This window comes from Cyprinodon tularosa, unplaced genomic scaffold (genome assembly GCF_016077235.1).
Source record: "Cyprinodon tularosa strain WSP-4 unplaced genomic scaffold, ASM1607723v1 ctg170, whole genome shotgun sequence".
NCBI lineage: Eukaryota > Metazoa > Chordata > Actinopteri > Cyprinodontiformes > Cyprinodontidae > Cyprinodon > Cyprinodon tularosa.
Window position 1 is genome coordinate 349499 of NW_024038532.1, and position 60948 is coordinate 410446.

Sequence of the window (60948 nt, forward strand, 5' to 3'; positions counted from 1 at the left end):
CGGCATTGCTGGAAAAAAAAAAAAAAAACAGGGCAAAAGCCCTGATTTGACTTCTGGACAGAGGGGTCACAGTATAAAAATGAAAATCTTTGATCCTAGACAAAAATTCTTAAAGATCACTGTGACTATTTTCTAAAAAGAACAGTGTTGTGATATTTCCTCAAAGCGGACAAAACAGAACAATTATGCTAGACTAAAATGTGTTTCTCTATTAATTTGATTTACGAAAAAATAAAGTGTTTCCTTTTGAGATGTAAATAATGGTTCAATTCCAACCACATTTTTCTATAATAAGTAATATTGTAAAACACAATATATATATATATATATATTATTCAAAAGGTGTCTGTTAATACCCCGCAAAAACAGTCAGAGAGCATAATAACCAATTACTCATTCATCACATTCTATTGATGTTTAATTGGCATTATTAAAACTAATAATGCGTTGAAAGCTGAAAAACAGTCACAATAGGTCTAAACCACACTGAAAATATTAAAACAAATCTTTTGGCGGAAGATTCATAAAGTTACTAAGACGCATCAAACAAATTTAGCATTAGGAAAAATAACTTTGTGGGTTTTTTGTTTAATGTTGATGAATCAAAACTGATCTCAAACACCCTGAACAGAAGACTAACCTGCTCAAATCAAGGGAAAGCACAATAAAAATGGATTTACTTGTATTTTTAATTTTACAGGGCAACACAAAAACTGTCCATCTAATGAAGTTTTAATCTTATATCTGACTAAAATGTCTTTTTTTTTTATCTTGTTTTGGGATTAATATCTTAAGCAAGAGCAGTTTCTTTTAGATTATTAATGCTCTTTTGAGAAGATTTTAGTAAAAATAAGTTAAATAATCTTCTGGTGCAGTAAAATAATTGCACTCAAGACATTTTTAAAACATGAAATACATTCTTAGATAAATCAAAAAGACTTCCTGTGTAGATATAAGATTGTAAGATTTGGTAAGATTTCTGCTGTGAGCAGAAAAGTTACAGGAACTTTCTAAGTCACGGTCAGTTCATCTAATATGTAAGTTATTTTCAAAAAAAAAAAAACTTGAAATGTGGAGTTAAAGGTTTAAAAATTTCTGATACACAAAGATAATAAAAATAAACAGATGTATTTCTGTAGGATAACATTACAAAAAAGGATTTGAAAATAATTGAAATCTTAAAATAAGCTTATTTGCATCCAATTTGCACAATAAATAAGAGTATTTTTATCCTTACTATAATTAGATAATATGCATCTGAAATCAGATAATTGTGTTATTTTTTCTTATTATTTCAAACAGAAATTATATTAATATATTGTATCAAAACGTTGGAAAAACATGCTTTTTTTCCAAGAAAAACTGAGTCGTATCCTAGATTTTGCAGTAAACAGAACAGATGAGTCTTATATAATGATCAATAACTTTAAACAATTACAGTCCCATTGTTTCCAAAGGGTTTCAGAGGCCATTTTCATATTAAAATAGTCCATCTACTTCCACTCAAAAACGTTTGGTTCTTTTGGGACTTACAGGACACCATATATTCATATATGAAATGAAGTTGTGGCCCAGATGCCAGAACCGCTACCAGCACTCACCATATGGCTCACTTTGCAGCTGAAACTCACTGGACTCTATGGATCCCGTCAGCACCAGAGGAATTCTGTGCATCTGTCCCAGTCCAGCTGTGAGGAGTCGGGGGGGGGGGGGGGGGGGGGGGGGGGGGGGGGGGCTATGTGTGTGTGTGCGACTGATTTCACTGTTGGCTAATTCAACAAAGTTTCAATACAGAGGCCAAGCACACAAGTCTGAAATATTTATCAGGGACTTGACAAAAAAGATGAAAAATAAATGAAAGTCCTTTTTCATGGTCCTCCAGATTTTCAAAGATTTGCTCATTAAATCTGCATGAAATTTTCATTTCATGTGTGCACAATCTGTAATGGTCTGTGTGCAACTCAGGGGAAAAGTAATCACATCCCTAGAACTTATCCACTCTCGTCCCGTTAGAAGCACAAACTTTAATGCAAAACAATACAGCTACATAATGTTTGAAAGACAAGTGGAAGCAAAGTTATACCTTTTGCAGTGCAAATAATCTAAATAGGGTTGCACTTTTGTATGCAGTCTGATATTCATCAATAAGTGCAAATAATATATTTTATTTTAAGGTAATAGTAACCTTTAATTGTAAAAATGGACTAATAGGAAATGGGATTGAGCTTTAGGGAGGTCTCCAGCCAGAACCTTGAATCCGTCCTTCATACATCTGCTGCGTGATTGAGTCGCACACTTAAAGGTAGAGTGGAGGATTTTCAAGAATTTTTAAAAAAACCTGCCCTGTCTACTTGGAAAAAAAGATGCACATGCACAACCCTGTACCTGCTCCCAAGAGGGAACTGTCAGGTTTATTCAATGATGATTATAAAATAATGTGTGCTTATGAAACATTTTTGCAAGGGGATGCTCCACTCCTCTCTCATGATTCAGAGAGGAGATCATCCTGCCTTGTCATGCTGATGGAGCATCTTGTCTTTATGAACTTATCAATTGTTCTGTCAGAACAAATACTGTTTTTTAACCATGTGTTATGTTCTGTTAATAAAAGACGGCTGCAGGAGGGGATTCGGAGAAGGAAAACTTGAAGTTGGGTTGGGCTTTTTCTTTCCGCTCCTGCAGAAGCTGCTTGAATCTCTTTCCTGTGTAGACTCAATTTCTATTTATTTGCAAACCTACATTTTCTGAATCCAACAGGAACGCCTGTTAAATGCATGCGAGAGCGTGCACAAGCCCATTTGTCCTCGTGCACGCTCTGTTTAAAAGTTGCTGTTTGCATCGCTTCATACAAAATTACTTTCCAAAAGTAGATTTATAATTTTTCCACTATGTCAGACTCACCAACGCTTAGTGAAAATGGGGACAAACACGTATGACGGCCTTACGTAAAAATATCACCAGAATGATTGACAATTAGGAGGACCTATTATTTAGATGATCCACCTGGAAAAAGATCATCCTCCATGATACCTTTGAGCATTTATATTTAATCTGAAGAAAACTGTTCTATGGAGAACTCTGATTTCTAGGGACTAACAAAGATAGTGTTTGGGTCCGGTGCCATGTTGTTTTTGTTCCAACTCGGTTTGTTTCGTGACATTTGCATAATTTTCTGTCTAAATGTTTGTCAGCTTTTTTTTTGCTCATAATAGGTAAAACAAAAATGTTTTTCAGATAAGTGTAAAATGCTGATGAAGGTTCTCAGTCATCCAGGTCATAGTCATTCCGTAAAAATAAAAAATCCACTGGACTTGGTTTCCGAGGTTTGAAGACGTTTTGCCTCCTTTCTTGGAAGCTTTCTCAATTCAAATGTTTGGATCCGCAGTGAGTTTGAGTCTTTATATAGACAAAGCCTTGTATCGCTTGGATACATGCAAATGACCCAAAATGCTGCAGCCAGAGTTCTGATGAAAATTAAAAAGAGAGATCATATCTCTCCTATCCTGGCTTCTCTTCATTGGCTTCCTGTTAAATCCAGAATAGAATTTAAAATCCTCCTTCTCACATATAAAGCCTTAAATGGCCAAGCTCCATCTTATATCAGAGATCTGATTGTTCCTTATGTTCCTAACAGAGCACTTCGCTCTCAATCTGCAGGTTTACTAGTGGTTCCTAGAATTTCTAAAAGTAGAATGGGATGCAGATCTTTTAGTTATCAGGCTCCTCTCCTGTGGAACCAACCACCAGTTTTAGTCCGTGAGGCAGACACCCTGTCTACTTTTAAGGCTAGACTTAAAACTTTCCTTTTTGATAAAGCTTCTAGTTAGAGTGGCTCAGGTTATCCTGAGCTATCTCTCTAGTTATGCTGCTATAGGCTTAGACTGCTGGAGGACATTCGGGTTAATTCTGTCTCTATTCTCCCACTCTGCAGAATCTGTTAGTTCAATCTCCCTACTTTTTCTCATAGTAGCTTCATCTGGTCCGTTCCTGTTTGGCTGTGACTCCATCCTGGAGAGAAATATCAGCTGTGCTGCTGCCATCAACACCATAGATGTTCGAGATCGGCCTGTTTTACAGTGTAGTCCTGTTTCTCTGACTGTGACTAACTGGATGTGCTCTCTTCATCCTCTGACATGGGAGTTGGCTCAGAGCTTGTCTGCCTGGCTGTGTTTCTTGGATGGGGCCGCCTTTTACAGTTGCTTCTGTCTCCTTGAACCCCCGTCGGCCTCAGCAGATGGCCGCTCACACTGAGGCTGGTTCTGTCGGAGGTTTCCTCCTGTTAAAAGGGAGTTTTTCCTCTCCACTGTCGCTACAAGCATGCTTAGTGTGAGGGATTGTATTTGAGTCAATGAGTCGATGCAATCAACTGGTTTTCCTTAGATAGAAAACTTTTAATCAATCTGACTGGATGATCTGGTAAACTGTAAAGTGCCTTAGATGACGTGTTGTGAATTGGCGCTATAGAAATAAACTGAATTGAACAATAAATGTATTAGAAAGATCAGTTTAAAGCAGGTTTAGCCTTTGAAACAGTATCCTGTGGATTTAATAGAAGCGTAATCCCATTGAAAAAGCTTAGTAAGCCTTGGAAACTGACATTAATGTAGATGTAAGATCAAATGCAAATTTTTAAGCTGTTTGTGACTCATTGTGAAACAGGTTAGTGTGTGTGAACACTAAGAAACCACCGCATGTGTAATACTACAACTAATCCAGTTTGAAAAATGATCGAAAGCTTCTACTGAGGCTGCAAAACATTGAAAATAAAAATATCGAAACCAAATATGAAGAATCAGGACGAGGATCTTTGCTGAAACAGGAACATGGAGGAATCTCTGAGACGTACTGCAGAAGCACTTTTTTCTGTTGACTCCAGGGATGTCTTCATTTCAAACAGGAAGGGAGGAAAGCAAAAGAAAAGTTGTTTTTAAATACATGAAACTTAGGATTCTCTCAGTGTTGCTCAACTTCCGTTCCATTATTAACTCATCCAGAGTCAGGAAGATTTCAGGACAGGGAGACTTTAAGGCAAAGTGAAGGGAAAACACTGCCCCCCGTGGATCAGATCAGCACTGCGGGAGGAGGACGAGAAACAACACATGGGAAGGTTTGAACACTTTAATTCCCAATCAAAACTTTTACACAGGTATTAAATAAATATTTCTGTTTTACATTAAATTATGAGCAAACAAATGTAGAAAGAACTAAAAAACTCAACTTTTTGTAGTTGAAACATGACAAATCTGAACCATTTAATCTCACAATTATTTGAAGTAACTAAGCTCCTATTTATTATTTATATCATAAAAAAAACTAAAAAACATTTCCTTCCAGTAGATAATGGAAAGCAGAAAATCGTTGGAGGAGGGAATATCGATTAGTGCTACATTTTCCCTGCAAAAAACAGAAATAACGTGGATTTTTTTCTAAACGGGGGGCCGGGAACAAGAAGCAGCACATGGGAAAGTTTGAACACTAATTCTGGATCAAAAACTTTGCATGGATCTAAAAGACATATTTCTGTTTCACATAACATTATGAGCAAACAAAATGTCACAAAACAAACCAAAAAAAAAACATGGCACTGAATCCAAACAGTAAATCCCACTAAATTTAAGTTAAATATACGAACAAATTTCCAAAACAGAGCAGCTGTTTAAATAAATAAGACCTAAAGGACTGAATGTTTAACAGGAAACTGAACAAAAATCTGAGCAGAAAACTGGAATCAAACCCAATTCATCGGTTTGAGTTTATTACAAAAGATAAAGTCCAAGTTACTAAGCTCTTATTTATTGGAATCATAAACATTTTCTGCCAGTTGACCACAACTAGATTATAGAAAATAGAACATTGTTGGGAAAGAGAATACTGATTATTACTCTAAGTAAGGAAAACAAAAAAACATTTTTCCTGCTAAGACAAAGCTAATTATTTCCATATTTCTAAACAGCAGCTGGTTATAAGTGGGAGATAAAGCAGGAAGCCCAACTAGACAATATCAGTTTTTTTTGCATGTAAAGTCTTTACAAATACAAAATTTAGCAATTTTGATTATTCCTTTTTATATATTTTTATTTTATGTTATATTTTAGTGTCTTAGCGTGAAGTTTCAGGGCTAGCAGCCTTCTGTTTGGTTTGATCTCGTCGAGATTCAGCGTCCGCATCCGAAGGTCTTGTTCCAGTCCTCGTACAGCTCCAGGTCTTTAGCAGAAACACTCGGTCGAACCGTCTTTAAGGCTTCCTGGAAGTCGCCGTAGAGAATTGGCCTCACCTGATCCGCGCTGATGGTGGCGATGTCGCTGAGGCGTATGCCGCGTATGGGTCCAAGGGCGGCTTCTCTGCACAGCTGGGTCATGTCGGCGCCGGAGAAGCCGTCCGTGGCCGTTACCACCAGCTCCAGCTCCTGATCCCGCAGCTGGTTTTTCTCCCGCGCCATGAGGTTGGTCACTATCTGCCGCCGGGCGGACGCCTCCGGGAGCGGGATGTAGAGCCGTTTGGCCAGGCGTCGCCGCGCAGCCTCGTCGATCTCCTGGGGGCGGTTGGTGGCCCCGACCACCAGGATGCGGTCGTCGGCGGCCGTGGTGGCGCCGTCCAACTGGACCAGGAACTCCGTCTTGATCCTGCGGGACGAGTCGTGCTCCCCGTCCGTCCGCTGGGACAGTAAGGAGTCGATTTCGTCGATGAAAATCACCGCCGGCTGGTGGCAGCGGGCGATGGCGAACAGGGCTCGGACCATTTTCTCCCCCTCGCCCACCCACTTGGACGTGAGCGACGAAGCGCTGATGCTGAAGAAGGTGGCGCCCGACTGGCAGGCGATGCACTTTCCTATGAGCGTTTTCCCCGTCCCCGGGGGCCCAAACAGCAGGATCCCTTTAGGGGGCCCACGCAGACCGGTAAAGATGTCCGGGCGCAGCATGGGCCAAACCACAATCTCCTTGATGGTGGTCTTAGCGAACTCCAGGCCCGCGATGTCGTCCCAGGCAACAGGAGGGCCGTGATCCATGATCTCACTCATGATCAGCTCCACTATCTTCGGCTCAAAGTTCTTCAGACGCTCATCCAGGATTTGGGGTTCAGCGTTGGGGTTCCTACCAGCGGCGCCGTCCTCCTCCTCCTGCCGGGGGATGGGCGACACAAACTTGGAAGACGCTCCACGAGGTCTGTTGGCACCCAGAGATTTCTTCATGGCCGCCGCCATGCCGGGGGGGTGGGCTCTCTGCGGCTGGTAGGACTGTTTCTTCTGCTGCTCTACGATGAACTGCTCCCTGGCCGTTTTAAAGTTGCCTCCGGGTCGGGGTCCCGCTCCCCCTCGCCCTCCATACTGACCTTTCACGCCGTCGCTTTCGTCTGGGTTGTAGAAATTCTTCCGTTTGGACGAGTTTGAGGAGGGAAAGAAGGAGGACTGATGGTTCTGTGCTCCTCCTGAAGGACCAGGAGGAGCTGAGGAAGGATGAGTGAAAATGGACTGAGGTCGGACTGCAGGACGAACGTCTAAAGTTCTTGGTTTATCTGCTGATACGTTTGTAGCGTTGCTGGCCTCAGAGCTGCAGCGTGCTGCTGTAAACCACGCTGCATCTGACCTGGCGGGGGGACGATCACCTCTGCTGTCTTCTCCCACAGGGATGTTAGCATCCGCTGAGCCCACCGGGAAGCTTTGTCTTCCAGAACCTGCCTGAATCATCCTCTGCACTGAAGGGATCTGCAGCACGCTCTCTGCGGTGAGCGCCGACTCCCATTTGTCGCTGTGGTTCTTCTGACTGCGGGCCAGATGGAGCGCTCCCTCTGCATAGTTGTTGAGCCCAGTTTGGGGGTCATCCGAGTCCAGCACCGCAGAGTAGCGCTCCGAGTAGGTCCTGAGCAGGCTGGCCGCTCCGGCCGGAGAAAGCTGGGAGCTTGCCCATGCATACTGAATGGAGAGGATGTGGGCCCGGTAGGCATCGGCCTTCTGTTCAGGTGTGCAGCTGCCAGATGAAATGTCAAAGGACCTCCTCTGCCATTCCTCCAGGTGTGCGCCGCTCATGCCTGGCCTGCTCCAGCCTGGTGGAAGAGAGGGGACAAAACGTGATGAAAAATACATGACCTCTGTAAACGCCAGACGGACCGTGTGTCCTCTACCTTTTGTGATAAACACAGAATGAACTGGATCCAAAAGAAAAGATATTTTTATACAGAGTTTAAAGCAAACATTTACTGACAAACTAACTGATTCGCTCCCTATCTGATGATGAATTAAACTTTCCACAATTAGGAGCTTTGACATTATTCCTTTCTTCAAAATGACAGAATGAGATTTTTATCGCCCTCTTAAAAATCTAATCTTTACAAACAGAAAGGTTAATATGTCTTTTAAACTGTTTTGGAAAAACCAGACAGGGTTGATTTCAGGGATCGTTACGTTTCTGGAGAAAACGTCAAACAAGCTGCTTCCTTCGGAGACAAGATGTCAGATGGATCCAAAGCCTGAGGGAACCTTTCCAACTGATACATACGGAGGTGGAAGCATCATGCTATGGGAAGCTTTTCCTGAATCATGCTGAGAAAACCTTATATGAAAATACAGACTTAAAATCTGATAAATATTTACAAAGCATCTCAAAGGTCGATGCAATGGAGAGGACGTCCAAAAACCTCAGAGACAATTTGTGGGAGGAGCTTAAACAGATGGTGGGATGGGTCCTAAAGAAAGAAGAACACTCAGAAAAATATTTCACCCAAATTTACGTTTTTGTTTTACAAAACAAATTCCCAAATACTTTTTTTTTTATATCTTTAACACAAATCTACGGAAGAGGATTAGGGCCAGTGGGGAAAAAAATTTAACTGATTTTTAAATTTTATTTCAATTTAGTATGGGAAAAAAAGTCAGAATTCTGACTTTTTTTTATCAGAATTCTGACTTTTTTTATTCTGAGATTAAAGTCACAATTCTGAGATTAAAGTCAGAATTCTGACTTTTTTTATTCTGAGATGAAAGTCAGAATTCAGAGATGAAAGTCAGAATTCTGACTTTCATCTCAGAATTCTGACTTTTTTCTCAGAATTCTGACTTTCATCTCAGAATTCTGACTTTCATCTCAGAATTCTGACTTTTTTCTCAGAATTCTGACTTTTTTCTCAGAATTCTGACTTTAATCTCAGAATTCTGACTTTAATCTCAGAATTCTGACTTTAATCTCAGAATTCTGACTTTTTTCCTCAGAATTCTGACTTTAATCTCAGAATTCTGACTTTAATCTCAGAATAAAAAAAGTCAGAATTCTGACTTTTTTTCTCAGAATTCTGACTTTCATCTCAGAATTCTGACTTTCATCTCAGAATTCTGACTTTCATCTCAGAATTCTGACTTTTTTTCTCAGAATTCTGACTTTTTCTCAGAATTCTGACTTTTTTTCTCAGAATTCTGACTTTAATCTCAGAATTCTGACTTTCATCTCAGAATTCTGACTTTTTTCTCAGAATTCTGACTTTTTTCTCAGAATTCTGACTTTCATCTCAGAATTCTGACTTTCATCTCAGAATTCTGACTTTTTTCTCAGAATTCTGACTTTTTTCTCAGAATTCTGACTTTAATCTCAGAATTCTGACTTTAATCTCAGAATTCTGACTTTAATCTCAGAATTCTGACTTTTTTCCTCAGAATTCTGACTTTAATCTCAGAATTCTGACTTTAATCTCAGAATAAAAAAAGTCAGAATTCTGACTTTTTTTCTCAGAATTCTGACTTTCATCTCAGAATTCTGACTTTCATCTCAGAATTCTGACTTTCATCTCAGAATTCTGACTTTTTTTCTCAGAATTCTGACTTTTTCTCAGAATTCTGACTTTTTTTCTCAGAATTCTGACTTTAATCTCAGAATTCTGACTTTTTTTATTCTGAGATTAAAGTCAGAATTCTGAGATTTAAGTCAGAATTCTGAGATGAAAGTCAGAATTCTGAGAAAAAAAGTCAGAATTCTGACTTTTTTATTCTGAGATTAAAGTCAGAATTCTGAGATTAAAGTCAGAATTCTGAGATTAAAGTCAGAATTCTGAGGAAAAAAGTCAGAATTCTCAGATTAAAGTCAGATTTCTGAGATTAAAGTCAGAATTCTGAGAAAAAAAGTCAGAATTCTGACTTTTTTTATTCTGAGATTAAAGGCAGAATTCTGACTTTTTTTATTCTGAGATTAAAGTCAGAATTCTGACTTTTTCCCCATACTAAATTGAAATAAAATTTAAAAATCAGTCAACTTTTTTTTCTTTCAGTGGCCCTAATCCTCTTCCGTACAAATCTTATTATTTGTATAATAAAGCATATTTATTTGAAAAAGTCACCAGGTTTATGTCTTTAGTATTAATAGAATATACTTACCCATAATACAAATTAGTGTATTCAAATACATAAAGTTCATGCAATTAAAATAATACACTCATTACTAACTTTGAGTAAGATTACTTCGTTATTCCTAAATAGATAAACCTGTCAATTATGTATTATAGAACACTAAATGAAATTGTTTGAAAATCCAAATTTTAAGCTAAGGGTGTTAGTGGAGGACAGGAAAAAGACCTTATTAGTTTATTTAAAATATTTATATTTTGATAGCAAAAATCAAGGTCAATGTAATTACAGAAACAGTCACTTGCCCTAACATGTTAACTAAAATAAAAGTTCTTCAATAAGAAATTCATGAAAAACACTCATAGATTTTAAGAATCACCTTTTTTTGTTTAAACATAACTTTAGATAATTAATGCTGATACAGGCAGTTTTTACTTAATAGCTTATTACGTTTTTTTTTTTTACTTAATTTACAGTAAATATATCATTCAAGGGCTCATCTAATTGGTCAACTGCCAAAAATAGATGTACAGCCATGTAGCAGGATATTTGCTGAATGGCTGGATATAGATCTTGTGCTCCTAGACCTTACGGTAACTTGCCCTATAAAGGGTTAGATAAGTAAGCTATATTAGATTTATGACTATGCATCACATACGTTTATCTAATAGGTCTGTGGATTGAGAAAAATTAATAAGAATTTGTTAGTTAATAAAATTACCTAAAACTTAAAATTTGGGTGAAAATTATTTTGAGTGTAGAAGGAAAATGTTAATTATTTAAAAATTATTGTTAAACAAAATAGACCAATCCAACCTAAAGCAGAAAACAGGAATAGTTTCTATCAGTTTTTCCTACTTTTTTTCGGGAAAGTTAAAGGAAAAAATTCCAGCATTTCTGTTAAGAAATTTTAAGAAAATAAAACAGCAGAAGTTTGACCATTCAAAAAAAAGGGCATTAATCCAATTTGAAACAGATGCCAATAGTTACACTGGAGGAGCTGCAGAACTCAGCAGCTCAGGTGGCAGTCTCTGTCAATAGGATAACTATTATCTATGCACTTCTGTAAGTGGAGCTTTAAAGTAGAGATGCAAGCACAAAGTGAAAAGGGTTTTCTGTGAGCAGTTTAACAGGGAAACTTTCACAGGAAGGATTTCTGGGGAATTTTTATCATTTCCAGCAAACTTCTTCAAACTTTCTTCAGGAAATTCATCTGTGGATTTAAGAAAATTCTCTGTACTGCAAACTTTTTTTTAATAGTAATTACTCAAACAGCACTGGGAACTTGGAATGTATTAAGAGTTAATCAGTAACTAAAACAATTACAACAATTATATTTTAATTACGCACAGGCTTGAATCTACGTTATATTTCAAATAGTTTGCACTACTTTCTGTTAGCCTATCTCACAAAATCTAAATAAAATGCGCTAAAATTTGTTTTAAATCTGTGTCGAAATATTTACATGCTGTATTACGTCATCGCTTGTCCTCCAAACTTTGACAGTTTTCAGAAAACAGCTCTACGTCATAGCCGAGGAACAAATGAGAGAATGGCGGCCATCACTTACAGTTAGCACTGCTTTCACTGCTGTGTCTGAAGACGCTACTGAAACACTTTATCACTTTTACTGCTATGATCACTGATTCGCTTTAAAACGCCATTGGGACTCCTGTAAAATCCCGCCACTTGATTTCTGCTTCCGCCAGATCACTTCCTGTTTCGGTCCAACTTTCTTCTTCTTCTTTATTGGACTTTTTTTTTTTTTTTTTTTCGTGGTTGGTACGCAACGAAATGGTGCATTACCGCCACCAGTTGGTTTGGACTGTGGATCCTGCTTGTACTGAACAAAACAAAATCAACTAAACAAAAACCAATAAAACCAAAATAAGATTTAAATCCTCCCAATTGCACTGATTTATCTAAGATAATGAAAAACAACTGCATTACACTTATCTCTTTCGTTCTTTCTAAGGTCGGTCCAACTCGACCTAAAGCGGAGGTCTTCAAGAGGTCTGCGACCCCTAGGGGGTCTTCGGAGGTACTGCATGGTGGTCGCGAAAGTTTTGCTTGATAAAACTTTTTTTTACATGCCCCCCTGCAATGTTTTTTTTTTCCCCACTAACTGAAATGTCTTTAAATCCACATTAACATGAATTTAACTCACTGTAGTAAACAGATAAACGGAGGCAGAAGATGTATTTCAGTCATCAATGCACACATTCAGCGACACACAGGAGCTCTTTTAAGCTGGGGACCGTTTCATTCACAACACCTGTCCCATCAACCGGGAATCAGAATCAGAAATACTTTAATAATCCCAGGGAGAAATTACTTTCGTTACATTACTCCATCTGTAATAGAGTTACTATAGGACCAGTTTGTTTTAACACAGTTTCATACAATATATATAATGCAATACAATGTACTATTAACAGTATTAATTAGATGTATTAGGACAATTTTTGAAACAATATACGGATTAATTGGTTTCAAATGTTTATCAAAAGAGAAATGGGATCCAAACATTGTTACAGTTCACATAAAGTGGTTAATTTTTTCGTTCAGATAAATCTAAATTCCTCAAAATTCATTGAAAGTTCTTCTAAAGAGAGAGCATATTCTATTTTTTCATGATTTGGAGGATATCTTCCAGTTTGCAGAAAGGCTTACATCGCCATCTTGTGGTCTATAACGTAATAGCCATAGACAATTCGACGCCATATTGCGTGTGGCAAAAATACCTATAGAACTATTTCGCTGTAACCCCTTATAACGTTAAAACCTTTTTGTATATTTTTCATGTCAGTACACTCACATTTTTCCCGTTTAAACAACATAAAACACTATTACAATACATGTTAGTAGTTATTTGTTATAAAGCTATTGTAAAAACTATATTAGGGAATATTTCATTTCCAGATCTCTAATATGTACATAATGAGTGTCCCAGTTAGATAAACTACTAAGGAAAACATTAGATTTGACTCGTAACAGGCACTTATTATTGGGGTTTAACAGACTCACACATCATCTATAAAAATAAGCCTAACAATTAAAAAAAAAAAAAAATTCCTCGCAAAATAACATACATTTAAAAAAAAATATGACTAGAATAACATATTCAAAGCATTTATTATACTTTCAAAATTCAAATAAATCGATTTAGCTGCATTTCTAGTACATTTTCCCACTTCTTACTTCTTATTCTGAATAGAATATGCTGTTTTTTGTTGTTGCCGTTAGCCTATTAATATCATAAGAATCTAAGTCTTGTCACGAATCATATTTTAGAAAGAAACCGACAATGTAAAAGCAACTGAATTTAAATCTTGTTTGATTTGTTGCGAAAAGCCAGTTCCAAATGTTCCACTCACAAGATGGGGGACGCCATAACGTTTGATTTCCTTGCTGGAAGGAAGGTTCGATGAACGCCATGGCGCATTGCATTTTGGGAAATGTGGTATTTTCTTTTGTGAAAAAGTTGAACACCGCCTTTAATTTGACAGAATACACAGACTTTTTTTTCTCCACCCATCTTTTTTTAAAACTCACCCACAGCGTCATTTATGATATAATATACTATGTTGATATAAGCTACTCTCGGTGTTATAGAAGATTAAAACTACATTACCCAGATTGCCAGACCGCTGTGTTTATACTGGCGATAGCGGACGACAGCGGATGCCTGAGATTTCAGAGGATAAAGCCCACGCCGCAGATAGGGAAATGCTGAGTATTAGTGATTCGGAAGCCTGAAGTTTGTATTTTCAGTGGTTTGTGTCTCCGCTTGTGGTTTCTGTGAGCAGCGGAAGCGTTTACAGAGCCACTGATAGCATAGGAAATAGCAGTTTGTTTAGCTGCTAGCTAAAGTGTTGACGGGATGTGACTGAATCCGGACGGGACCAGCCCCAGGAACCGGAGCAGCAGTCAGTCACACCCTTATCTGGAATCAGTTGAACAACCTTATTAGCTCAGCAGCATGCAAAAACTGTCGATATTATTTTACTATAACAACACTGACATGTGTTAGCTTTTAGCTGCTGGGTTTGGCTCAGTGAGGAGCAGTTTAAGTCCGGTAGAAATATGACCGAATCATCATCATGCCAGAGGTGATAACTCCCACGGCTAACACACTGAACCAGAATTAGTATTTACCAGACGTGTATTTGCTCTCAGCGTGGAAAGATGACTTCTCCAATGTACACCTTTGTTAGCCGCGACGATAACAGCACTATTTATGCAGAAGTGTCTAAAATCCTCCTCTCCACTGGACACTGGAAGAGGCTTAAAAGAGACAATCCCAGATTCAACCTGATGCTCGGTGAACGCAACAGACTGCCGTTTGGACGCCTTGGTAGGTGATGGCTTTGGTTGTTTTAGTTGTTGTCCCTTCAGTCAGCATAAAAACAGATGCTGGGACTTTTTTTTTTTGGTCACTCCCAAACATTGGTATTACCAAACAGTTCAGATAGTCTATCTCAAACAAAATTATAGTTTATAAGCATTTATTTATGATAGTGATGGTGAGATTTCTGATTCTGATTAGGCCTAATGATATCCAACTCTCCTACAAACTCCCACATCTTCGTCACGTGGTATGGTGGGTAGCGAGTCTTCGGACGTCATCTATTTTGGCTCCTCCCCCAAATGAAGCAAGCCTCGAAAAGCCTCGGGGAAACGCCCCCTCCAATGAAGCGTCATCTCATGACGTCACTAATTTATGGTATTTGTGGTTACTATATTTACAGCTAATCTACAACATTCAATGTCAGTCAGTCAATGTTTAAAATGATTTATAATACAGAGATTATAAGGCAGTAATAAGGAGCAATGCTGATTTGATAGCTGCCTATGAGTTACACTGACACAATGAGAGTGGGAAGTTTAGTGGAAGGAAAAAATACACCAACATTAGGAACGCTTTCTGGAGTCAGAGCTTCAATAGAAATAAAATATAGAGCTATCCAGGTCCAGAAACGACATGTTGTGACCGAAGCTCCAGTAGACGCTGGTGGTCGTAAATGCATCATCGATGCCTACTTTGTAGCATCCTAATCGGCGTAGTTTATGTTTTCGTCTGGAGCTGTAGCAAGCCGCTGCCTTCAGGCACAACCATCTTGGATGGCGTGTTTTTATTTCCCCCCCACACCGTTAACATTTGATCACTGCTGCACTTGATGGCATGGAAATGTTCATTTACTGTCTGGAAAGCTGCACTAAATAAAATTTCATTTTTTATACACTTTGCACACAAAACACAATAGAAGTTGTCTAAGTCTAAGGACGTGGGCAATGCTTCTTGTGTTAAGCCACTCCTAAAAGACTTTTTCAGAGGAAAATGACTGGTTTATTGCTAGTAATAGTAACTTATCCTCCTTTAGGATGAGATAATTTTAAATTTCTTATAAAAATTGCGGTCACAGACTCTGAGGACAGAGGAAGAATCCAAGTTGCTTGAGCCTCAGTGTTAAGTTTCCATGGTCCTCCATCATTTAAGGTATTAGGTGGAACTGATGCAATAATTAAAGCAAAAACAAGCCCTCATGTAAACAAAGAAAGAAAATGAACTTTAGGTTTTTAATAGCAGAGATAGACCCATGTAATAAATTCCATTGTATATTTAAATATATGAGTTAACTTTTCAAATTTAAAGATATACTAGTGTGAACTAGCTGTTGTTTTTTGCAGCTCTTTCTTTGAACACAGGGCAGCAGTATTTTAAACATAAAGAATCAGATTTTTTTCTTACAGGAACTGCAGGTTTGAGGGTCCGTTCTGTTTATCCCTTCAACATTAATAATTACTCAAGGATTTTACGTGTTTAAGAGCTTTTGTCTTCCTTTATTCAGGCCATGAACCAGGACTGGTGCAGCTGGTGAATTACTACAGAGGAGCAGACAAGCTCTGCAGAAAAGCCTCCCTGGTCAAGTGAGTGTTTTTCCTTCTGACTGCAACAGATTTGTGTTATAGGATAGAATCAGCTAACCAGCTAACTCTGGACCATTAGGCTAATAAAGACCAGCCCAGAGCTGTCGGACTCCAGCAACTGGTTTCCAGAGTCCTACATCATCTACCCGACGAACCTCAACACCCCCGTTGCTCCTGCTTCCAATGGCATCAGTCACCTGAAGAGCAATCCTAAAACAGACGAGCGGGAGGTTTTCTTGGCCTCGTACCACGGTAAAAAAGAGAGCGGAGAGGGAACGGTGTGGATCGCTAAGTCTTCTGCTGGAGCTAAAGGTAAAAACGGAATCTGACTTACAGGCTGTATCTGATATCTTATACGCTGCTAAAGGAGGTTTATCTTTTTATCAGAATTTAGGCAGAAATAATGACATAGTTTCTATATCCTACCAGGCCTGAAAAAAATAAAAATCCAAATTTTATTTCATCCATTAATCTGCTAATTTGGGATCTAGGTATTAATCTAGGGGGTCGTCTACCATTCATCCGTCCAGTTTTGCATTTTTTTCTTCAACTTACCCCATAATCCAAGACATAAATATTAAAGAGAAGCTTTTATACCTTTAAGTTAGCTTTAAAAGCTATGTCTGCAGGCTTAAACTGATGTTTTACTACAGTAGCAGCCTAAACGTTTCTGTTGCAACAGGTGCTGGTATTCTGATCTCACAAGATGCGAACGAGCTGCTGGATTATATCGACAATCAGGGACAGGTTCACGTTATCCAGAAGTACCTGGAGAAACCGCTGCTGCTGCAACCGGGTCACCGGAAGTTCGACATCAGGTAGATGATCCAGCTGGAGCGAAGCTGTGTGAACAATGTCAGACCTTTAATGTTGAGCCATTGACAGGAGCTGGGTGCTGGTGGACCATCAGTATAATATCTATCTGTACCGGGAGGGCGTGCTGCGCACCTCGTCGGAGCCCTACAACAGCTCGGACCTCCAGGACATGACGAGCCACCTGACCAACCACTGCATCCAGAAGGAGCACTCCCAGAACTACGGACGCTATGAGGAGGGGAACGAGATGTTCTTTGACGAGTTCAGGCTGTACCTCCTGAACACTCATAACGTCACCCTGGAGTCAGCCATATTACCTCAGATCAAACACATCATAAAGTAAGTTTCCCTTCCTGCTGATTTATATTTTGACATCATCACTGCATGCTGAGAGCCCCGATTTCAGCTCCTCCAGGCTGACGAATACAGTAGAGCAAACAGCGAATTCATTATTAGAATGTGTGAAGAACTGAGGTTACAGGAAACTAGCTGCTTCTTCTGCCTCTACTGGTGCGGTTTGAAAGTAACATTAGATGATGGCCCAACAGTAAATGGAGAGCAGGTCATAATGCGCTGATTAATGGAGCGGGATAAGAGGGACAGAACTTAAGAAGAGAATCTGACGTCGGCAGCAGAACCAGTTACTTTCCTGAGGACATTTCTGGCTTTAACTCAACTAGTCAGGTGTTTGCTTGTCCAATTTCTTCACTAGTTCCATCTTTGCAAGATGGACAGGGTTCCCGCAGGTCCTTAAAAATTCTTAAAAGGCATTGAATTTTTCAAAATAAACTTAAGACCTTAATTGGTATTAAAATGTCTTAAATCAGTCTTTCGTAGGTCTTAATTTTTAAAACATCATAAATAGGATTATTTTTATTACGATTTATTTTTGTAATCTAAATTAAACGTTAAAATTCCCAATTTCTTTTTTATTAAAAAAAAAAATAATCGCTCGCCATTATTGGTTCGATACAGAACCAATAAAAGCGTTGTTGCGGCCGGGACATTTGGGAGATGCACCATTAACTTTTTGTCTGGAAAATATGAGCAAGTGTAAATGGAACCAAAATTGTCTCCAGCCAAGAGTTTCCTCCATGGCTAAAACCAGGGAACATACATGAGGCTCAGTGGATTTTGTGCAAGAAGTCATTCAAGCTCAGAACGATGGGAATTAAGGCAGTGGAGTCGCATGCGAAGCACGAAACACAAAGCGTCAAAATGGAGTTACAGAGAAACAGCCGGTATTTCTCAGTTTAGTTCCACCTTTGTCTTTGTGAGACCATCCTGATCTCGCGAGCTTTCAAGGTTTCACTCGCTAATCAGTCTGGCTACTTTCCGTTAAAGAAAATTTGGAGCCGTTCACCAAACGAACGTCCAATCAGCGTTGGCTTTGAGGCGGGTTGAAGTGTGACGCAACGAGAAGCGCGACAGTTCAGTCTGAAGAACATGGCGGCTTCAGCCGATGAAACTAGCGTTAGCGTGGCTATCGAGCAAGTTTTATCGGAATTACAGAGTATTTCCTCACTGAAAGAAGAGCAAAAACATCTTTTCTCAGAGGAAAATATGTTTTTGCTCTTCTCCCGACTGGTTTCGGCAAAAGTTTGATCTATCAATTGGCTCCTCTTCGTCGCTCTGTTAGTACGTCATATGCTTCGTTGATCTGATTGGTTTATTTGGCCCGTCTATCACCAACATAGGCCAATCAGCTAACCAGTGTTTTCGCCCCTTCCCAAAATTACTTCAACGGAAGGTTTCCAGATGGACAATGCCTCCACTTATCACCAAATCAAACATAGAAAACGATACAAAGAAAAATAGCTGCAAAAAAGACTTAGCACTTGTTATGTTGTGGCTTTAAAACTGATTTGTTTTGTTCCCTGCTAAAAGAAAGTTTGTGAATTCAGTTAAATAATTGTTCAAGCTTTCTTCCTGTTTGGGAAGCTTTTCAAAATTTGAAACATTAGTGCAGTGGTTTATGTTAAAATAAACCTTTGGGTTAAGTTGTCGCAAGCAGGTTTTTCTTGTGTTTTTTGTAAATTTGGTCTTAAATTTTTATTTCAAGTGGCATTAAAAAGTCTTAAAATGTCTTGAATTTAACTTGCCTTATGCTGTAGGAACCCTGGATGGAACTAGTCAGTCACATTCAGTGTTGCTGCGATCAGCATGTAGTTATTGATGAAGGAGTTTGGTTTGTGTGGCTTCAGGAGCTGTCTGTCATGCATCGAGGCGGCCATCAGCACCAAGCACCTCTCCTACCAGAGCTTCCAGCTCTTTGGATTTGACTTCATGGTGGATGAAAACTTCAAAGTGTGGCTCATTGAGATCAACGGCGCTCCAGCCTGTGCTCAGTCAGTAACTATAAGCGTCATCTTTTTCTTATCTTGTTATTAAGAGCTAACGGGTCTTTTAGGTTATTTTCATTGTTCTGTTTACCTTTGCCTCCTTCAGGAAACTCTACCCAGAATTATGTCAAGGGATCATCGATGTGGCCATCTCCAGTGTCTTCACCCTCAACAGCGACTCTTCGTCTGCTTCTTCGTCGCCTTACTCCTCCTCCCCTTCTTCTCTCTTTACCACCAACTCCTGCTCGTCTCCGAAGCTGAGGGGGCCTCTGCACGTCGGTCCTTTCACCCGCCTTTAGGGACCATCCTTTCTCTGCTCAACACGTCATCCATGATCCGTCCAAACTCAGCACACATGGAGACACTGGGCTTAGACTTTCCTTTGTTAGAGTTTGTTAAACTACAGAGGAGGAGCGAAGATGGTAGTAGCCGTTCAACAAACTCTTTAGGGTTTCTGAATGAAGCCAAAATATTCTTTTTGCCCCAGATTGATCCCCTGATGAGATGTAGGGAGACGACGCTCCAGCTGAAACTTTCTGTGCCTTACATTTCCAGCCACTCTCCCTCAAACTGCCACTAAGGGTCCCTCTGGGATCAGTTCATGCTTATTCTAGAAAAGCCCTGCCCTGTTGCTACCATTGACCAATCACCCCATCACCGTTTTTGTATCTCATACAAAAGTCCAATCCTACCCATGCGATTGATGTTAGATTAAAAGAACTATTTGGAGTTTAACATTTGACAACACCTTGAGAGCTAAGACACTACAGACTGTATTTATGGAAGCTAAGATGCAAACAGGAGCAGAACGATCTTGTTTTCTCATAGAAACTGGTTTTAGGTTCCCTACAGTGGAGGTTCTTACATGAATGGCACCTTTGTTTAGCATTTAATACTCTGAAGCCTGCTTGCAGACAAAATAGTAAAACTCTGTAATTAGGAAAGCTTTTTAATATAGACATTAACTTATTTTCTTCCTTGAAACACCATTTATGGGGCCCGATCATGAAGAATTATCTTTTTAAGTCACAAAATAGAAAAGTACTTGACACTCCCTATTAAGTCGCTGCCCTGGGTGGCAACCCTAAAAGGCCAGCTGTGTTCCCGTCTTCTTCATGACTGAGAAGAAAAATGAAGAAAAAAAACAGCCTAATGTGTTATAAACAAAGTCCAGATGAAATGTTTCATGTTTTGTTTGTTTTATTTTGGAGCATGTTTGTAGGAAAGCATGTAGCATTCACCTGCAGAGGACTGTTGGTTCTGGTTTAGTTAGATGAACCGCCGTTATGGAAGCAATGTTTTATGTTTTCTAGCAACTGAAGTAGAGCAGGTTGTACAGAATTTTATTCTTTATTTAAGATTTTTACTAAACCTGTGAAGCTGACATGACTGAATTCCGCAGACTGACCTGCAGAGAACACTGTGGTTAACGCTTTGCTAGCAGAGGTCAGCGTACGACCGTACATGTTCAGATCACCGGCTCATTTTTACGTTTATTTTAGATTCATCTCTGATCAGTCTGTAGAGTCATGATCAAGGGCGGGTCTAGACAGGGGCCATCGGGGGCCAGTGCCCCTGTAGATGATGACCCCTGTACTAAAGACATAATACTTAAAAAAAATTGTAATGATGATCTGTGCTGCAACAGACATGGTTACTAATAGGTCCTTTGGATCTATTTGACTAATTATTTAAAAACAACAGGTGATAGCTTCAGTGGTATTGAGATAGGATCCCAATTTTCATCTGCTAAAGGTTTTTTTCAAAACAAAAATAAATAATCACATTTTTTACATCTGAAAATATGAGTTTTTCTTGAGTCCTAAATCATATTTTACAGAAAACTGTAATTTTAACTGAAATTAAATCAAAAATATGTAAAAATCCTAAATTCTGAATGTATTTTGACCTAATAAGATATAGAATCTTAATTAAACTTTCATGTCAAGCAGCTCTCTTAATATATATATTGAATCCCTTGCCCTGTTTTTCATTTCATGCTTTTCTGGGCCCCCATGAAAACACGCTGGCCCCCTCTTGACCCCAGGTACATTTGGTCTAGAACCGCCCCTGGTCATGATGGTCAGATTTTTGATGTTTTTTTGGTTTAATTCAACTATAACAGTTTTTGCACGATTATTTCCTTGTTTGAACGTCTGATCTAAGGTGTCCTGTTATGCTTCCCCTACTGTTACAAATAGAAACTGTTCCTGGAAAGGGAATTTATCAGGATTGATCTAGCTTTATCACTTTATCAGTCATATTATGGCTCATAATTGATTGTAGTTTAATTAATTTAGATTTTTTTTAGTTTTTTTTTTTATTGGAAATGTATTTAAAACATCATGAAAGATGTAAAGCTAACAAGGCGTCTAATATTGCAAATGAAAAATTAAAACGTTACATTCAGTACATAAAAAACGTGAGAAGGAAAGGAGTAATTGCAAAGTCTCCTGCGCCCATTTGTGTTCTGGGAAGGAAGGTTTCTGAGGTGGTTAAAGGAAGTTTGTAGAAACGTTAGCTCAGAACAGTAGTTTGGAGAGTTTACAAGCTAGTTCAAATCCTTTAGCTCTGACACTTAGAAGAAAAAAGGATTCAGCTGAAGGTAATTATCAATAAATAGATACTTTGTTATTAGTATTATGCATTTATCTAAATTAGTACATTTTATTAGTACATTTATCTAAAACATTTGAGGTCACCTCCATGGTCTGGCTGTTGACTCCCTGTTGGACTTATGTGTTTTTTTCCCTGAGTTTTAGCTTAAAAACAGGATTCTAGTTGTAATATATGGCAATACCTTCCTGTTTTAGTTCCAGACGTGTTTTTAATATAGTTTATTTACTTTGAAAAAAAAAACATAGGTGGGTGTGTTTAATGTTTCTTTTCATTGACTCTTCAGATGATACCGGCATTTTAAAAACTGTGGTTGTGTTATTTTTTTATATATATATAAACGGAACTTCCTTAAAGACTGGGAAAATCCCAGTGACAGAAGATGATAAATGAAGCGCTGCAGGAAGTGAGTTTGCTCCTGAGAGAAGGGCTCCTTCAGAGGGAATTTCATTGAATTAAAAGGAAAAACATTAAAAAGCACCTTCATTTCTTGGGAATGATGACATTTTTGCCTTTTTTACTCCATTACACCTCAAGCATATTTTTGTTATACCTTTGATGTCATTTCTCTCATTTCTACCAAAGAAAATCGTGTCCAGCTGTTGGTTGTTTTTTCAGTGTGATTTAAAAAAAAAGCAAACATTTGGACTGTGCTATTTTTTCCTAATGTAACATTTAGTTTTCAATCATGCATGAACTTTTGTCTTCATGAACAGTGTTAGAATAAAACCCTTTTGTTTAACCAATGTTGTGTGAATCCCTTCCATAGTTTTTTCCCTCCACCACGTTTTTCATGAATAATTACACTCCTTACCAGCCAACTGTGTCTATATTTGTTTTAAACAAATATTGCATACACATAAGGACACTAAATGTTTGATGTTTAATGTTTGTTTAATTTTTGACTTTTTAAATTCATAAAGAAGAACAAAAATCTGCTGTATGAACCTAATCTCACAGCTGGTCAAATACACAATCAGCATTTCTAAAGCCCTTTTTATAGAAATAGATTTAAACAGATCAGATCAAAGCGTTTTCATGGGTTGAATCTTTGGCAAGACTTTTTGTTTTCAAGTTAGTTCCTAACCAATTCACGCAAAATTCATCATATGGCTCCTTATGAGACTTGTATAGGTTTTATTCTTGTCAATTATATTGGTAAAAATGCATCCTGCTAGTCGGACTCTTTATAAAACGCTTTAAAACAGCTCATATATTTACCTTTGTAATGAACGGACTAACTAAAAGAATAAAGAGGATTTAGCAGCATATAACAACTAGTCTAGAGTAGCAGGAAGGGAAAAACACCAACGACAGAATATTCTGGGTTATCTTGTAAACAATTTTACTCCTTATAATTTAGAATTTAATAACACAGATCTGACAGATCTAGATTAATGAAAAGCAGTTCTCTCATCATCCTCCTTTTAAGTGTCGGCAAAATAAAGGCAAAGGCCAGTGGCGTCACAAAATTAAGAAATGATTCACCTTTAATATAATCACATTAAATCTGGTTATTAAAAAGATCTAACATGCTTTAAATGTTGAGCAATAACCGATTATATCACTATGATGATGCCATAAATATTTTTCCTGGAAGAAAATCTTGAAAACCAGGAGAGGTGTGGATGCAATAATAAAATACAGTAGATATCTGGGTTTTTTTTTTTTTTTGTACATAGTTGTATCTGGATGTCGTAAACCCAAAGGAAATGTTTGCAGATATATTTCCTAATCTACAACTTCTAAACCCACCAAAACCGGCAGAAAAGCCACATTTTAGGGCAGTTATCTGCAACCAGTGGCTCTGGAGCCACATATGGCTCTTAAGACCCTCAACAATGGCTCTTAATAGTGGCTAAAAATAATATAAACAACTAACTAGGGTACTATAATAATAAATGCCAGTCGTAGAAGCTTTAGTAGTTTAATAAAGAATATCTGAATAGAATTTTCACAACAGAGTGATATTAAAAGAACCAGAATTATGTTTTAGAGCATTTTTTCTCTAAATTAGCTCTTAAAATTATGTCTATTTATCTTTTACATCAGAAAATACCCTATAGAAGAAAATGTGTGCTTTGTCTTTCTGTTCTCTTTATTTTCTAAACTGATAGAATAGAAAACAGATTATAAAAAATTAATGCAATATTTTTCCGCTCTAAATGACCTTTATTTAGCTGGATTCAGTGCAAATTGCTCTTTGGATTTGAAAGGTAGCAAAGTTCAGTTTTAGAGGAATAAGAAGTAAAATAATAAAACTGTTTTAGCGATACAATAATGTCGCACATAGCTTCTCTCTAGCAGCAGATAAAACCTTTTTTAACCTTTAAAACTAGGATTATTTTGGTGTATATAGTAAATATACGGAGGAAGCATGAATGAATAAAAATGGAGGCTTGGTAATAAAAAATAATTATTAGGTTTTTGGTTTGTTTCTTGTTAGTAGAAAAAAAATAAAGATTAGATTTTAGTTTGATAACATAAAATAAAAGTCTACTAAAAAAGCAATATGGCTGCTGTGTTCAATGACGTCATCTGGCTAAGAGATAAAAGCACTAGCAGCAGCGGTTGTGATCGCCGGGTGCGGTGGCGCGCGCCTTTAATCCAAGCTACTGGGAGGCTGAGGCTGGCGGATCGTTTGAGCTCAGGAGCTCTGAGCTGCAGTGCACTATGCCGATCGGGTGTCCGCACTAAGTTCGGTATCGATATGGTGCTCCTGGGGGAGCCCGGGACCACCAGGTCGTCTAAGGAGGAGTGCACCGGCCCAGGTCGGAAACGGAGCAGGTCAAAGCCCCCGTGCCGCTCAGTAGTGGGATCGCGCCTGTGAATAGACGCTGTAGCGCAGCCTGAGTAATACAGCGGGACACAGTCTTTTTATTTCACTTATATACCTTAAAAATGTAATGATCACTAATCTGTATAAAGAAAGCTTCTTTAAACATTTTATTTTAATAAAAATCACCTCCAAAAACCACGGATTTCTTTGAAACACAGCGCCTCCCCCTGGACAGTAACGCTAAATACAAGACTCAGACAACATTTTATGTCATTTTGTACTTATTTACATATATTTAGGCTTTTCATTTCCTTACTCTTTATGTTTTAAAGTAAGAGTAAAATTTATACAAAAATCATACAGAGAACCAATAAAATAAAATAAACGATATGATACCTGCTCAAAAATAGATTGAAACATAAATATTAAATGTGTATAAAGTACAGGAATATCTCAAGATAGAAAAATAATTCTGATTAATTTTCTATTATACACTTAAATGGACATATGCCTCGTTTTGAGACAAGCATAGCAGGAGTGTTGCTAAATCAAAAAAGGCAACCCAAAAGACAACCCATTCAAGTAAACCTGTTTTAATGTTGCATTTTACATATATATATATATATATATATATATATATATATATATATATATATATAAGTATATACATGTACATATATATGCTTAAAAAGGATTTATAAATAGGTTTATAAATAGGAGAAAAATCACACTGATCATAAAAGTACTGTGAAAAAGTTCAAAATGTTTTTCTAGTAATTTAAATGTGCATAGAGTATTATTTCAAGCCCTTTTTTTTGTAACTTATTACAGTTAATGAACTCTGAAAATTATTTTAGAAAACATTTAATATAGTGAAACCGTTTTATTCGTAAAAAAAAAGTTTAGTGAAGGGAGAAAGTGTTGTGGTAAAGGTTGCACCACAATATCAGAGGTTTAAGTGCTAATTAGAAAAAGAATCAAACTGTTGCTCTAATGTCGTCCTTTCAGATAATTAATAAAGTTTTTATTAATTTATCAAATAAAGGCCCCTGGTTCAGGAGGAAGAGTGAACAGGCTCAGGTTTCCACTCAGCTGTCCTTTTTGGTGCCTCATCATATTGATTTAGAGATTTTCTGAAGTCCATCCTATGAAGCCATTAACCACGAAATCTGTGAGACAATTTTGCTTCCTAATGCTGAAAAGTTTTATGAAGATGCTGATTTCATTTTGTAGCAGGACTTGGTGCCGGTCCACATTACCATAAACATCAAAAAATAGTTTTAACAGAACTTCCTGGGTGATCACCTCCACAATGACTTTTAATTCACACAAAGCAAAACTTGATAAAAGTATCAAGTACATGAAAATACCTTTCGAAGTATAGCATTTATTTTAATATTGTAATAGTATATATTTTGTCTGCGATTTATAATAATCAAAACACTTGATTAAATTATTAAAAAAGCTGTTTAACTGTCATTTTAAGCTGGCGTTCATTGGTCAACCCTCCCTCCCTGCCTTCCATCCCATTGGTCGGTTTATTCTAACTCTGCCTCCTATTGGTCGGTGTAGTGTAACTCTGCCTGCTATTGGTCGGCTGTGTCCGGGTCGTTTTACTCCGCCTGACTGCGGTGTCAGACTCAGGTCATTGCCTTTACCTGACAGGAACCATAACAGCACCAGCATGGCGGCCCGTTTTCTCCTCCGAACCTGCTCCTCCAGAGCCCTGCAGCTACGTGGGATCTCCGCGGGGAGACAGCTGCGTGCCGTGGCCACGGGAGGTAGGGGGCTTTATAAACAGCTGTCCACCGAGGCGCTATTAGCTGCGTCATTTAAGATCATTGCGCATTTTTAATTTTAATAACTCCGCTTTCTACCTGTCCCATACACCATCCCCTCCCAGTAATAAACTTTATGCTTTATTTAATATTTATTTTAACCATATATGGCAGCAGCGTTTGAACAGTAATGAAGGTCATCTGTGGCCTTTGATAGACCCTCCTACCTGGCAGCTTTCCCTGGATTACAGCCAAATTTCCTGCTGAGGAGAGGGAGGAGTCCTGTGACAAAGTTCACTTTTATTGCCACTAAGCTATTTATCCCTCTGCTTCTTTTCTCTTGAACTTTTTTTTTTTTATTGTCTCCTCAGGAATACCAACAGATGATGAACAGGCCACTGGGCTGGAGCGACGCACCCTGCAGGCCCTCAAACAGGGAAAAGTGGGTTTTCTATTCATGTTTTCTTGTTTTAAACACCTCCACCTGCTCTGATTGATCCACATTTCCACACATTAACTTCACAGGACCCCTACAGCATCCTGAAGCCCAAACAGTACACCGGTACCAAGGAAGACCCTCACATTGTCCCTGGTATTGGAAACAAGAGGATGGTCGGCTGTCTCTGTAAGCATCTACTGATCCTCCCAGGTTGTAACGCACCGCCGGATACCATGGATATGACTTTTCTTTCTGGTTTGCAGGCGAGGAGGACAACACGGCTATAGTGTGGTTCTGGCTCCATGAGGGAGAGCCCCAGCGGTGTCCTTCATGCGGGTCTCACTACAAGCTGGTGCATCATGAACTGCCCCATTAAATGGGGCCAAACGCTCCGAGCAGCTCCTACTTTTAGTGGAAAGTGTGCTCATCATTTAACATGTACAGTTTGTCATTAAAACATAACAGAAAAATAACTCAGGTCCTGTTTTGTTTGTTATGAAAGCATCAACACCTCATTATTTTATTTTTTTCAGCAAGGACACAATAGGTCAGAAATGTTATCACAGCCTTTCTGCAGCAGTAAGGTGTCCCCTACGTCCTGATCCCTCTTCTATTTGTTTTATAAACAAATGTCTGCAGCAGGAATTATATTCACCACCATATTTGGTTTGCAGATTGTTTTTTTTAAGTAGTGAAAACTGACTTTAAAAAATGTCTGTAGGGTGAAAAGTCTGCAACTTGATCACTTAACATTGCAGGTGGTTCCACACTGGAAAAAACATCTAGAGAAGTCATTTTTTTGTTAAAATAAGTGCATTTGTTCTTGAATTGAGAAGGTAAAAGACGTTTTGCCAATTGGACAAAACAAATTATATTTAAAATAAGAAAAGAAAATTGCATTGTCTTATTTCAAGTGCATTTTATCTAAACATTTTATTTTAAGAGAAAAAATGCTCATTGCATTGGCAAATCATCTCATTTACCTGTTCAAATTAAGGGTAAATACACTTATTTTAAGAAATGTTTACTTATTTCTAGATCATTTTTCTAGTGCTCATTATGAATAGTCACTAGAAAAAATAAAGCACGGCAGCATTTGGAGGTTTATCAGAAAGATTGACAATTTAAATGTTGGGTCATATTTTTAGGAAAGGGATCCAAAAAAGTGAAAAAAAACAATCCACTGGACTTTGTTTCCAAGTTTTAAGATGTTAAGCTTCCCATCCAGGAAGCTTTTTCAAATCAAAATGTCAGAATTAGCATTGATTTCAAGGCTTTATTTAATTCAGACATTTTGAATTGAAATGGGAATGCATGGGAAGAGAAACATCTTCAAACTTGTAAACAAAGTCCAGTGGATTGTTTTTTTTTCACTTTTTTGGATCCCTTTCCTAAAAATATGACCCAACATTTAATCAGTCAAATAAACTAAAATTAAATACGTTTTCTGGTGGGAAATGGGCTGAAGGAAAAGAACCATAGTTGCCACCTAAAGTGGAAAGAGAAAAGCTCCTGTAGGGGGAGAACTGGATAAATGGGGGAGCAATTGATTCAGAAGCTGGAAGTGAGTTTCTAAAGCTGCATTTCTCTTTTCATCGATCCTAACCAGGTTTGCTGATGAGGTCGTCTGACAGAATAATTTGTTTGTTCACCAAACTGAGTGCTAGAATTGAGAAACCTCTGAATATAGTTCTCAGAAACGATTTCAAACTGCATACAATGAAATCTAACACTTTAAAAATTACCTAGAAATAAGTACAATTTACTTAAATTAAGTGTATTTACTCTTAATTTGAGTAGGTAAATGAGATGATTTGCCAATTAAATTAGTATTTTTACTCTTAAAAATAAGATCATTAGATAATATGCATTTGAAATAGGACAATGCAATTGTGTTTTCTTATTTTAAATGTAAATTGTCTTGTTCCATTGGCAAAATGTCTCTTTTACCTCCTCAATCCAGAATTTTGATTCATCTTTAAAAAGATCAGTTAGAATTGATGTTTAAAAACTCAGAATGTTTATTTTGATACTTTTCATTCTTTTCTTTTCCATTTGAGGATTGGCAGGGTTATAGAATCAGATTAAAAAATGGTTATTGTGGGATATTTAGTGATAAGAATCACTTTTTTATATAGCTGGAGTCCTGAAGACGCCTATTTAAATGTGTTTATTTTCTAAGAGCATTATTAATGACTGTGGGACTATGACTGCACTGCAAAAAAATGGAAATCTAAATAAGTAATTTTTGCTCAAATTAAGTGCATTTTTTCTTGAATTGAGGAGGTGAGACAGTTTGCCTATGGGACAAGACAATTTACATTTAAAATGAGAATAAAACAATTGCTTTGTCTTATTTCAAGTCTATATTAGCTAATTATCTTATTTTACGAGTAAAAATCCTCATTCCATTGGCAGATCATCTTATTTACCTGCTCAAATTAAGGGTAAATACCCTTAATTTAAGACATTTTTTTACTTATTTCTAGATGTTTTTTGCAGTGTGCTGCAGCATAGGGGCCTAAGAAGGATTTCAAAAGAGTAATTAAGTTTCTTTATAGTCGCTAATCATGATAGTACCACAAATTATAACATTTAAAGTCTTTGCCGCGCAGTTCTTGTTACAGCCGATATCTGATGTCCTATATCGTATATTTCCCTTCACGTTGGACGCCATGAAAAACCAAAAATAATACTGATGTTGCTTTTCTTCTGTTAGAAATCCACAATCCAAATATACAATATGACTGATAGCTTTCCATCCAGAAACCAAAACAAAACTATAAGAAAATAACAGACATAAAAATAAAAAATTGGCCCAGATTTAATGATCAGATTGATACTAACCTGCTTACAGACCACAAACATCACTCATCCTAAAAATAATAATGTATCGTTTTTTTTTTTTAAAGAAATCAGGCTCTACACAACCATCGTTAAACACCACCTGAAATTATTTTATTTATTTTTACTGGCTGCAGTTGGTTTTGTAATTTATTGTGGATAGTTTAAGGCAAACAGCCACAGAAACAGAGCCTGCACTCGAATGCCTCTCGGCCAAACGCCACAAACATGTTTACAAGAACAGAACTCCTGGAAAATGCAGACTGGCTCCTGATACGATGCAAACTCTGCATAATTTTTCGTCGTGTGCGGCTGACATCACCGCCTAATTTAATGCAACCTGTCAGTTTTCCCTGTTTCATTGTTTTTACAGGAGTTCTGTTTGTTTTTCAATCATTTACAGCAGAAATCCGGCTCAAACGTGAATAAAAGCGTATCTAGTGGCCATACATCAGACCTGAGCTTGGCCGTCGGGATTCCGTAATGGCAAAAACCAAATTTGATCAATCAGCTTCCTCCTTCCAGAGACCGGCCAGTTCTGGCAGGTTTGTTGAAAACAAAACATCTGGGAATGTGTCCGCCGTCGGAAAGTTCAAACTGAAGTGGCGTTCCTGCATCAGGCCAGGTTAAAGCCTTGATTGTGATCTATGGCGTGTAGAAGCTTCTCTCTGAGTGTTTCTATATTGGTGTATTTGGGAAGGTCTAAGAGGTTGAAGCAGGTGTGAGCTACAGGTAGGTAATGCTCGCCTCCACCGGTGGGCTGGATCACCAGCTTCAGGCTCTTCATGCCCAGGATGGGGATGCGGTCGCTTCCTGTGAGGAACACTGGGGGAAAAAAAGGTAGAATGGGAATTTGTAGCTTAATGACAGAAGATGTTTGAAACACGGTTGGTTCATCAGGCAGTTTGGGATAAACTTACAGAGAAACTGCTTTTTCTTTTCCAATGGAAGCTCATGGAAGACCTCCCAGAAAAGCTTTATGGTTGGATGTTCAGCCCAGTATTCTCCTTTATATTCAGTGCTCTGCAAAGCAAAAAAAACAGGAATTTAAGTCTTGAATAGTGTAAATAAATTTGACTCCACCCATAGCAAAGATATGCAGCTTTTCCACATTTTGTCACCTTATTACAGTAGGTGACAAAATGTCACAAAATGTTTGAGGTTTTTTTTTTGATTGACCAACACAGCGGTGACGATTGGAACGAATAATAGTTTAAAATTTCTATGAAAAATTAAATCTGAAAAGATTAACTCCTTAAGTCCAGAAGGTTTTAAGAGCAAATTCCACCTGAAATTACATATGTTAATTAAAGCATGTACAGCTCCTAAACTATAAACAGGGTTCCTACAGCATAAGGCAAGTTAAATTCAAGACTTTTTAAGACTTTTTAATGCCACTAGAAATAAAAATTTAAGACCAAATTCACAAGAAACACAAGAAAAACCTGCTTGCGACAACTTAACCCAAAGGTTTATTTTAACATAGTGGGACGGGACAGGAGTGAAAATCCACTCCCGTGTCAGTCTCTAATGTAGACCAAGAGGACAAACCTGAACCAGATTTATAAAGTTTACTACTCCAGATTCTACCTCCAGAACCACCTTCCATCGATCTGCTGCAAAGAACTCCACACTTTGCTGTTGTTATTGAGCAAAAAGTAAACCGTATCAAAACGTTTAAAAGTTTGTTGAACTAATAATTTAAAATCCAAAATGTTATCAATAAGACCTTTTCTAGCTCTGTCCAGTCATAGTTGGTGTTTCCGATGACCATAGCTTGGAGCTCGCTGGGCTGGAACAGATCTAAAACTTTTCCGCCACACACTTTGTGGAAGCCTGCGTAGAAGCCTTCGAACAGCGGCCCTACGGAGGAGTTGAAGACGTAGTCGACGTAGGCGTCCACAAAGTCCTGCCTAGGAGAGAAGTTCACACGGGTCGGATCAAACGGTTAGAGCCGCCTGATCGGTTAACGACTGCGGAATGAGGCGGCTTAGGGATTCTTACCGGTTCGACTTATTGACATTGATGTTCTCACCGTTTGGTACCAATTCTAAGACCTCGGTGGCGCCGTAGTTATCCTCCGTGATCTGAAGAAGACGACAAAGATTGTTTTGAGTTTGTTTCTTTGAAGCACAGACCTATAACTCCTAAAATGCTGCCTTACGGTGAAATTCAAACAGAAAGTGTCTTCTATGTCATCCTCCGTGTAGTCGAGTAGTTCCTGCAGGCTCCTAATTGAAGGTGACATCACAGAACGGTGAAAACAGGCAGAATCCAAGTGTTTAGATGATCAGAAATGAACGGACCTTCCTACGTCTGGCATTAGCTCCTTCAGGTCTTCCAGCGTCGGTTTCCTCTTCAGGAGCTTCTTGTAAAGCGCCAGCGGGAAGTTGAGCTCCACGATGGTGAAATTGTAGATGGCCAGACCGCAGATGACCCCAATGAGGTTAAACAAGTCAAAGTCCTCGAAGGTCTGGAACAGCAAGAAGAGGCTCTGATCAAACCCAACATAGAACACAATCATCTAGATATGGTTCAGGCATGCCTCACTAGTCCTGTTCTGGAACATTTTAAAGGATGGAGCAGAGACAGCGGTCTTAAGCCTGAGTCCTCGATCATCTTTTGTTTCGTTAAGGTTTTCTAATTGATCTTTGGCTGAGCTAGTCTTTAAAATATCCATAAATCCATTTCTGTGTGGATTTAACCCTTTGTCTGGCTCTAGAGATAGACCTCGTGTTTTTTTTCCCTGTATTAACATTGGCCGTCACGCGATTCCCTGCTCCCTCCATCTGCTATCCATTCATTTGATTTGTTACTAAATGTTTCTTTTATTTATGATGTTTAATCGTCTAATTTTTACGATGAAAATGTAGGAAGAATCCATGAATCAACCCAAAAATCGGCAGCACAAACCAGGAATTGGTTAAACTGTTGTCAAAATAGTTAGTAACTAAGGATTATTTTGTAAATCAATTAAGCTATTGATTATTATTTTTTTTTTTATTTATCTTAAATACAAAATATTTATATATTTTCTTACAATTTTGGTATAATTGCTGCTCTAAGTGGGTCGCTCTGTCAGCTAAAGGCGCTTTACAGCCTCTATACTCTATTTAACGATTCATCAATTTATAAATTAGTTGACAATTATTTCAATAATCGATTAATCACGATTATTCCGATTAATTGTTTCAGCCCTCTTCTGTATCATTTAAAAAATAAAAATCTATCTGGGTCATCTTCCTGCAGAATTACACCATTGTGATTTAGTTTTTGTTGTTTTCCGTTTAAACTTAACGGAGTTAAAATCCAAATGTTCCTGGGTTTATTACAATCTTTAGAAGAGAAAAAGGCCCAAAGCATTACAGATCCCCAGTCTTACTCAACAGTGGGCACCAGGTGGGTTTGCCTACTCTTATCTTTTATTTCACTGCAGACCTGAAGTGCTTTTTGGAACGAAAGTCAAACTGCTTCTTGTTTAAGTTCCAGTTGGTTAATAAAATCCAGAGATGGGTGGAGAGAGAAATCTCTGGCATGAAGTTAAGTGTCAAGTGGCTGCTGGAGGGATCTGTTGACCAGGTTTTTAGCAAGGCGAACATAAAAAAAATTAAAAATTGTATGCCTTATTTAAAAAAAGAGTCTCAGTCAAAAAGTTTTCTGGGTTAGGACACCACCAGAACCCTATACGCTGCGCAGAGCTTAAATATGTGACACACCAGGGCAAACCCTATGAAATATTCCTAGCTAAAAGCTAGGGTTCCTACAGCATAATGCAAGTTAAATTTAAGACTTTTTAATGCCACTTTAAATAAAAATTTAAGACCAAATTCATAAGAAACACAAGAAAAACCCGCTTGCGACAACTTAACCCAAAGGTTTATTTTAACATAAACCACTGCACTAATGTTTTCAAATTTTGAAAAGCTTCCCATACAGGAAGAAAGCTAAAAACACACAAATGACAGATATATTTGAACAATTATTGAACTGAATTCACAAACTTTGTTTTAGCAGGGAACAAAACAAATCAGTTTTAAAGCCCCAACATAACCAGTGCTAAGTCTTTTTTGCAGATATTTTTCTTTGTATGGTTTTCTTAGTATGTTTGATTTGGTGATAAGTGGAGGCGTTGCAGAGACAAGGGTGGAACTAAACTGAGAAATACCGGCTGTTTCTCTGTAACTCCATTTCGACGCTTTGTGTTTTGTGCTTCGCATGTGTGACTCCACTGCCTTAATTCCCATCGTTCTGAGCTTGAATGACTTCTTGCACTAAATCCACTGAGCCTCATGTATGTTCCCTGGTTTTAGCCATGGAGAAAACTCTTGGCTGGAGACAATTTTGGTTACATTTACACTTGCTCATATTTTCCAGACAAAAAGTTAATGGTGCATCTCCCAAATGTCCCGGCCGCAACAACGCTTTATTGGTTCCGCTATCGGGACGGAACCAATAATGGTGAGCCGTTATTTTTTTTTATTAAAAGAAAAAACGTTTTATTTAGATTACAAAAATAAATCGTAAAAAAAATAATCCTATTTATGATGTTTTAACAAATTAAGACCTACGAAAGACTGATTTAAGACATTTTAATACCAATTAAGGGCTTAATTTTATTTTGAAGAATTCAATGCCTTTTAAGACTTTTTAAGGACCCGCGGGAACCCTGTGTTGTGTTAAACCCAAAAGCTTTGCAGGTGTTCCTAATAAAACCGTCAGTTTCTCAAAGCTCTAATTGTTTTAACCCTTTCAGTTAAGCCTGCTGCAGATAACAGGAGGTCAAGGCGATGATGTCCATCCTGATGGATGATCAACGTTCAGCTGTAACTATACACCATCTCTCATCTTTTCTTTTCCATTTTCTGTTTTAAAACAGATGTTTCACCCCTAAAAATATGACCTGTCCTGCGTCGTTCCCAGCGGTGCTGATGAGAGTGAGAAGCACCGCACTGATAGCCGCTATCAAACCATCCTTAGCGCATGAAGGCTGTGTGGATTCTCACAGAGAGCTCCTCACCTTGTGTGAAAACCAGATGAGTCTGGATTCCTCGTAGTAGCGAAACATCCCATATTTGGGATCCAGCAGCTCTTTCATGATCAGGAGGAAGAACTCCTTTCTGACGCCTCCAGCATCGACTGCATCTTCTCCCACGAAGATAACCTGCAATGATGATATAAAAGGTGCTATTTGTTTTCCTAGTTTCCCATTTTTCCAGTTAAAATGGTGCAGCTGCAGCCTAACTCTGGTTTGGGCTGCTGAACACATTTTACCTTGAGCGGTTTTTTGTAGTCGACGTTCTTGGATTTCCTGAGGACCTCCATTGTGTCTCCAACGATGTTTTCCCTGCGCACGATCAGGATGAGACAGGGGTTGACGGATTCGACGGCTGGCAGGAACATGGAGCTGAAGTTTTGCAGCTGGGCCTGATCCACCGCCATCTGGTTCACGGAAAACAAGCGGCGACTGTTAAACTGATACTCCTTTGCACTCAGTCGCTATAGTGGAATAAATCCGACCTGCATCTGAATGACGGCGTCTGTCTGCAGCAGCGCCGTTTTCGCCTGAGCGTCGAATACGAAGGGGTATTTGCAGAGAGTCACCACGCCGTCTCGACCCTGAGGATGCAGAGGAAGAAACGCATGATGATGATTCCCAGTGATGGGGTCGATTCACCCGAGGCTGCAGGCCTTTAGGAGGAGAAATCTACCTAATAAATTTACACTGGATGAGGAAGAACTGTAAACTTGTTTTATTTTTCCCCATTTGACTCAACTTTTATGATTCATATAAAGGTTTAACCTGAACCATGTTAATCTAACAACTGAGCATTGTGAGAAACAGTACAAGTTTATGGAGTTAGCCAGGATTTAAAATAAATTAAGGATGAGAGATTAATTGATTTTTATTAATTAATCAAGTTGTTTTGTTGATAAAGATTAAATTTATGGAAAACCAGAATGTTTTTTTCCCAGCAATCCACTTCTTTGTCTTCCATAACTTCTTCCAGAGTGATATCAGTTCATAACTTTTTGTTGTTTTGATATTTAACCATGACTGATACCACCAGCTAGGGCTGGTATTTGCAATATGATCGCAATTTATAAAAATGCAATTTTCATATTACATAGTCACTTGATTTTTAACCACCAAACATTCAACAAGAGTAAGACCCTAAATTTCTTGTTTCAGCACTTTAATTGGGAGTAAAACGATAAAAGTGGGTATGCGGCTGCACAGAAGGGGGGACAGGGTTGCAGCTATCACATAGATTAATGCATTTTAGTACAACTTGTTTGTGCAAGTTTAACAGTAAAGTCTTGCAACACTGGACTCTGGACATGCAGGGTTTAAAGGGCATGAAAAAACTGAAAGCCTGGAGTAAAACCTCGACATGCTTGCTCTTAGTGAAAAGGATTATTCCAGTAAAATCCAATCGCAATATTGGTTGAAAATAATCGCAATTTGGATTTTGGCAAAATCGTTCAGCCCTAAAACCAGCTGAAATACATTTAGTTTGTTATATTCTTATATGTCTCTAAAAGGGGGATTGTTAGAGGGAATTATTGGTCTGGCTGAAGAGGCGAGATGTTCAACAACAACCCCCCTTTTCAGGAACATAGACCACTGTTTCTCAATCCTGGTCCTCAAAGCACACTGCTCTGCATGTTTTGGATGATTCTGAGGTTCAGCACACCTGATTCAGATGATTGCAGTTCAGCAAAGCCTGATAATCTGCTATCAGCTGGGAAACATCTAAAACATGCAGGGCAGTGGGCCTTGAGGATCAGGTTTGAAAAGCACTGACATAGACAGACTTAGGTTATTAGAGGCTAAGAAAGAAACCAAACGACCCCCAATCCTAAGGGGCGGACCCGCTCATCGGGTTCAATTTATAGGTTTACTAAGCCAAAACAAGATTTTGTTTTGGTCCGCTCTATAAAGCCTTGAACTCAACACAATTTCTGACATTTGTAATTGAAAAAGCTTCCTGGATTGGAAGTCCAGTGGATTGTTTTTTTTTACTTTTTTGGAATGACTATGACCTGGATGACTGAGAATCTTAACCAGCATAGTTCATCGATCATGTGAAGCTATATTTAATCCACTGGTTTGTGGTATTTAAAGTTGCAGAGGGTTACAAAAGTCCGGGAGTTTTAGATACGCTCCGCTGTGAGCGATCTGTGAGGTTGATGGTCTCACCATTGGGTACATTTGCCTCTGGATCCACGTGACGTAGTCGTTTCTGATGTCTATCAGATTATCCAGCTCATGAATGTAGAACTTATCGTACTGGATGATGCTTCCTGCTTTCTCGTTCACCTAAAGAGGAGAGTACAGTGAGAACCGTTAGCCAGGCAGCTGACAGGGAGATTTAGGAGCTCCATTTTTCTCCCTTTCCCACCTTGTGCAGAATCTCCAGGAAGCTGAGTGCCGTGTCCATGAAGCAGGAGAAGATCCTCTGCTCGGCCAGAGGAATGCCCACCTTGTGCATCTGGAGCAGGTACACCACCACATCTTTGTACAGATCCACCAGGCGCTGGAAGAACATGGGCTCGAAGGTGGACCACCAGTTTCCCAGCACCTTCAGCGGAGCCTCTTTCAAACTGATGACACATTTGGCAAAGGGGATAGTGATGGTGATGTAATTGCTGCGGTCGCTGAAGAGCGGGCATTCTGGTAGCGTTAGGTAGAGCCTCAGAGCTTCGATGTCTGGAGGAGAGTTGGTTAATCTGGGAATCAGGTCCTTCTCCAGACTGGCAGCAACCTGAAGCCGAAAGAAGAGGGAGAACAGGAGTTACAGCGGATGTGACGCTTCCATCCTGTCAGGTCAACATCAGGGATGAGGTCAGGTGCATGAAGACGGTCTGATGACGCAATTTGAGTGGAACAAACATTCAAGGATCGCCGAGATGGATGTTTTCATGGAAAAACGCTGCTAATATTGTCACTTCTGTTAAAGATACTTTGAAAAATCTTCAGGAACATCCAGCTGTTAACATATACAGTATAGTATTCTTTAAAAATCATCAGTAATTATTCGCAGCATTTATCAAATACGCACAGTATGACTTAACATTTAACTGAAACCAAAATAAAACGCAGATGAATATGTCTCCTTCATCAGGAAATGGCAAAAAGACAATATCGACCGCCAAATTAAAAGTTCAAAAGTTCAGAGAAATTATTTGAATCATTTCAGGACAAAAAAAATTTGAAAAGTCTGGGAAAAAGAAAAAAAGTCTTCATAGCAACCGCAAGATGCCATCTACCGTATTTTCGCGACTATAAGGCGCATATAAACGTCTTTTTTTCCCCTCAAAATGTGCGGTGCGCCCTGTGTGTGTTGTTACTGCGGACGTTGTTGAGACCACCATGAGAACGTTAAAGGGGGAAGTGTGGGCGTGGATTGGCTGCCACACAAATGAACAGAAACTGCCGCCTATAGTGATTTTTAAGAGAAAGGCTTTGCCTAAAGGGACTTTTCCAGCTGGAGTCGTTATTAAGGCAAATGAAAAGGGCTGGATGGATGAGGAGATGATGAAAGCGTGGCTGAGGGAGGTGTATGTAAGGAGACCAGGTGGTTTTTTCCCACAAATCACCATCACTGTTAATCTGTGACTCCATGCGTGCCCATCTCACAGCCGATGTGAAAAACAAGGTGAAACAAATGAACGCTGTGCTTGCTGTTATTCCAGGAGGTCTGACAAAGGAACTTCAACCGCTCGACATCGGTGTGAACCGGCCGTTCAAAGTAAGGCTGCGAGCGGCGTGGGAGCGATGGATGACCGACGGAGACCACAGTTTCACGAAAATGGAAGGCAGCGCCGGGGGAGTTACGCCACAGTTTGCGGATGGATTGTAGATGCTTTGACTAACGTGTCTGCTGGCTCTCTTGTTCGAGCTTTTGCAAAAGCCGGCATCATTTCCGAGGAGCCGCGCTGCACGGAAAGTGACTCTGACAGCGAAGAAGGGGAAATTGGCATGTCTGATTTAGCGCAGCTGTTTAATTCAGAAACAGAGGATGATGAGTTCGATGGGTTTGATTAATACTTTGTAATAAATACATGAATAAAGCACAAACATACTCAGTTTTGCTCCTGCTCTATTTTTAAATACGCAGTAGAGGTATTTAAACGTAGTAGAGGACATGTACCTGTATATAAAACCCGCGCTCTATAATCCGGTGCGCCTTATGTGTGTGTTAAATACAGAAATGGCGCACATAACTGAGCCTGCGCCTTTTAGTAAGGTGTGCCTTATGGTCTTGAAAATACGGTAAATGTTGAACAGTTGTTTGGGAGGGATGATAGGAAAAATAAAAGGGCCTTTCTGTTAAACATGCATAAGTGGGAATGGCTGGGGATTTAAGTTGGAATAATAACAATACATTTTATTTAAACCTGTATTTCTTGACCGTCTAGATCAATTTACATCTAATTTATAAAAAAACGTAAGAGATTCTTTTATACCTTATAATTCTATTAAGTACGGTTAGGATGTGTGATGCTGTGGGCCTGTTTTTCTTTAGGTGCAGGGAACTATACTCTGATATACAACATGGGACCAAATAGAGGCAGAAACAGTTCACTACACACAGAAATTAAATCCCAACACCTCCACCCTGCAGGAAACCTTTATGCCAAGATGATGAGAATCAGGGAAGATCTAGAGAGACGTCAGCACCGACCTGCTGGGAAATCTTTGGATGGTCTTGTTGAATCAGTCTGTGGAGAAGGAGGCGAGCCGTGTTCATATCCACCCCAGAGTATTTACTGCTGGTACAGAAGTGACCTGGATGACTGAGGAAAAAAGACGGACAGAAGGTGGATATTTTTAGTAATGGTGTGTGCAGGTGGCCCGACGCCTAAAACACACTCCGCCTAAAATGTTTTTACCTCGTTGACAAAAACGATCCGTTGAGGCAGCTTGCAGAGGAGAACACCAGGTCGATCTCACTGCAGCAATCAGAAAGAAGCGATAATTAGTGCGGTGACCTTTAGCTGCAGCGATCTGGAAAGCAGACGGTTTAAATGGAGAGGGCGTTACTTGGATACGTCTGCTGGGAGTCTTGCCGCCGAGTGATTCAGCCATTTCTGTACAACGTCCTCATTCAGGGTGCAAATCTTTCCTGAAAGGTTCTCCATTCTCATATTGTCCATATCCTGAGGGTCCTGCAGTTAAATGAAAAAGAAATACAGCAGCTGGATAAGTGTAGGGGGTGAGAGCGGGTTTGCTTCTGTCTATTGTCAATGCAAGTCAATTATATGTAGGGCTGAAACTAACGATTATTTTAAAAATCGATGAATCGGACAAAAAATATTTTTTATATTAACCTCTTTATTCCAAAATAAACATTTTAGACAGAACAAACAAGCACACAAGTACAGGTTGCTCATTAACTGTACTGGTGCAATATGAAAAATAAATGTTTGTGTTAAAACTACGCAAACTTACATGAGAAATGTAGCTGTACATCCACAAAATATAGGCTACTTTGTTTCATAAAGCGCAAAAAGAGACAGGCATTTTTGTTTTTAAAAGCCCCTAAGGGGCTCAAACAATAGGCCCCCCCATTTCAACAAATGAGTTTTTTTTAGACTAGAAGAGTTCTGCCTTTTAAGACAGGAAAGTATAGCAGTTAAAGTTGCTACTTGAGAAAATACTGAACCATAGAGATAAAAATAGGCCTGTGATCCAAATTATAAATTGTATTTGGAATAAAAATGAGAGAACTAGGGGTGCTAAAAAACACTTCCTCCAAAGACAGATATTTACATGGGAATGTGGCAGATAATTAATTGACATATTACTGATCTTGCTGGATTTTATTCTGCTTTACTTCCATAAATTGCAGGATCTTCTTTACTTTATCTTTGCCAGAAGATTTAAACTTCAAGAGCCTTGCCCTCATAATTTGCAAGTTAATTTATTTATAAAGGCTATTTTAATTATTGTGATCAATTTGCGCCGTCAATCCCGGCGCATGCGCGCTTCATTTGCAGTCTGGATGCTGAAACATCCTGCGGCTCTGACTGCAGCGCTGAGAGGGATTCCTGCGGGAGAACGGGGCTGGGATGGGGGGGGCGCCTCACAGCAGCAGCTGCTGCTGCAGGACAAGAGTAGGAACGATGCATGCTTTCACGTAAGAGTCTCCAAAAGCCGCCAGTGACACCGTTAAAAGTCGCCAGATTTGTCGCGAGTCGCTTTTTTTTTTTAAATAGTCGCTGGAGGGGTCTGAAAAGTCGCTAAATATAGCGACAAAGTCGCTGAGTTGGCAACACTGCGCACCTGCAGCGCTGGCTCGCTCTGCCCTAATTTTTTTTCTTCCCCCGTTTCAGTCAAGTGGCAGTGATGACGGCGGCGGCGGATGACGCATTAATCGCGCGACACAACTAATCGATGATGAAATTCGTTGCCAACGCTTTTAAAAGCTTTTAAAAGTCGATTTTTATCGATTTTATCGATTCGTTGTTGCTAAACTTCTCTAATAGCTCACTTTTCAACTATTGTGTGTTTTTATACACACAATTTCAGGATGCCAGGCAAACTACCTTGCTTGCATTTGAATTATAATCCGCAGTTTGGTTAATTTTTTTTTAACTAGAGTTAGTGGAAATTATGAGAAACTTCAAAACTTGGAAAGATTTAGGGAAGAAGTATGAATACAAAAACATTGTTTCATTTTTTTTCTTTATTTGCTCTTTATTCTGCACCGTGTTTTATGGGTAATCTTAATTATTAAGGGCTTATTTGATTTAGGTTCTCAAAGAACTATAAAAAAAACTGTTGAACATTCCCTTTAAAGGAAAAGTCTGTACATATTCAGAATTTCAATTTTAGAGAGTATTTTAAATATTAAATTATTCCATTTATTTATTATTCCAATTAATCGTAATTTTCATTCGAATGTGCTTTGCTGGAGGCATCCATGTTTGTCAAAGAACACTACTGCCACCTACTGGTTTGTGACGTCACGGTGCGGTATCGGCTGTTGATCAAGTCCCAGTGCTGTATCTGGTGTTTGTCACAACGCGCTATTATCCAAGTCATCTTGAAAACATTCTTCTTCCAAATGTTGGCTACATATTACGGGTTTTTTCTCTGGCCAGAAGTTCGATGGCAAATCCTCTCTCTTCAAGTTGGCGATCCAACGACCAACCCGTCCGTGGAGGATCAGGAATCAGAAAGGTGAAATAACTCTTTTTTTTTCACTTTTACCCGATGTATTCCAGCATCCAGCTGCCATGCACGTGGGCATTGTCAGTTTCACTATAGCTCTGGTGAATTTCAATGGTGAAGTCCTCTGGAAATCTTTAATAATTGTTGTTGATTGCAGATGTGTCTAGTAGTTCCCATTGATTTAGTTTGTAAAGCGGGGAGAATGCGCTAGGCTTACCGCACCGTGACGTCACTGCCGGAAGATGGCAGGAGGGAGGTTTTATTATATATTAGGGCAAAAATGGCCGCCCCAGGACTCAGTGATTGTGACAAAAATGACTGTTTTTATTTTTCTACTGAATCACACTAAATTCATTATATCACTGCAAACGTGTTAGTTTTAGTATAGATAATGATCCATTGATAATTCCTGACCGGACGTTTTCTTTAAAGCCTTTAACTGGCATACTTACATTAACAGTGCAATAATGAGCAAAGCTCTGATCTCCTCCAGCATAAATCCTTTTGACGAAGCAGCTCTGATCAGCATCTGGACAACAAAAAGCATTTATTCAATAACCATTTAGATATACTGGTCATTTGCTTTATTACATTTTAAAGTTCAAATTTATTCTTCATGATTAAAGAGTTTGAATAGAAAAGAAACATGTGCTATTTTCTTCAGCTGGGAGGTCTCACCATTTTCCTCTGCAGCACTGGAGGCAGCCCAGGGGCCTTTGACCGGGGCTGGGCTTTTCCTGTTGCAGGTGGAGCGAGTACCCAGCTGCCCGTTACCCCCCAACCCGAATGAATCCATCTTCCCACAGGCAGGAGTGAAAGCCAGTGTGTGCTGCCTAACATTCAGTGCAAAATAAACATTTAAATCCACAGCTCATCCATGGATTAATCTAATGCATGGCGTGAACATAAATGTGTTTACCTCCCACATGCAATCTGTGTGACGACGTTCCCCATGAGCTCAAACACCTTCCTGGGGTTGATTTCATGGTTGGTAGAGTTATGCCCCAGCTGTCCGTATCCCCCTGCTCCGAAGGTAAACACACCTCCTTCCTGTTAAAAAACCCAGAAATATGAGGCTGAAAATGATCCAGATGCAGAGGTTTACCCGCTTTTCCAAAAACACAAAGGAAAGCAGGTTTAATTCAGTTTATTTCTATAGCGCCAATTCACAATATGTTATCTAAAGGGACTTTCCAGTTCACCAGATCATCCAGTCAAAATGATTCAAAGTTTTCTATCTAAGGAAAACCAGCTGATTGCATCGACTCATTGACTTGAATGCAATCCCTCACACTAAGCATGCTTGTAGCGACAGTGGAGAGGAAAAACTCCCTTTTCAAAGGAAGAAATCTCCTTCAGTACCAGTCATATTGTGAGCGGCCATCTGCTAAGGCCAACTGGGGTTCAAGGAGACAAAAGCAGAGATACAAAAAGCAACCGTAAAAAGTGGCCCCATCCAGGAAACACACAGCAAGGCAGACCAGGTTCAAATACATCCATCCATTTTCTTCCGTTTTATCCGGGGCCGGGTTGTAGAGGCAGCAGTCTAAGCTGAGATGCCCAGACTTCCCGCCCCACACACATCTCCTCCAGCCGCTCTTGGGCGACACCAGGCCAGCTCAGAGACATAGTCTCTCGAGCGAGTCACGGTCGTTCCACAAGGCCTCCTCCTAATAGGACATGCCTGGAGGGAGGCGACCAGGAGGCATCCGAAACAGATGCCCGAGCCACCTCAGCTGGCTCCTTTCGACGTGGAGGAGCAACGACTCTACTCCGAGCTCCTTCCGTGTTACAGGTTCAAATACAGCCTTTTTTATTCCAAAAAATCCTAAATAGGGATCTTCCTTCAAAGAATAATTTAACAATATAGTTTTTAACTTCTAGTTTATAAGCTGTATGAAGCAGTTAGCATTATGCTATCCTATACCACTAAAATGGTGGTATCGGTATCAGCGAGTACCAACAAATAGGGCACTGATACCATTTTGAGAGCCAAAAGTTTATTCAACTATTGTCACCCGTTCCAGGTAGGCAATAAAAAGTTCTACCGGATTCACTTTATATTAGTCTTTTTCTTGCTTCTCAAAGGTAGGCAGCAGCTTATCAAAGCCATGATGGTGATTATTTTACATCCAAGTAGTATGCAGTTCTTCATATATACATACAGACACCCATTTCAAACAGGTGGTATCGGCCGATACTGCACAGCCAGGTATCAGTGCCAAAAAATGGCATCGCTGCAACACTACTTATCACTTATCATAAGCTTTGTACACACATAGGGATTGGGAGAAATTTATTTCTCCATCTAAGCACCTTTTTATTCCCTAGTTTCAGAAATAATCTAGAATCTTCTATCCATCTATGATGCGAAGCCCTGCAAGGCACTGCAGCAATGAAAACCCGTTTACAGTAGCTAAACACCCCACAGGGGCCTTTACCACATTGTTTCTCATTCCTTCAGCAAGTCCAGTTCTACGTGTAGACTGAAAAAAAGTTTACATCTACCTGTGGCAGGAAGATAAAACTCTGCTTCCTTCCTCCATGTTTTCCATGTTGAATCTAGAGAAACAGCTTTGTTATGTTTTAGGATGCAGTGTCGTTGACGTTAAGGATTTTCGGGCAAGTGGCTTTATAAAATTGTAATGTTAAAAATCTAAAAAAAAAACTTGACAGGTTAAAAACTTACACTACTACTACTCACCAATTTAACATGTTTAGCTCTATAACATTTAAATGCACCACTCCAATGTCTAAGAGAAAAAAAATTAATGAACATTTTTTTATGTATGACCTGCATCACTGTACAGAAGACTGCCATGTGATAAAAATATTAACACTGTGCGCATACAATTATTATTATTTATCTAATCCCTGACTGATCATTTTTAATCTAGCGTGTATTATAGTATAGATTAAATTCATCATCCAGCTGCTGCTCTGCAGAATTCTCTCCCCAAGAGCTGAATCACCACATCTAGCTGAAAATTTTCTTGCTCCTAATAGTCAAATGATTAAAATCATGTAATAATATGCTGTGTACTTCTATGACAATGATTCAGCTAAATGCATTTTACAATATTCAACCATCACAGCGTGGGAACATATTTATTTTGCTAATATTTGCACCATCAAATTTCTTTGAACCCCCCTTTAGAAAATCAGGACCCTCCTTTGCCCGCATACTCAGAATTTTATAATTCTCAGTGTAAAATAATGATTTTTATGGAAAATAACTTTCTGTTAAATGAGAAATTTTCAGAATAAATTGGATATTTAACCATAAGACTATCAATACTTTCACTCAAAGGTGAAAACTTGGTGATTGCTGTGCTTCTGTATTAAAAGCGTTCCTCTGGTTTTAAACTTGAAGAATCTCAGCAAAACTTTTGACCAAAACATTGAGATATATTCATGATGATTTTTTTTAGGTCTATATTCAGAACTTGGTGCCTATCGATGTTCTACGCAGCCCTTCACATAAACTCACCTATGTAACTTGAGTCAGATCCGTAGCTGAACCCCCTTTAAACAGTACAGCTAACCACGCTAAAAGTTGTTATCCAACAAATCTGATAGGACTCTTGCCTGATCAGACATGTTTTTGGTTTTCTAATGTACATTTGATCTGGAGAAATCTCTCCTTGTCTTTACAAGGAAGTGGATGAGTTTTGAAAACTGACGTGACAGCTCTGTCGCCCTCTGGTGGCTAATAATTAACAGTGTAGCTTTTATTTGAACTCCGGGTCCATCAGCCTTTGAAATGCAGACTATATGGCTGAATCCCAAACGCTACCCCTTAACTATGGTTGTGGGTATAAACGACAATGATATAACCTCTTCCCACCAATGGAAAACAATCGTTGCTATGGCGACACAGTGACACCCCGTGTGTGTCTCTAGCTCTGTAGACATGAAATCAAACATTTGTCCCTTTCTTAAAACAAATGTATACTGTCAGATAAAACTATTTCCAAGATGACCATCCTTTTGTGGGATTAATGCATCTCTTTATCATTTTCCTGACTGTCAGTGTGACAAAGATGCAGCAAACCAGCGGAACCTATATTTGGATGCAAGCGTTTCCTCGGCCATTGGGTCGCCGTACCACCCGCTGCTACATTCCAGCGAGGCTGTGTAAGACTCGCTATTTAAAGGCTGAACGGTCCACTCAAACTACCCACTACGGGGTTTGGGATGGTCCTTTAGGTGTCAGACCCTCTGGGGAACACGCAAACAAAGGGTTAGTGTTTAGGGGCCGGTCTGAGATTCAGCCGACATGTCAACATGTATGAGCCGGCTGCAGGCAGGCGACCATAACAGCAGGGAAATATGTTAGAGAAACTAGAAGGTAGATTAAGTGATCAGAATTAAACTGATTTAAACAAGTTATTTAAATTCTAAGGCTTGATGAATATCTTTTAAAATTATTTTATCAAAACCCGATTAAACAAACAAAACTATAGAATTGCACGGGTCAATGTGTTTAGGTGATGAGCAGTTAATATTATTGAATGTAGTTTTATATAAAATAAATCTACAGCAACATGCAAAAGTATTCACACGCTTTAGGTCAAAACTACGAAGTTTGAATAGTTTGTTAAGAAATAATGTATATATAATCAGATATTTATGATATAATCAACTAATTCTGATACTTTCCGAAGTATTTTGTTCTTAGCCTATCAGATTACATTCCAATAAAACTGAATAATTTAGAAGTTGGAACGTGGCGACATAAAAAAATATTAAAGGGTGAATATTAGGGGTGTAAATCACATCCATCATGGCGATTCGATTCAGTATAGATTTTCTGATCCAACGATTCGATTATTTTTGATACTCAAAAACACCACGATACGATTCGATTAATTAGTTCATCTTTTTTTTTTTTTTTTTTAAACAGGCCAGGCAATGTTTCAAATTTGAAATAAATCACTGAAAGCTGTAATATCGTTATGCATTTTTTTGAGAAACAACAGCAAATAACAGAAGTAGAAAAGTTGCACTCTATCTATTCCTATTAAAACCTCATTCACTGAAAAATAATACCTCTGCGTTATAGATTCTGAAAGGCCTTGCATTAAGAAATACTGCACAAAATCAGTGCAATGAGTGCAATTCAATACCTCGGCTCCAGACGTCCCGCCCCCTCCACAGACGCTCCGCTGCTCCTCTCCCAAATTGTAGCTGACCGCAAACTCTGCCGCAGACAAGAGGCCGGCTTGTTTTGTTTTAATGACCGAAATTGCGGAAAACAACTCGTGAAGTTTGACCCGCTAGAAGAGCGAGGTGCGCGAGAACGCTGGGACCCTTTTTCCACCTGGATCTCCGCCCTTTTTGGCCCTCATGTTCCTCCGTCGTCGGACTAAACTTGCCCCCACTTCCTCGCCGCCTCGGCCGTATCTAGACCCACAGCGTGTAGCACAGACCACGCTTCAATATTGGGCATAATTTAAAAATGTCTGTGTCAAGCTCACTGCGACACACTGCTGTAAGAGTATAACCAGGAAGCGAGGTAGGAGGGCAAAATAGGTTTAGCGCCATCGCAGCACGGGAGGGAGAATTACGCCCAGGAGCAAATGGATAAAAATAGACCAGAGGAAAAAAAAAACATAAATCGATTCTCTTGCAGACATATCGATGCATCGGATCGTTGGCTGTTGGATCGATACAAAACGATTATTATTTACAGCCCTAGTGAATATGCTGGTGAGGATTCTCAGCCATTTAGGTCATAGTCATCCCAAAAAAGTAAAAAAAAAAAAAAAAAAAACAATCCTGGATGGGATGCAAAATGTCTTCAAACTTTGAAAGAAAGTCCAGTGGATTTTTTTTTTTTTTTTTTTGGAATTCAAGAAGGAATTAATGCTTTCCTAAGGAACCCTGAAACGTATCCCCTAATAAGGAGGCACAGGTCACAGGAGGCTGGAATACGGCCAGAGTCCTCTGCAGACATCATTTATCCTGCAACCATCAAAGCATGTTTATATCACCAAACATGAGACCATAAACAGGAAGCCAGGGAAACGTAGAACAAGGAGGGACAGAAAATGAATCCACTAAACTGATGATTTTTCACTCAGAAAGAAAGATTCCTAAACAGCTTTTTTCTCAGTGAACTGAATGCCTCGGAAAATGAAGCTTGGTGTTAAAAAGGCCAGATTCTGTCCCAGTTTTCAGCTTTAAATAGATCACTGAAGCAGACATGCTTGGCAAATGGCTGCAGAATGAAAATATGGCAACAATAATAAACTAAAAGTCATTCCTTAACTGTAGTGACCTTTTCCCAGTACAAACAGAGAAAAAAGATGTGACCCACCTTGGTGAGCACGGCTGTGTGATCTTCTCCACAGGAGACATAGATCACCCTCTGTGATCTTAATGACTTGAGGAGGGTTGGGAAACAGCGATCTGTTGAAGGACACCTGAGAATTAAAGCCGTGGGTCCTAAACACCACCAATCAGTTTCAAGCTTTGCTGTGACCCACCATTGGTGTCGTTGACACCCAGCTGGCCGAACTTGTTGCAGCCCCAACCAAACACGGCTCCAGAGAGCGTGAGCGCGAAGCTGTGAGCGCCACCTGCTGACAGCTGAGCGAAAGGAATGCCCTGCAGGGACTGAACCATCTGAGGTGTGGGAATGCTTTGTCCCGCTAATCCAAGCCCCAGCTGACCGGATCGGTTCTGACCCCAGGAGAAGATCTGCCCACCTGTAGGTTAACCCATATGATAGACTGTCTGTAGCAGAAACAGAGGGAGTAGAAGAAATCTCCAAACATCATCGGTCAGTAAATCTTCCTCACCTCTTGCTAGAGCCAGGGAGTGCCAGAAGCCACAGGCTACCTGGGCGATCTGTACCTCCGACAGACTCTTTATGTTCCTGACATGTTTGAAATGAGCAAGAAACATTCATCATTTATAAATACAAAGGAATTCTACATAAAAATAGTTTATACAACAGAAAGAAGCAGAAACTAAAATAAACTTTTCTATTCACACTTTGAATTGTTGCTAACACAACCTTTGATGTATTTGACTGGGAACTGATGTGACAAACCAACACACTGTTGGAGGAAAATGAAATATGGTTTTTAAAATACGAATTGTTATTATTCGATCCGATTTTTTTTCCCCCCATGTCACACTGACTACGTATAGTGAAGCTCCGCCTAGGCAGGGGGAACAGATCTGTGCTTATTTATTTTCACTTCTGTTTATTCTGCTATACAAAAATAACAATTATTTTCCACTTTTGACTTGGATAGAATGTGAGAAGTTATTAAATAAAAAAAAACAAAAAAAAAACAGCAAGCTATAAAGCAAAGCCCCAGAGTCTGAGTCTGTGCAGTACGACAGAGTATTAGGGCCAGGCTAGAGATTTTTGTTTTCTATTTTGAGAAAAAAGTCACACCATTATGAGAATAAAGTAGTAAAATTATAAGAATAAAGTAGTAAAATTATGAGAATAAAGTTATAAAATTACGAGAATAAAGTTGTAAAATTACGAGAATAAAGTAGTAAAATTACGAGAATAAAGTATTAAAATTACGAGAATAAAGTATTAAAATTATGAGAATAAAGTTGTTAAATTATGAGAATAAAGTTGTAAAATTATGAGAATAAAGTTATAAAATTACGAGAATAAAGTTGTAAAATTACGAGAATAAAGTAGTAAAATTACGAGAATAAAGTAGTAAAATTACGAGAATAAAGTATTAAAATTACGAGAATAAAGTATTAAAATTATGAGAATAAAGTTGTAAAATTATGAGAATAAAGTAAAATTATGAGAATAAAGTAGTAAAATTACGAGAATAAAGTTGTAAAATTACGAGAATAAAGTAGTAAAATTACGAGAATAAAGTAGTAAAATTACGAGAATAAAGTAGTAAAATTACGAGAATAAAGTAGTAAAATTACGAGAATAAAGTTGTAAAATTATGAGAATAAAGTAGTAAAATTATGAGAATAAAGTAGTAAAATTACGAGAATAAAGTAGTAAAATTATGAGAATAAAATCGTAAAATTATGAGAATAAAATCGTAAAATTACGAGAATAAAATCATAAAATTACAAGAATAAAGTCGTAAAATTACGAGAATAAAGTCGTAACCTTACGAAAATAAAGTCATAAAATTACGAGAATAAAGTCATAAAATTACGAGAATAGTCGTAAAATTACAAGAATAAAGTCGTAACATTACGAGAATAAAGTCGTAAAATTACAAGAAAAAAGTCGTAACATTGCAAGAATTAAAGTCGTAAAATTACGAAAATAAAGTAGTAAAATTACGAGAATAAAGTAGTAACCTTACGAGAATAAAGTCATAAAATTACGAGAATAAAGTCGTAACCTTACGAGAATAAAGTTGTAACCTTACGAGAATAAAGTCGTAACCTTATGAGAATAAAGTCAGAAAATTATGAGAATTAAGTCAGAAAATTATGAGAATTAAGTCGTAAAATTACGAGAATAAAGTCAGAAAATTATGAAAATAAAGTCAGAAAATTACGAGAATAAATTTGTAATGTTAAGAGAAACAAGTTCTATTTTATGACAACTCCTTCCCTAAAATGAGGAATGTGGAGCATCATGTGAAGTTATACTTTAGCATCGGTTTGATAAATCAGGAAATCTTTTAGCAGCAGCATCAAACTGGTCATGATGTCAAAGTGGACTCAGGTTGCTGATTGGTGGAGCTGGTCGGCCGTCATCTGTGGGCGGAGCTCCAAGCTTTCTTTCTGAAACGGGTTGTTGTTTGATGACTTCATTCTCATAATATCACAATTTTATTCTTGAAATTTAAAAAAATAAAAATAAAAATCTCTATCCTGGCCCTCATACTTCTTCGTAGTGCGTGTGTTCTGGGCTTGGGTGCAAAACACATTTGTATTCAGTCCTCAAGGTTTCCAACTGTAGAGCAACACGTTTCCTCCTTTTTATTCGTTGCAAAACAGGAAATATGGGATTTCTTTTCAATGCTCAACAGATGACACACAAATGTAAGTCCTACTGAAGAAAACCAGCTCCACTTCTCCTCAGTCTCTGCTTTTAAGACTTGAAAGATTTGATGGCCGTAGATTTCTTAAAACTAAATGAAAAAAAAAAAAAAAAAAAACAGAGTTGGAGATTTTTAGCAGTTCCAGTGAAAACTCCCTGACAGATACTGGATCTCAGGCTCAGTATGTCAGGCCTATTATTACCAAGTTAGAGGTTGGAACAGATGCTGGTCTGAATCTCACATTTAGAGCTGCTGTAAAATCCAGCTTATTCCACTTGAGGCAGCTACCAAAGGTTAGACCTTTTCTTTCAGGTCAGTATTTTGAAATGGTAATCCATGCCTTTGTAAACACTCCTCTGGATTCCTCTAATGCACCTTATAAGGTTATCAGTAATTCATGCATTTCCCAGCTTCAAAGGGTGCAGAACGCGGCTGCCCATCTCTTAACAGGTAAAGATAAATATGATAATATTTCCAGTATTTAAGCCTCTTTACACTGGCTGCCTGTAAATTATAGGATTCATTTTAAAATCATTTCATTTGCTTTGACGTTTCTAAATGGCCTTGTCCTGCCCTACCTGTGCAACTACATCCCTACACACCCTCGTTTTCCCTTAGGTCAGCTGACCAGTTGTTAGTGAGGGTGCCAAAGACAAAACACAAGCTCAGAAGAGAGCGTGCTTTTTCTGTCGCAGCTCCCAAGCTGTGGAATGACCTTCACAGACCTCTTCACTTTCTGATTTTAAATCTCTTCTGAAGACCCATTTCTTTTCCTTGGCTTTTAACACAGTCTGAGATGTTAACTTTGTCTTACTGCGTTTCTTTTATTATTTTAGTACTGCTTTATTTACTGCTTTAGAACTACTTTTATATGCCACTTTATTTATTGTTTTATGATTGACTATTTGTATCTTTTGATTGTGTAAAGCACTTTGGTCCTGTTGGGTGTTGCAAGTGCTTTACAAATAAATGGTATGTTATGGTAAAATAGCTCAGGCGCAGTACAAATGTCTGTAAAAAATATTTATTTATATTTAGACGGGTTCTACAATTGATTTAGGACTGGACTTTGACTTGGACACTCATGGAGCTTGACTATGCTTTGGTTTGAACCATTATAATGCAGCTCTGGCTGGATGCCCTGCTGGAAGGTGAAACTCTATGCCAGCTTCTGACAGGTTTTGGTTCTGGATTTTAGCCTCATTCGTCTAAACATGAATCCATATATATACATGTATACCAGTAGTCGGCAACCCAAACTGCTCAAAGAGCCATATTGGACCAAAAAAAATTAAAAATCTGTCTGGAGCCGCAAAAATGTAAAAGCCTCGTATAGCAACACGGGCTGTAAGTGTATTATCACTATAGAAAAGGACTATATGGGCTTAAATATACAGGTGCTGGTCATAAAATTAGAATATCATGAAAAAGTAGATTGATTTCAGTAATTCCATTTAAAAAGTGAAACTTGTATATTATATTCATACATTACATACAAACTCATATATTTCAGATGTTTATTTTGTTTAATTTTGATGATTACAAATGACAACAAATGAAAATCTCAAATTCATCATATCAGAAAATTAGAATATTGTGAAAAGGTTCAAAATTGATGGCCCCTGGTGCCACACTCTAATCAGCTAATTAACTCAAACCACCTGCAAAAGCCTTTAAATGGTCTTTCAGTCTAGTTCTATAGGCTACACAATCATGGGGAAGACTGCTGACTTGACAGTTGTCCAAAAGACGACCATCGACACCTTGCACAAGGAGGGCAAGACACAAAAGGTCATCGCTAAAGAGGCTGGCTGTTCACAGAGCTCAGTGTCCAAGCACATTAATAGAGAGGCGAAGGGAAGGAAAAGATGTGGTCGAAAAAAGTGTACAAGCAAGAGAGATAACCGCACCCTGGAGAGGATTGTGAAACAAAACCCATTCAAAAATGTGGGGGAGATTCACAAAGAGTGGACTGCAGCTGGAGTGAGTGCTTCAAGAACCACCACACACAGACGTATGAAAGACATGGGTTTCTGCTGTCGCATTCCTTGTGTCAAGCCACTCTTGAACCACAGACAGCGTCAGAAGCGTCTTGCCTGTGCTAAAGAGAAACAGGACTGGACTGCTGGTGAGTGGTCCAAAGTCATGTTGTCTGATGAAAGTAAATTTTGCATTTCCTTTGGAAATCAAGGTCCCAGAGTCTGGAGGAAAAGAAGAGAGGCACTTCATCCACGTTGCTTGAAGTCCAGTGTAAAGTTTCCACAGTCAGTGATGGTTTGGGGTGCCATGTCATCTGCTGGTGTTGGTCCATTGTGTTTTCTGAGGTCCAGGGTCAACGCAGCCACATACCAGGAAGTTTTAGAGCACTTCATGCTTCCTGCAGCTGACCAACTTTTTGGAGATGCAGATTTCATTTTCCAACAGGACTTGGCACCTGCACACAGTGCCAAAGCTACCAGTACCTGGTTGAAGGACCATGGTATCCCTGTTCTTAATTGGCCAGCAAACTCTCCTGACCTTAACCCCATAGAAAATCTATGGGGTATTGTGAAGAAGAAGATGCAATACACCAGACCCAACAATTCAGAAGAGCTAAAAGCCACTATTAGAGCAACCTGGGCTATCATAACACCTGAGCAGTGCCACAGACTGATCGACTCCATGCCACGCCGCATTGCTGCAGTAATACAGGCCAAAGGAGGCCCAACTAAATACTGAGTGCTGTACATGCTCATACTTTTCATGTTCATACTTTTCAGTTGGCCAACATTTCTATAAATCCTTTGTTTTTATTGGTCTTCAGTAATATTCTAATTTTCTGATATGATGAATTTGAGATTTTCATTTGTTGTCATTTGTAATCATCAAAATTAAACAAAATAAACATCTGAAATATATGAGTTTGTATGTAATGTATGAATATAATATACAAGTTTCACTTTTTAAATGGAATTACTGAAATCAATCTACTTTTTCATGATATTCTAATTTTATGACCAGCACCTGTATAATAAGCAGGTGATGGAGGAACAGTGAACGCTCCCATCTCGCACCGCTTCACCGAGTGCCACTTCACCATCTTCACTGCAGTTTAAGTTTTCTTGCAATTATGAAATAATAGAAACACAATAAAGAAATCTTTCTATGGTGGACGTGTTTCTGTTGGGAGGAGTTTATTGAGTCATGAGGAACCAAGCAGGAACTGACACCCATCAGAGCAGAGCTCTCTAACCCTGAAATCCCACATCCTCCGTCACCATCGTTCCACCATCGTCTGATTAATATTTTTAGGATTTGGGGAAAAAATGGAAGAAAGTTCAGATACCTGTATCAAAGCGCTGCCTGTTTGATCTGTGGACGGTTTTCCATCCTTGCAACAAAACTAGCAGCAGTAGTGAAGTTTGGAGATGTAATCCACTTCTTAAATCTATCTTTGCGCTCCTCTAATTTATCCTGCAAACGCACTTTTTCTCTCCCTCCCAGCTTGGTGGTGGGCTGCAGATTTAGCCTTCCCTGGAAATGCCTTTCCAAATTTTTCTTTTTATTGTTTGACACCCTCTCATTACAAAGCGAAAATGCAGGCAATCGTTCAGCATTGATGATGAAAGCAAATGAGTCGGCCTATTTGAATCCTCTTTTCTCATCAGCTATCTTCCTTTTTTCCCCTTTGGGATTCATATTCTGAGACACTCCTGTGGCTTTGTTTGCCTGGCACCGCGCAGCGCTGGTTCCAAGTTATGATCACTGATCTCTATGGCTTTGATGCAAATTATTGTTTATTATTTATTTATAACATAAATGTTTAAAGCATTGGAAAACATTAATTTTTGTTTGCAACCTGCACACCACATTAAAAAAAATAAATAAATCGATTTTCATAAATTTTTGAAAAAGCTCCAGGGAGCCACAAGGGGGAGGCTAAAGAGCCGCAGGTTGCCGACCCCTGATATATACACTACATACATAGATAAAGACGATCCTAAAGCATGATGCTGCCACCACCATGTTTCAGCACAGGGATGTCGTTTTCCGGTTGATCAGAGCTGCTAGTTGTCCTTCTAGACCCCTTATCTGGGCTGTATTCCATTAAATGGCCTCTTTGACCAGTGGCTGAATACAATTTTTGAAAATGAATCAAGAAATTTAAGAAACTGAGGTGATAATTATTTCTAATCAGTGTTGGTTTGCCACATGAAATATTGATTAACCTCATTTGTGATTATAAAGGGACAAAATGTGAAAAAGCTTTAATGCTTCCTACTGCAGTCATTGGTAAATATAACATAGAAGTGACTGAATTACCTCGGGACTCTGATACATTCTTCAAAGTTATTCAAGCCCAGTTGTCCGTCTGAACCGAGCCCCCAGGAGAAAACCTGCCCTTTGTCGTTTAAGGCGAGCGTGTGGGACTCTCCGCAGGACAAAGCCACGATGATCTGAGCATCTAAGGCCCCTACCTGCTCTAATAGATGACAAGGTTAAAAGTCTGTTAGGGTCGACGGTACGGGACGATGGAACCAGACAGAACCCGAAGTATCACCAACCTGGTTTCTTTCTGGACTTCTCGTGTCCCAGTTGCCCCAAGTCGTTACAGCCACAAGTGTAAACGGTGCCATCGTCCAGCAGGAAAGCCGTGTGTCTGCGGCCGCACCCCACGCCGTTCACCCGCTTACCGTGAAAGAACTCACACTTTCGCGGGACAACCACGATCTCTTCGTCGATCCCGCCCAGTCCCAGCTGTCCATAGGAAGCATTTCCCCAACACAGCATGGTGTCTCTCACCTCGGGATACACTTGGCTCTGTGGAAAACAACGCTGGTTATTGTAACCTCACAGAGAACATTAATAAATGCAGACTTTACTGCTCATCTCCTAAAAAAGTAGCCTTTCCTTCATAACTAAGGGTCAAATCCAGACATTAGTTTTTAAAGCTCACACAGAAAAACAACATACTCCTTTTTGTGCTCTATATAGTTACATTAGATGCATGGTCTGTGCTTATTCTGCATTAATGAATGCATTAGTGCAGCAAAGCGTCGGCATTCAATGCTTTAGCCTTCAGTGTTAAATCTGGTGTCTCTCTTCCTCTAAAAACTATAGATTCCCTAAGAGCTTAAGCTCAAGTGCATTCGTTAATCAGTATATGTCTGATGATTAAAGCAGGTGTTTGTACTTTTAGCAATAAGTTCTTCCAAAAAAGCTAAAAAACAATCCACTGGACTTTGTTTTCACATTTGAAGTCATTTCGCTCCCCATCAGGAAGCTTTTTCAATTAAAAAAGTCTGGAACAGCGTTGAGTTCAAGGTTTTATATAGTAGCCCAACAAAGCCTTGTTTTTGTTTAGAAAACATGCAAATTGAAACGGACGAATGGATCCACCCCATGAAACGGGGGGTCGTTTGCCTTTTGTTATCCTTCTTTTGTTACTTTGAAATGAAAAAGCTTACTAGACAGGAAGCGAAACGTCTTCAAACTTGGAAACACAGTCCAGTGGATTGTTTTTAACTTTTTTGGAATGACTATGACCTGAGTTCAGCAGCATACTTTTAGCCAAACGCAGGGTACTAATTCATGTTGGAAAAAGTTAAATGCTTTACAATGTCATGGTAAGAATGGAGTTGATTTTATACTAGATGCCACGGTTCCCCCAATCATCACTGACTGAGAAAACTTCACACTGGACCTTTAAAAAAAGCTAAATATTTGTACCTCAATTCTCCATCATACGGAAGAGGATTAGGGCCACTGGGAAAAAAAAAATGTAACTGATTTTTAAATTTTATTTCAGTTTAACATGGGAAAAAAGTCAGAATTCTGACTTCAATCTCAGAATTCTGACTTTAATCTCAGAATTCTGACTTTCATCTCAGAATTCTGACCTTCATCTCAGAATTCTGACCTTTTTCTCAGAATTCTGAATTTTTTCTCAGAATTCTGACTTTAATCTCAGAATTTTGGATCTTAATGTAGATGGGCACCATGAAGGAAGAGATGTGGAGCACTCAGCTTCACTGACAAAGATGTGAGTTGTTTTAGGTGGCCAGTGACACATTGGTGGAAAATGACGGAATTAGGCAACTTTTAACGTGCCCGAGGGGTCCCTTCATTAATGGAGGAGCAGAAGGTCATTAAAACAAAAGAGCTAGTCTCTAAAACAGACATGGCTATGGCTTGATGCTAACATGTTTGTTATCTGTCAGAATTCTGAGAAAAAAGTCAGAATTCTGACCTTTTTCTCAGAATTCTGAATTTTTTCTCAGAATTCTGACTTTAATCTCAGAATTTTAGATCTTATTGTAGATGGGCACCATGAAGGAAGAGATGTGGAGCACTCAGCTTCACTGACAAAGATGTGAGTTGTTTTAGGTGGCCAGTGACACATTGGTGGAAAATGACGGAATTAGGCAACTTTTAACGTGCCCGAGGGGTCCCTTCATTAATGGAGGAGCAGAAGGTCATTAAAACAAAAGAGCTAGTCTCTAAAACAGACATGGCTATGGCTTGATGCTAACATGTTTGTTATCTGTCAGAATTCTGAGAAAAAAAAATCAGAATTCTGACTTTTTTCCCATATTGAACTGAAATAAAATTTAAAAATCAGTTAACTTTTTTTTCGGTGGCCCTAATCCTCTTCCGTACCATCATCTAGATTAAAGTGCCATTATTTTCTTTAATCTGAAAGAAAAGACGTTGGAACAATTTGAGTCCCAAGAAAGATTCTTTACTTCATAAAGACAATAGAAAAGGTGCAGCACAGCCTTCAACTCGACTCCACAACCTAGCTCTGTTTACTTACAGTTCTCCGATTCGATCTAAATCTTCGTTGATCGGAAGTTCAAAACCTCTGTTTACACTGACATGAAATGAAATGATCCGATCATGGCGTGTGTATACATGTACCAAGACTAAACAGATCATTTGAGCAGGAGTAGAACTGTCTGGTTTTTTTGGAAATGCTTTAGTAGAAGAAGAAGAAGAAAGTGGCAGATTTGTAAACAAACCCGTACTTGTCCGCTCATCGTCAGCTTTAGTTACTCTTCGTGCCTGCCCGTCACATTTCTTTTTCTTCAGTTCTTCAGTCGTGTCTGTTGATGTAGTGTTTTTTTTTTTTCATTATGGTCATTTTGTCACATCTTGTATCATACTTTTTGTTTTAGTGTTGCTCAGTAGTAATGCTAAAACTTGTTTGCAACATGCTGCAGGGCATGTTTATCCATACATTACATTTTGTGCCACCTTCTCCACCAATCTCCTTTCATTGGAGATTATTTTACTCCAAATATCCAAATAAGTGTTTACATGGACGCCAATTGGAATGTCGATCGGCAAAAACCACCTCTCTCTTTCAAAATGAAATTTCTTTCAGATTAGTATCTTCATTCTGACATGTTTACATTAAACATTTTCAATCTGATCAGGCCGATTATTTGTGTTGTGAATAAAGCTATTGTAAATCTCTAAAATCCACACTTTTTCCTTCCACTTAACTTTCTATAAGTCATCTATGCTTCTTTAGGAATGACCTTTTGTGGCTTCTGGCTCCTCATAGGAGGCGTCAATGACTGTCTGCTGTGTAACTGTCAAATCAGTCATTACTCCATGGCTGTGAAGAACATAACATGGACATAAAACAACATTTGAACTCATGGTTATAACTTTTTCTTGATTTGGTAAACTGGCTAAAAACGCACCAGCACACACAAGCTCCAGGCTCAAATCTAAACCAATTAATCAAGCTAATAGTTAAAGCAGGGCTGCCAACTTTTCATCAAACCTTGGAGTGAGATTTTGAAATAGTTTGGATAGGAAACCTTGTCAGGGTTTGACTGAGAGGCTATGAGGATAGGTGCAGCTATCGGTTGTCTTTTTTTAGAGGATTTAACTGAGTGACAAGTGGCAAAATAAGACAGTAAATGTTGATAGAACAGTAAATGTAACTGAATAACAATAAGTTATCTGTAGTTATGTGTAAAAATGTTTTAAAAACATATATTATTTTTCATATTCTGGGGATTTTTATAGAATTAAAGTAAAGCAGTATGGGCCCTACTAAAATAATTGCATCTTAAATATACTGTAAACTAAGAATTTCAAAACTTGTTCATTAATTATTCTATGCAGCTCAATTACAAAAAAACATAATATACAATAAAATAAACTAATAAGCTATTACTGGATTACTGGCACTTATACAGGAACCAGTGCAATCAAATCCCGTGCAAACTACTCTGTGTATGAATATTTGGTAAAAGGCTGAGGATTAAAAAAAATCTTAACTCATCTTATTAGTATTTCTTACAATTGACAAAAAAGCTAAACAATTCAGACCTTCTAGGAGACTGTAGATGGCTTCAACGAACAATTATTAATCGATTAATAATTGGATAGGCAAAGGTTCCTTAAAAAAAAAGATATTTATAATGAAATTAAACCAGGTGAAGCTAAATCTTTTCCACTTGGAGAGTATAAAGTATAATGAAAAATGACCTTTTTTTTATATATAAAAAATGTTTACATAATTGTTTTTAAAATTTTGGTATAATTGCTGCTCTAGATGGGTCACTCTGTCAGCTAAAGGCATTTTTTAGAGTCTCTATATTCCAGTTAAGGATGATGGATCACTAAATTAGTGGATTTTTATCAGTATGATATTTTTCTAGATAAATAAGAGTTGAGTTTTTTGTCTGTCATTTTTTAGAGTGAAAAATTGTGAACATGTGAGGACAGTGAGATGTGTGAGTCTCACACCAAATGGGTGAGAGCTGACAGCCCTGATAATGATGGTGGATGAGCTACTTTAGGTTAGCCAAAACTTTCCTTCTGATGCTCAGAACTCACAGACCTGGACACATTTCTCTAATGATACACATAAAAATAGCATAATCTAGCAAGCTTCACGTTAAGATAATTAAAAATATTATAAAAACACAATATTATGTTCATTTTATCCGTTATCATCGTTAGCATAAAGATTACATGCTTGGGCAGATGAGCCATGACTGATGCAACCTGTCAAATTCATGTCTGAACAAGAGATTAACACGCCGATTTTCTGCAGAAACAAAATATAAAATTGAAATTTAAGCAAAGTGTTAAACACCTGGTGATAATGATACCTAAGGTGCTATTTTTTTTACCACAACAGAGGCAGCTAGTAAGCTACATTATATCTTAGCATGCAGTTTAATAAGTAATTTAAAGCTTATATTAAACTAGGCTAATAAAATAAGTTCTCTGTGTATTTTTGACTCTCTAAAGACGCTTTTTAAATAACTTTGAGAGCATGTTTCAGGTAACCAATAAAGCCAAGCAGTGAATCTCACCGAAACGCTCCTCCACAAACAGCCTCCCCCTGTTTCACCCTGACTGCTTTCAGATATTTAAAGCGGACATTTCTTAAAAGGATCGCCGTTAAATGCTAACAATCAGCTGGATTAAAGTAAAGCTCCACTCCACTCCAAAAAGCTCTGTCAACAACTGCTATACGGCGCTATTAATGTTGTATGTAAAGCAAGCTTAGCTATAACAAGCATTTCCGGTTAGGCTTTAAAAAATAAAAGACATTTACTGATTTTACCGACATCAATTATTGAAATTAGTGTTTATAATAATTGTATTCCTACTTATTAATATTAAAACATATAGAAAGAAATTGAAAAGAGTTACAATATTATGCGAAGAGTCATCACGGGGATTTTGTGAGATTTAATTTTGAAAGTGTGACCGTTTGACCGGTAAACGTACGTGATTACCGTAAACTTTCCCCAAGTTGTGGAGAAATGTCGCGAAACATCAGAAATGTTCTAAATGGGTGGTGTGCGCATGCGTATTACCTGCCGTAGTAAACTTATGAGAGTTACAGGAAATTTTGTTATATTTGGTCATTTTATTTT

The 60948-nt window shown here is 38.6% G+C and overlaps 4 protein-coding genes across 7 annotated transcripts; 2 read left to right on the forward strand and 2 right to left on the reverse strand.

The window, feature by feature from the left end:
- Positions 1–5463: 5463 nt before the first annotated feature.
- fignl1 (fidgetin-like 1) lies at positions 5464–12041 on the reverse strand. 2 transcript variants are annotated; one of them, XM_038281390.1, is made up of 2 exons: positions 11895–12041; positions 5464–8040 (listed from the first exon to the last, which is right to left on the reverse strand). In XM_038281390.1, the coding sequence occupies exon 2, from the start codon at positions 8021–8023 to the stop codon at positions 6155–6157; it is 1869 nt and encodes a 622-aa protein (XP_038137318.1). In that variant the 5' UTR covers positions 8024–8040; positions 11895–12041; the 3' UTR covers positions 5464–6154. The 2 variants fall into 2 exon arrangements, with proteins under 2 accessions (XP_038137318.1, XP_038137320.1); XM_038281392.1 differs by having other exon boundaries at positions 11790–12039.
- A 1933-nt stretch (positions 12042–13974) lies between these two features.
- Positions 13975–19844, forward strand: ttl (tubulin tyrosine ligase). The gene is made up of 7 exons (XM_038281420.1): positions 13975–14681; positions 16177–16255; positions 16335–16567; positions 16938–17073; positions 17141–17410; positions 19276–19419; positions 19520–19844. The coding sequence occupies exons 1-7, from the start codon at positions 14513–14515 to the stop codon at positions 19710–19712; spliced, it is 1224 nt and encodes a 407-aa protein (XP_038137348.1). The 5' UTR covers positions 13975–14512; the 3' UTR covers positions 19713–19844.
- A 6575-nt stretch (positions 19845–26419) lies between these two features.
- On the forward strand, positions 26420–27498 carry LOC119781072 (cytochrome c oxidase subunit 5B, mitochondrial). Its single transcript, XM_038281422.1, has 4 exons — positions 26420–26589; positions 26958–27028; positions 27112–27211; positions 27289–27498. Exons 1-4 carry the CDS (start codon positions 26493–26495, stop codon positions 27399–27401), a joined length of 381 nt encoding a protein of 126 aa, XP_038137350.1. The 5' UTR covers positions 26420–26492; the 3' UTR covers positions 27402–27498.
- Positions 27499–29934: 2436 nt separating this feature from the next.
- herc4 (HECT and RLD domain containing E3 ubiquitin protein ligase 4) lies at positions 29935–60565 on the reverse strand. Of its 3 annotated transcripts, none has more exons than XM_038281418.1 (24): positions 60379–60565; positions 58063–58140; positions 55600–55855; positions 55358–55517; positions 48857–48933; positions 48542–48763; positions 48373–48464; positions 42970–43100; positions 42729–42883; positions 42503–42579; positions 39918–40042; positions 39767–39826; positions 39559–39670; positions 37273–37635; positions 37071–37190; positions 35387–35485; positions 35141–35308; positions 34887–35030; positions 32176–32342; positions 32034–32100; positions 31874–31956; positions 31599–31782; positions 30790–30892; positions 29935–30694 (listed from the first exon to the last, which is right to left on the reverse strand). In XM_038281418.1, exons 2-24 carry the CDS (start codon positions 58072–58074, stop codon positions 30486–30488), a joined length of 3186 nt encoding a protein of 1061 aa, XP_038137346.1. In that variant the 5' UTR covers positions 58075–58140; positions 60379–60565; the 3' UTR covers positions 29935–30485. The 3 variants fall into 3 exon arrangements, with proteins under 3 accessions (XP_038137346.1, XP_038137344.1, XP_038137347.1); XM_038281416.1 differs by having other exon boundaries at positions 58057–58140; XM_038281419.1 differs by lacking the exon at positions 58063–58140.
- Between the last annotated feature and the right edge of the window lie 383 nt (positions 60566–60948).

Bases quoted from the DNA above. Each gene is read 5' to 3' on its own strand.
- fignl1 (XM_038281390.1), bottom strand. From the start codon at position 8,023: ATGAGCGGCGCACACCTGGAGGAATGGCAGAGGAGGTCCTTTGACATT.
- ttl (XM_038281420.1), top strand. From the start codon at position 14,513: ATGACTTCTCCAATGTACACCTTTGTTAGCCGCGACGATAACAGCACT. The intron at 14,682-16,176 runs GTAGGTGATGGC...TCCTTTATTCAG, and splicing joins ACTGCCGTTTGGACGCCTTG to GCCATGAACCAGGACTGGTG. The intron at 19,420-19,519 runs GTCAGTAACTAT...TGCCTCCTTCAG, and splicing joins GGCGCTCCAGCCTGTGCTCA to GAAACTCTACCCAGAATTAT.
- LOC119781072 (XM_038281422.1), top strand. From the start codon at position 26,493: ATGGCGGCCCGTTTTCTCCTCCGAACCTGCTCCTCCAGAGCCCTGCAG. The intron at 27,029-27,111 runs GTGGGTTTTCTA...TTAACTTCACAG, and splicing joins AGGCCCTCAAACAGGGAAAA to GACCCCTACAGCATCCTGAA. The intron at 27,212-27,288 runs GTAAGCATCTAC...TCTGGTTTGCAG, and splicing joins GAGGATGGTCGGCTGTCTCT to GCGAGGAGGACAACACGGCT.
- herc4 (XM_038281416.1), bottom strand. The intron at 40,043-42,502 runs GTAAGTATGCCA...ATTTAACTGCAG, and splicing joins CTCATTATTGCACTGTTAAT to GACCCTCAGGATATGGACAA. The intron at 30,695-30,789 runs GTAAGTTTATCC...TTTTTCCCCCAG, and splicing joins AAAGAAAAAGCAGTTTCTCT to TGTTCCTCACAGGAAGCGAC.